At 38.9% G+C, this 72,089-nt stretch overlaps 2 protein-coding genes across 2 annotated transcripts; both read right to left on the reverse strand.

The window, feature by feature from the left end:
• Positions 1-3,646: 3,646 nt before the first annotated feature.
• On the reverse strand, positions 3,647-14,707 carry LOC113547240 (obscurin-like). Its single transcript, XM_053233518.1, has 8 exons — positions 14,693-14,707; positions 9,422-9,617; positions 7,499-7,795; positions 6,399-6,716; positions 5,797-6,084; positions 5,168-5,416; positions 4,837-4,938; positions 3,647-4,106 (listed from the first exon to the last, which is right to left on the reverse strand). Exons 1-8 carry the CDS (start codon positions 14,705-14,707, stop codon positions 4,060-4,062), a joined length of 1,512 nt encoding a protein of 503 aa, XP_053089493.1. The 3' UTR covers positions 3,647-4,059.
• A 7,568-nt stretch (positions 14,708-22,275) lies between these two features.
• On the reverse strand, positions 22,276-52,999 carry LOC128318149 (obscurin-like). The gene is made up of 23 exons (XM_053233519.1): positions 52,979-52,999; positions 49,963-50,004; positions 49,843-49,864; positions 48,994-49,029; positions 46,809-47,105; positions 45,661-45,978; positions 45,071-45,346; positions 44,430-44,678; positions 44,099-44,200; positions 43,326-43,368; positions 41,214-41,226; positions 40,469-40,508; positions 38,612-38,647; positions 36,312-36,608; positions 35,221-35,535; positions 26,395-26,670; positions 24,397-24,645; positions 24,171-24,284; positions 23,641-23,733; positions 23,346-23,420; positions 23,008-23,091; positions 22,871-22,926; positions 22,276-22,573 (listed from the first exon to the last, which is right to left on the reverse strand). Exons 1-23 carry the CDS (start codon positions 52,997-52,999, stop codon positions 22,571-22,573), a joined length of 3,057 nt encoding a protein of 1,018 aa, XP_053089494.1. The 3' UTR covers positions 22,276-22,570.
• Between the last annotated feature and the right edge of the window lie 19,090 nt (positions 53,000-72,089).

Below are 72,089 nucleotides of genomic sequence, written 5' to 3' on the forward strand. Positions count from 1 at the left end.
TGGTGGTGGCAGCATCGTGCTATGCGGCTGCTTTTCATTTGGTGAGACTGATAGAAGAAATCATGGATAGCTCCAAATACCAATCTCTTTTGGCACCAAAACTGCAGGTCTCTTTTGCACAGCTGAAGATGAAGAAAATGTTCACCTTGCAGCACAACCACAATCCAATTCAACAAAAAAAAATGGCTTCAGAAGATGATGATCAATGACCTTGAAAGTGACCTCAAGAGCATCACTAATTTTAATTTTCTTTAATTTTCTTTAATTTAATTCTAAAATTAGCTTTAATTTTCCTTTAATGCTCAAATGTGAATACGAAGGCTGATTTTGGTTAACAGTAGGTACCACAGAAGTAAGCACCTAAAACCATAAGTACCAGTGAAGCTATATTTATCCAAAATAATTACAGTCATTAGTTTCTAGACAGTTATTAAACATTCACACCTCCTCCTCTTTTTGACAGCTGAACTCATGCCAGTTATTTTAACAAGAAGCAAAACCACAACAGCCAACAGCCTGTCTCTGCTCTCAGGCCTCTAACTAATCAGTAAATAATAATTACTAATAAAAAATAAATAAATAAATAAATAAATAAAAACTCTGTGCATTAATTTGGTATTAGTGTGTATTAGAGTTTCCCTGCACAGACCATAATAGTAAGAAAAATGGTACTGTAGGTTATAAGACATTTTCTCAGTTAATGCTAACATGGTTTTGTTAAAACCTTTCTGTTCACAGGAAACACCACCAGAGTCTCACCACAGCAGCTAAAAACATTTCAGTTAGTCACAACCATGACTTCCATTAGTGAAAGTACAAACACCATCCAGTCATTTTCTTTTAGCAGATCAAATGATCATGAGAGGTTGTCACTGAGCAGCAGATGACAGCAGGACACAGAAGATCAGCTACAGATTCCAACAATACAGACTCGTTTACATTCAATAGATTATTTAAACCCTGTGTTTTAAACTTGCTCTACTTGTACTCTTACCTGTTGAACTATCATAGTTACTGAGAGTAGTTACACATCAAACTAAACCCTTCTCCTAACAGATATGGATACACTGATCCACCTGAGCAATCATGCAGAAGTACACACAATGTCCTAATCACACAATAAGCTCATCACTCAGGACATTCAGACTGCAGATGAACAACTTTATACCCCACCACTCATTCTAATGAAGACACAAAGAGAACATTTACTCACAGAGCATCACAGGGAGTGGACTGAACTCCATCCTGTCTCTCTAATGACTGACTGACTGACTGACAGAGAAGTGGGGTGTGTTACAGTCTCTACACTTCCTGTATTCTTATGGGTGTTGAGGGGATGCAAGCTTCTATTTTTAGTGGACACGGACACAGACACAGACTTGGCAGTTTCTGTTCTTCATTTTCGGTAGAAGGACAGTTGCTCTCAAATTAGATAAATACGTCCTCAGGTGCGTGAAGTAAAAAGAAATACAAAATGCAAGGCAGAGGCTGTCGGCACACTGAACCAGACCAGACCACTGAGGTCTTATCAGGATGAATATTTATTGCTTTAAACTTCCATAGTGTAAAAAAGTGCAGAGATCAGTGAATAAAACAGACCACTGAGCAAACGTTTCAGCCCATAGCTTTCTTCAGCGCTCACCTAGCAAACAAAGGTTCATCACTTTTATCGACACATAATTGAAGATTGAGACCATCTGAGCTTAATCAGAAAAAAAGAAAGAAAGAAAAATCCTTCAAATCATTGCAAAGAGAGTTTTTTTGATCTTTGAGCTTAACTCTTTAAACCCTAATGGCTTGAATGAAGAGATGGTGTGTGTGGTTTTTGTAAGTTTGTGGTGTTAATCAAGGGTTTCTCTTGATTAAGCTCAGCTGGTCTCAATTATGTGACACATGCTGTGGTGATGCTTGATGGTTGATGGGGACGCAGCAGCTTCATAAGTGACATTGTTCACATTCTCACCTGTGTACCTCCTCTAAGGCATGAAGAGCCAGAAGACACATAAAACAGACTTTTCATTAGGTTTGAGGCTTCTTAAGACACATCTCGCTGAACCGCCCCCACAATTTACACTGATATTGCACTACATACATTGTCATGTTAATTGCATGCACATAGTTATAAAAAGTATAACCCTGTCCTCAGAGTTAGAGAAGAGGGAGGTTAAAATGTGATTAGTGTTAGAACTTGTTTGGACAAATCACATTCCACCTTTTCCAAGTGGGATCTGCTATTCTGTGTGTACAAACCCTAGCTACTCGTAGATGAGTTCTTATCAATTTCTCTGTTTGTGTTCATCATTGGGAAAGCAGAGGACATTGCTCTGAGGGACACAGTAGGGCAGCTACAGGTGAGTTAGCTGAAAAGGTTAGACACTTGCTTACTGGATTTTTATGGGATGTGTATTGTGCTTAGAAATTGTGATTAGAAGTGATAAATGCAAGGTTATAAAATGTAAAATGTTGGCCTTATTTTTTATGACTTTGAAGCACTAGAACTAAATACAATTAGCATCAGTTAGCATTCATGATTTTTTTTTTTTGAGTTGTGAATCATCTTTTGATATCATTTTATGTGAATGTGTGTGTGCATGGTGTGCTGCAATGAACTGGTGTCTCTCATCCAGCATGTATTCCCACCTCATGCTCAGTGTTCCTGGGATCCACCGCCAGATTAACTGCCACCAGAATAACGCATTTACTGAAGATGAATTAAAGAAGGTATTGCATTAAGCATCATTTCTCTTTGACCACAAGGTGGAGCCCATGTACAAAAGAAATCCAGCTCAGTTTCAACCTGACAGTAGTGGTCTGGTACATGAGCTGGTACATTTATGAACCCTGGCCATATTATTTGAACCATAAACACTTAGTCTCACTAATTCTCACTGCAGGCTTTGAGGGCCATCACACTGCCAGTGTCCATTAGTTTGGTTTTGTACTAAAATCCCATGAATACATTCGATTCAAATAATGGGAATTCTTGAAATTTTTCTTTTTTTTGTAAGAATTTTCCAAGAGTATAAACAAAACAATATGTAATGGTTAACAAAAGTAGAGTGTGTGTTCTTTATGTATCAAATGATAGTAATGTTAAGATTAAAATAATTTCTAATGCATAAACTAAATAACACAGAAGGCATTGTGTGAAAACCACTTAACGTTCAGCATTAATTTTGTAAACATGCAAAAAGAAAACCTGCTGATTATTTCCTGAATATGAATCATTTTGCCCACATGAATTAAAATAAAAATATTAGGTTTACAAACCCCTAAGCCTGACTATCTTAATCCCTCTGCCAAGAGTGTGAAGAAATGCACTTATGAGGAAGTTATCTAGCAGGGTTTAACAGTGAAACCTTGTATTTCACTTTATAAGTAGCTTTTGATTGTCTGAATCACTGCCACTGCTGTAATGTTAATTTCCTGTGTTGTGTTTTGGACATTTTCAGTGTTATGTTAGTCCTGTACATCAGTGTACCAGTGTGTAGACATGCAGTAAGAGTAATAACACTTCTGTTTGTTTCCTCATTTACTCCTGAACTTGACTGCACTGAGATCCTCTACTTACACTGAATAATACTGCAGGATTGAGTTATCTGATTTTAACAATAGAAATAAAGTACACATCTTCTTGGTTATTTTTTTTATTTAGGCTCAATAAATGGTTTAATACCAATATATGATTGTATAAAAATATAAAATAAAAATGCTGATATTTAAAAAGGAACAGAAGTAGTTGTTAAGAGTTTACTTGTACTTCATATGATATATTACTGCAACCAGGTTAAATTCAGTGAATTGATAATGATGCATTTATTAAAAAAAAAAATCACAACTACAACTAAAATTCACAGAGCTGAAAAGAAAAATTCAAACATAATATAAAACACTTTTTTTTTCAGAAGCACAGCTCTATCCTCACACACTGCATCAAAATATTAGCTTATTTCTTCTCTTTATTATTATTATTATTATTATTATTATTATTATTATTATAAAATTCCCAAAATAACCTTATAGAAAACAGCATTGTATCCTCTTTTTGTTAGATGAACTTCACTCCTCTGTGACTGTATTCTCCATTCTCTTTTCATCAGTGTGAGCTGTTAAAGAAATTAAAAAGTTATTTGTTTCATTTCAGTGTTTATTCCAGGTGTTTATGGCAGAAAAGCAACCAAACTGCATTTGATCTCATCCTAAACACAGTTTAAAGGGTGTTTGTTTTAATGCTTATGAATGACCGTGAAATGACAAGTGACAGAGCTTCAGGAAAAGATGTGTTAGAAAATGAACATCATTCATTCAGTCATCTTCAGTAACTGCAAAATGTAGGTCAGAGATTCTTAATCAATTATTACAAACAGTTTATTAGGGTGTCCTATTGCTCTATTAAATGCTACCTCCTCCTTTTAAAACCTTGTAAATTATTTTGAATATCTAATGCCTGTTACGATGATGGATAAGAATTTCCATCATATAAGTTACAATATATTTTTAAATAGAGATAATGTGACAAGATGTTTATTTTTTTTAAATGAGTAAAGTTAATTGTAATTTTTTTGATATGCTTTGACACACTGACTGAACCGTCTGTCACGTGTAAATTCACCCTCAGACCTCAGCAGAAACAGATATGCTGTGTTTCATATCATTTACATTTAAATCTTACTGTAAATGCAGTTTAAAAAAAGTTCTACAAGACTCATATTTTTAGATTTTAAAATGAGAATAGTGAGTCAAATGCTTTCTACCTTTCCTAAGGTGAAAATGTTTTTCTCACACTAAGTAAAGTTAGTATGCTCATTATGAGAAACGTACAGAAAGAGTTCTTACCTCGAGCTCTGTAACATTTGACCAGCAGAATGATGGTCACCAGCAGATACGGAGAGGCCGTCACTACACTACTGATCAGCATGAGCACGGAGAATGGAGCTTCTACATGCAGAATATAATAATAATTATAATAAGTCTTTATTCATGCTGAAGTGTTTGTAAGTTTTAGCTCAACCTGTTGTACAAATAAAGTCATTTACACTTGTGTGCACAAATGTAACAGCATACAGTACACAGAGTTACATAAACTAAGGACTATAGCTTGCATTGTGTAAAGCTACAGAGTTCAAGTCACAGTTGTATTTAAATGAATATTTAAATGGTTTCTCACCTCTGACTGAGACCCAGCTTTTCAGTGACTCTCCTCTCTCTGGGTGTTTACAGTGGTAGAAACCTTCATCTGACTTTGAGACAGTTCGGATGATCATCTCTCCTGTAGTCTGTGTCTGGAGAACTGATCCATCTTTATAGAAATCAGCTCGGAGGTTTGAGGAATTTGTGTTGCGATATAAACAGCGTAGAGTCAGAGGATGTCCCTCAGTCACAGGATGGACAGGACTCTCCAGGATCACATCACCATCTAGAACAGAGAATTTACACTACTGCTTGATTTCACTGTGAAACTCATTAGTGTGTTTGTGTTTTGTGGTGTTGAACTTGATGAAAACTCTTCAGATAAGGAGTGTAAAACTAGAGTTGTGTAGCGCCGTATTACAGCCTCATTCAGTGTTTTACCTGCTCTACCGTAGCTGATTCAGCTCATGAGAGAAACTCAACTGTGCCGTTCTGTTGCTGTCTTCATGTAACATTAAATTCACAAAATATTCAGAACTTTAAAAACTTTACTGAAATAAACCAGTTAATTGTCTCTTGTTGATAAGTTCACCGAGTTGCAAAATCAGAGTTCTGAATATTGTATGATTAAACATTTCCCTTTTCCTTTAACAGTAAACAAACTACATGAAGACTCACCATGCACTGTGATGTTGACAGGATTACTGTTCTCTCCAGATTCAGACTCACACCAGTAAACTCCAGTGCGTGATGTGGAAAGGGAGCTGATTTTACATGTAGATCCTGTAACTGATCCCCACCGTGAACAATCTAACACTCCCTCACTGTGTGTGTATCGTCTCACTGTCCATTCAGTAGAGTTACTCTGGTCCTCACAGCTGAGTGAGAGAGAGTCTTTAGTAAAGTGTTGAGTTCTGCTGGGATTGATGATCAGAGAGACTGGAGGAGATTCACCTTAAACACAGAACATTATAATTCACATGTGTTATTATGATTGTGTTTTCATGGCGTAACTTGCACTGAAGACATTTAAACCTCATTTAATTAAACAATGCTATCTGAATGAGAATAATCCTCTACCAGTGCTTAGGGCTATTCAACTGCCTTAAACATTCCTCACTGAGGAGAGTGAATATGAAGATTTTTACACCAAACATTAGCACAGCTGTGATTCTCCATATTTAAAATCAATGCTATGATAATGTTTTACTTTATTTATGAATATATATTCAACACTCCAACACACCAGTGTTGTTATTTTTCCTCACCAGTGATCCATAGTAGCAGTAGATTGCTGTAATTTGTGTAAGAGGGTCGTTCTTCTCTCTCTCCTCTGCACGCATAAACTCCTGTGTGGTTAAGAGCAGCAGGACTGAGAGTGTAGGAGCCTCTGGATCCTCTGCTGCTGTCTGAGAGAAGCTTTTTTTTAGCACTGATATGACCATTATTGTTTCTGTAGAGAACAACTGTGTACCAGCTGAATGTCCAGTTTGTAGAGGAGTTTGTAACCTCACAGCTTAGAGTCGCTGAGTCTCCTTCAGTCAGCCAGCTCTGTGGAGATACACTCAGTACTGCCCGTGGTCTCTCTGTTACACAGGAAACACAAAATTATACTTAAATTATATATATATATATATTTTATACACAACATATTTATTTATTTATTTATTTACTTTATACACAACAATCTTGCCATGTCTAAAAGATCATCTAAACAGGAATAGTAACAAATATTAAATATGGATATAAAACTAATTACACTAAGTCATTAGATGAGGCAATAGAAATGTGTTCATTCTTCTTGTCATCATCACTGGGTGGTTTATTTCTGCTAAATAAGTGGGATCATCTGTATCCACTAGTCTGTATGTCACATAGGAGAGTGAATCTCTCCCTGATAAACACACACTCAACTGTTTTACATTGACATCTCTCCATCCACAAATACTTTTTAAAATTATATATTTCAAGATTTATTCTAGAATAACAGAAGAAACATGAATAGTTATGTAATGTTATTTATTAACAGTCCTCCTGATTTCAGAACTGTGGTGAAAGAAGTGAAAATCCTGATCTACCTCTCACTGTAATCCTGACTGAATCACTGAACACTGTGTAGTAGTTTTTGTCTCCCCATCATTGGTATGCACTATATTGTCTAGGTCAAATCTAAGTTACTGAATTCCAAAATAAAACTTTATCATTTCTTAAGTTCTAAAATTATCATCTAATGAATGCCAGAAGCAAGACAAAATGAGATTTACTGCCTTCTGTCTTACTGTTTGCTGTGTATTATTAATCACACTGACTGACCACAATTATACTGTAAATGTAAAGCTATAAAATCCAGATATTGCCACAGACTCACCTGATACAGTCAGTGTAACAGCATCACCGATGTCTGAGCTCTGAGAGTCACGTCTCTGTCCTCGACAGGTGTAGTTACCATGGTCAGAGTCACTAACAGACCTGATACTGACCTCCTGCACTGTGTTTTCTGTATAGACTCTGTCTCCTCTCTTTGTGTAGACTCTGTCATTATTCTTATACCAGCTGTATGTCCACTCAGTGTCTCCTCCTTCCTGTACATCACATCTGAGAGTAACTCTCTCTCCAATGTACACATTTTTATCAGGTTTTATGGACACGACAGCTTTAGGACTCCCTACAAAAAATCTATTGTTAATAAACTACACATAAAGAAATTTGTTTGTAACTCAAATAATGAAGTTTACAGCAGGGGGCCGAGCTTTCTGCCCCACAGTTATGAAATAGCCTTCCAATCAGCGTTCGGGACACAGACACAGTCTCAGTGTTTAAGTCTAGGCTGAAAACCTATTTGTTTAGTCAAGCCTTTTTTTACTAAAAGTGTTTTGGTAAACTGGGATGTGTGGATACTGTCGTCCCCCCACTCTCACGCGTTCACTAAGGTTTGTTGATGGTGGAGTACCTGGACACTTCATGTCCCAGGGCGCCCTCATGTCTGTGTTACCTTCTGACTCTCACTGTTAGTTATGCTGTCATAGCTAGTCTTGCTGGAGTCCCTGCTTGCACTGTGCACACAAAGTACATCTTCATAAACAATTATAGGACAATAGCATACCGAATAATCTGTGTTCTCTCTCTCTCTCTCTCTCTCTATTACTCCTGAAATACTGATGATACTGACTACTTTTGTCTTTCGAATCTGCCTGATCCATCCTGATGCCCCACTTCTGCTTGAAGCCTCCTTCACATGAAAATCATTTGCTTCTAGTGAGGAAGGCCTCACATGGACACCCTAAAGATCACCATGAGTTTACTGTGGATGTTACCACATGGATACCCTAAAGATCACCATGAGTTTACTGTGGATGGTACCACATGGATACCCTAAAGATCACCATGAGGTTACTGTGGATTGTACCACATGGATACCCTAAAGATCACCATGAGGTTACTGTGGATGGTACCACATGGACACCCTAAAGATCACCATGAGTTTACTGTGGATGGTACCACATGGATACCCTAAAGATCACCATGAGGTTACTGTGGATGGTACCACATGGACACCCTAAAGATCACCATGAGTTTACTGTGGATGGTACCACATGGATACCCTAAAGATCACCATGAGGTTACTGTGGATGGTACCACATGGACAGCCTGAAGATGGCTGTGGATGTTCTTCCTTGTTCAGCCTAAAGAATGCGAATGCTGAACAGTTGATAACTTCAGTTTGATAGGATGGACTTAAAGTTAAATCTTTAATGATGCTCATACTCAAGTTGCTTTTAACACAATTAGCAATACTTGACTCTATAGTATACAGTTACAGAAGAGTAATAATTTATAATTATTTATATCTGATGTCATCTAGATGAAGATGGGTTCCCTTTTGAGTCTGGTTCCTCTCAAGGTTTCTTCCTCATGTTGTCTCAGAGAGGTTTTCGTCACCACTATCACCTCTGGCTTGCTCATTGGGGATAAATTAGGATTTAAAATTTCAATTTCAATTTAATTTAAATTTTACATCAGCTAATTCTAAATCTACATTGTGACAACGACCATTGTTAAATGCGCTTTATAATGTTTATAATGTAGTGAAACTAAACATGAGAAACTGATATGAGAGAAAAGACTGAAAATGACTGAGTTAAAGTGACTTCCTAACTTTACACCTGTAAAAATTGTATTGAAATTGACAAACTTTGCATGGTAATGTACAAACTCGACCTTCTCAGTTCCAGTTAAAAACATGTACACATAAATAAACAAATAAATGTAAAATACAACTTTATATAATTACCTTGAGCATGTGGCAGGGGTACAAATGAAATCAGCACTGAAACAGAACAGAAACAGGGAAAATGATGTAAACATGGAAAAGAGACAGTGTACAATTGAAAGCAGGACGTATTAGCCACATTAAACTCATGTGTAAGGAATACAATATACTGAGCTCTATCATTTATAAATAAATTTTCTCCAGGAAAATCATCAGTCTAATCAATTATGCACCTTATTCATTTAGAATTTTCATTTAACTTCATATTACAAAGGCTTAAATATATTAAACATCAATTTGTAACTGACAGTAATAATTTATATGGTGTAAATTTTCCACAATGCCCATTTAAAGCTGTATTGACCATGAAAGTGTGACCTCATCACAGTGCACTAATAATTCTTCAAGAAGTCCAAGTGTAACTGATTTCAGTTAAAATATTGTGTTAATGAAGTGTGTACAAGCCCATAATGAATAGAGGTGAGCATCAGACAAACATCCTGCTCCAATCTCTACTGCACACACTTTGTCTCCAACACTCCCTAATGCACAGACCCTGGCTTTAATTTTCCTTTAATGCTCAAACATGAACAAGATGACTGATTTTGTCCATCAGTAAGTACCACATAAGAAAGCACTACATAAATAAAACCATTAGTACCAGTAAAGTTATATTTATCCACCATAATTAGTCATTAGTTTCTAGACAGTTATAACACATTCACACCTCCGCCTCTTCTTCACAGCTGAACTCATGCTAGTTATTTTAACAAGAAGCAAAACCACAACAGCCAACAGCCTATCTCTGCTCTCAGGCCTCTAACTTATTGGTAAAAAAAAAAAAAATAATAATTACTAATAAAAAACAACAACTGTGCATTAGTTTGGTATTAGTGTGTATTAGACTGAACTTGCTGTACTGAGATGTTTCTCTGCAAAGACGACAATAGTAACAAAAATGGAAATGTAGGTTATAAGGCACTTTCTCAGTATGTCTAGTTAATGTTAACATTTTGTTAGGTTTTATTAAAACCTTTCTGTTGACAGGAAAAACAACCAGCATTGTGTCTTCACTCTAATGAAGACACAAAGAGAACATTTACTCGCAGAGCATCACAGGGAGTGGACTGAGCTCCATCCTGTCTCTCTAATGACTGACTGACTGACAGAGAAGTGGTGTGTGTTAAAGCCTTACCACTTCCTGTGTTCTCACAGAGAAAGAGAGACAGACAGACAGACAGACAGACAGAGAGAGAGAGAGAGAGAGAGAAATAGAGGATGTACATGCAGTACACTGTATATGTATTTTCAATTGTAACATTTACAACAGGTTTGACTTTACAAAGATTAAAATGTTTCGTGTTAAATTATAACACAACAGCGTATAGGTGCTGCAAATAGGTGACATCTTTTAATGCCAATCATATATAATTTGTTGTATTTAGAGTAGTGTTTTTTTCTTTACACAATACCAGCGAGAGAGAGAGAGAGAGAGAGAGAGATGTATCTTCAACTTCTCTTTTAGTGGATACAGCCTTTGTTGTGCCTGTTCTTCTGATTTCATCTTGAATATTATAAAAATATTTTAGACGGCCACAGTGTGGATAGTGAGCACATTTTCACTGGAATAGCATTGTAAAGTAAAGCCTGTAGTTTTCAGAGCACTTTTGAGCCTGGATTAGTGTCTGTGGCTTTACACATGTTCTCCTCATGCAAACATGGGTTTCCTCCCAGTTCTCTAATTTTTCTTCACCTCTCGAAAACATGTCAGTGGGTGGACTGGGGACTATAAATAGATGTGAATAAGTGTGTGAATTTGTGTGTGTGTGTGTGTGCATGTCCATGGACTGGTGTCCCATCCAGGATGTATTCTCGCCTCATACCCAGTGTTCTTGGGATAGATTCAAGATCCACAGTGACCCTGACCAGGATAAAGTGCTTGATGATAACACTTTGTAGCAAGAATTAGCAAGAATTTTTTTTGCTAATGACCGGGTTGCCAGATTAGACTAGTTTATGGGGAAGGGAGGGTAGTTTGCATTTCTACATTGGAAGTTTCTTGACACTGTTGTTCATATCAAAAGCAGTACAAAATTCCAAACTGTACTTTAAAACTACCAAAAATCAAAGATTTAACTGAATAATTTTAACAGTTAACAGAGCCAGGAGGCAAGTTGAACAACAGACCTCAGTTCATGTCTGTGGTAGCTGGTAATTTTCATTATCCAATGTAGTAAGGTTATGCTTCCTTGTCTCTCTTTCTTCTCATGGCTCTTTCTGTTCAGTTTTGCACTGCAAAGTATGACAAAGATGCCTTATTTATTCTCTTTTCTTTTTTCCATTGTTTAGCTAGCAAACATTTGCTAGTTCAGGTATATGGCATCAATGTCAATGACTTAAATCAGCACATGCAGGGATGAACTGCACAAGCACAAAAATACTTACACACTCACACAGATTCTAAACTCGAGAGCAGAAGGAACTACACACACCAGCAAATTGCTTCAGAGCCCTGCTGGGGACATTCTTACTTTAAAAACCATACTGTGTAGCCAAGACTTATCAAGATGTGGGAATGACATCCCAATGTGTGGCCACAACTTAGTAATGCGAGGGAACTAGAAAATGAATTTGTGGCCATGACTTGATCTTGGCCACATATTAATAAAGTGTGGTCATTGTGTTGTGCTCCTCAGCTGGTGTACAGAGTTTCACAGTAATCAGCATGCTCTTGGAGGAAATGATCCGCCACTCATCTGTTTTAATTAAGATTTAGACACTATGAAAGTTTACATTCACAATTTATTATTAATTACTGAATAGTCATAAGTCTTTTTCAGTTTCACTTTAGTAAATGTTTGGCTCAGAACTTGGCTCAGAGTAATTTATATTCATTATAGTGGAACAAAATTTGTCTATTTCCATGTGTCTGTGCTCTTTTAAAAATGTCCAAAGTTGTATATGCTGTGTTTACCTGTTGTAATCCTGGGGTTAGTACGGAAACCTATTACCATAAAATAGTTCATACATTACCACATTTTAGCTCAACAGTACAACAGATGGTGGCATTAAACTGAGAAATAAAACTGAAAAAAACGAGACTGTTTTAATTAAACTGTGTGACGAGGAGGAGGGAGGGGCCAGGATGTGAGGATGCACGCGTGGCACTGAGTTGTCTAATCAGTGGGAGAGAGTAATAAAAGAGCGGCTGGAAACACCTGAGGGAGAGACGCACGCTTGTCATCTGGATAGGAGTGAAGATGTGAGCCAGTCTCCAGTCCATCCCTGCCCTCAAAACGACAAAAATAAGTTCGACTCGCATGAGCAAAGATGTCCTCTTGATAAACAAGGAGAAACAAAGTTATAACTGTGCCCAAACTCCCCTCCCCCATTATTTCTACTTATTTTGCTCTCGGATTTGGAATTTGCTAGCATACAGTTCCTTCTTTTGTGCTCCAGTTTGGAAAATTAAATAAAGTATAAACCTCTATTAATTGTAACAACTATTGAGGTATGCACTTCATTTTTGAAGAGAGCATGCTGCATGTACTGCATGATGCACTACTAATTTTTCAGGAAGCCCAAGTGTAGCTAATTTCAGTAAAAATATTGTGCTACTGAAGAGTGGGCCATAATGAATGTATACCTCCCATCTCTACTGCACACACTTTGTCTCCAGCGGTCTCAACTGCACAGACTCTGGCTTCAATTTTCCGTTTGTACTCAGACGGTTGATTTTAAATTTGATATAATACGTATTAATGTTGATATATTTGTCCACCATATTTATGGTCATTAGTTAAAAGTCAGTTATCGCTATCACACAGCACCTTCACCCCTCCTCCTTCTGAGCTTGCACTGTGTATTAACACAAAAGAAGCAAAACCACAACTGCCATCTTGTCTCTGCTCTCTCACCTCTAACACTGTCCCTGTGTGTGAAAAACGCTAGAGATGTGTTTGTTTCTGCATAACTTTTGCTGTTGTTTTTGATACTAATGGGTAAATAACAATTAATGATTATTAAAAAAAAAAAAAACACTGTGCATTAGTTTGGTATTAGTGTGTGTTAAAGTGAACTTGCTGTACTGAGATGTTTCCCTGCACAGCTCATAATAGTAACAAAAATGGAAATGTAGGTTATAAGACATTTTGTCTGTAAGTCTAGTTTCTTCCTTCTCTGTCACTAGTTTCTATCATTATTATGGTTATTACTTTGCTATAAGCCATTAACTAGTAATGTAAATTAATGCATATTTTTCACCATGCATTTCATTTATTACCATATTAAAATATCAGGATATTTGAAAAGCACTGAGACTAATGTAAAAAGGATCAAATTTGCAGGCACGATTTAAGAATAATTAAGCTCTATTGAGTATTCACGTCAATGGTCCCTCACGATGCACTAATAATTCTTTAAGAAGTGCAAATGTAAATAATTTCAGTGAAAATATTGTGTTAATGAAGTGTGACTAAGACCATAATGAGTATAGATGAGCATCAGACACACGCCCTGCTCCACCTCCCCTCTCTAATGCACACAATTTGTCTCCAGCACTCTCTACTGCACAGACCCTGGCTTAATTTTCCTTTAATGCTCAAATGTGAACAAGATGCTTTTCAGTTTAGCCAACAATAAGTACCACATAAGTAAACAATAAGTACCAGTGAAGTTATATTTATCCATCATAGCTACAGTCATTAATTTCGAGGCAGATATCACACATTCATGCCTCTTCCTCTTCGTCACAGCTAAACTCACACCAGTTATTGTAAAAAAAAAAAAAAAGAAGCAAAGCCACAACAACATATCTCTGCTCTCAGGCCTCTAACTGATCAGTATATAATAAGAGAACTACTAAAAGAAGTGCTTTGCATTAGTTTGGTATTAGTGTGTATTAGAGGTGCCTTGCTGTACTGAGATGTTTCCCTGCACAAACCATAATAGTAACAGAAATGGAAATCTAGGTTATAAGACATTTTCTCAGTAAGTCTAGTTAATGCTAACATGGTTTTTTTTGTTGAACCTTTTTGTTGACAGGAAAGACCACCAGAATCAAACCACAGCAGCTAAAGACATTTCAGATAGTCACAACCATGACTTCCACTGGTGAAAGTACAAACACCATCCATTTTTTAGCAGATCAAATGATCATGAGAGGTTGTCACTGAGCAGCAGATGACAGCAGGACACAGAAGATCAGCTACAGATTCCAACAATATAGACTCGTTTACACTCATTAGATTATTTAAACCCTGTGTTTTAAACTTGCTCTACTTGTACTCTTACCTGTTGAACTATCATAGTTACTGAGAGTAGTTACACATCAAACTAAACCCTTCTCATAACAGATATGGATACACTGATCCACCTGAGCAGTCATGCAGAAATACACACAATGTCCTAATCACACAATAAGCTCATCACTCAGGACATTCAGACTGCAGATCAACAACTTTATACCCCACCACTCACTCTAATGAAGACACAAAGAGAACATTTACTCACAGAGCATCACAGGGAGTGGACTGAGCGCCATCCTGTCTCTCTAATGACTGATTGACAGATTGAGCTGTGGTGTGTTTTAAAGCTTCTACACTTCCTGTGTTCTTACACAGAGAGAGAGAGAGAATGCATATATATTGCCCATTCTATTTTATTGTACATAGACTTAGACATAGGCAGCTCCTGCTCGATTTTCCACATCAAAACTTTTTTTAGGCTCACATTGTAGAATCTTTAACAGGTTTGACTCTACAAGCATTAAAATTAAAATGTAACGCAAAATAATATGCTGCAAATAGATGTAATACCTAAATGTTGTGTGACGGCAGGCAGACAGCCCGCGCACATAAAGCACACAGCGCTCCTCGCATGACTGCCGGTGGGGTGCTGAAAGGACAGTGCCACTTCAGAACCCCCAATGTTTTGGATAGCCGGAGTGGCGGTGGACGGAAGGAGCCCATGGCGGTAAGGAGCCCAAGGAGGTAAGGGATGACGGCACTTTTGCTAATGTTTCTCTTTCTTTTTCCTCTCGCAGAAGGCGATATCAGCGGGGAAGATGAGCCGTTTCAGGCGCCGGTCATTCCCGTGTCGCTGTCAACTCTGCTGCAGGGAAAGCTCCGACTCCCCAGAGTGCCACTACTTGGAGACTGCCGTGTCAGCCTTCAGCCTCACTTCCTTCTCCTCACCTTGCACGCCTAAAATTTTTTTCACATTTCCCCTGTCACTGTAAATAAAGAGCGCATCCCCCTTGATTCAAGGACTCTCTGTGCAGTGTTTGTGATGGAGTTCAGGTCACGCACGTCACACTGGTGGAGGATGTGGGCAACACAGCACCCAGAGAGCAACGTGGACAGCTTCTTCCAGCAGTTTCTGCGAATGAGCCTGCAGCACCAAGCCAGCACCGAGGAGCTGGCCCGGGGCCTCCAAGCTATCGCCCGTGAGCTCTTGGAACTGAAGAAAATGACCAGTAGTGCTGCAGTATTCCCCTTCCCCAACCCCTGACGGGAGGCCCAGCATCTTCTAACTAAACTGACATCCGATGAGGACGTCGAGGCATTCTTGCTGACTTCTGAGCATGTGGCTCAGCGGGAAAGGTGGCCTCGAGAGGAATGGGCCTCAACCCTCGCGCCACTCCTCATGGGAGAGGCCCAGCTGGCCTACCACGCCTTGACGCTGGATGAAGCTGCATGCTATGAGACTGTTAAGAGTGAGATCCTCCTTCGCTGTGGTCTCTCCCCAACCAACGCAGCAGCAGAGCACCACAGGTGGACCTATGACGCCCAGGATGTGTCCATGCCCACAGAGCCAGATCAGGCCGCCCCACGATCTCTCAACAAACCCTGGCTGTCCGGATGTGCCCTTCATATGCCTTCTGTGCCCCGGTTACCCACTGTTAGCGTGAGGGTGAACGGACACCCGGTCACAGCTCTCCTGGAGTCCAGAAGTTCCATCACCCTGGTCCGGCCCTCTAGATGTCCGGGAAGTTCCCGCGGCTCAAGTAAGGGTGAGACACAGGGATGCAGAAAGCCCCCTCACAGTGGGTCTTGTACTGGAACTCCCCGTGCCATTGCTATTGGGCCATGACTGGCCAGGGTTTGCGTCAGCCAGGGCACCATGGATGAAGAAGAAGACCAGGATGACGTGGCCTAGGATCCGGCTGGCCTGCTTGGCCCAGGACGAGGGGGATTAACCCTGTTTCTATTGTGTCTACCCAGGTCGCTCGGTAGGGGAACTTCAGCCGGGAACAGAAAGAGGATCCCCGGTTAAAGAACTGCTGGAGCCAGGTGCGAGTCATCAAGGGTGTTCTACAACAGCCAGACCAATGCCTGCGTGACACACACTTCATGGTACGGGAGGACTTCTCTACCAAAGAATGGAGCAATGAGGAGAACTCTGGGCGCTACTGGTCATCCCCCAAAGCCCCCAAAACTAAAGGACCGCTTTGTGTGGCCTGGCATGGAGGCAGATGTCCAGGCCTTCTGTCATTGGTGTCCCCAGTGCTAAAAGATGAGCCCCTACAAGCCTGCTCCTGCGCCACTCATTCCCCTCCCCATTATTTGCGTGCCCTTTGAAAGAACTGGCATGGACCTCGTAGGGCCACTGCCGAAGTCTGCCCGGGGTCATGAATACATCCTAGTCATCGTGGACTACTCCACCAGATACCCCAAGGCAGTACCTCTCCAAAAAGCCACCTCCCGAAACATCGCCTGTGAGCTCCTGCTCTTCTTCAGTCGTGTGGGCATCGCGAAGGACATCCTGACTGACCAAGGTACGCAATTTATGTCCAAACTAATGATGGATCTCTTTCGGTTGTTGCAAGTGAACCACCTGAGGAGGTCCGTCTACCACCCCTGATGGATGGGCTGGTGGAGTGCTTTAACCAGACCCCGAAGAGGATGCTTCGCAGGGTGGCAGACGAGGAGGGCAGAAACTGGGACCTGCTCCTCCCCTTAGTCCTCTTTGCCGTCCAGAAGACTCCACAAGCCTTCATTGGATTTACAGCGTTGTTCATCTGCTACTCTTCGTACAGTGACCTTGGGGACTGCTGGACATGGCCCAAGAAGCTTGGGAAGAACAGCCTTCCCCCTTCCGCTCCCTCATCGAATATGTCCAGGAAGTGCAGGAGTGGATAGATTGAGTTATCCCGATCGTACGAGAGCATCTGGAAGTGGCCCAACAGGAGCAGAGGAGGGCCTACGACCGACCTGCCCAACCCCGAGAATTAAAAAAATTCCTGGCATGGTGGCAGGGCCCGTGCATGGTCCTCGAGAGGGTGAGTCCTGTTAATTACAGACTGCAGCAACCAGGTAAGTGAGCCGACACCCAAATATATCATGTTAACCTGCTAAAGAGATGGTTGCAACCTAACCCCTAAGTATCTGCTCTCGCTATACCTCACACAAATCCCTCAGAGCATACCTTGGTCCACCAGGGAGAGGAGCTCACACCAGCTCAGTCCCAGGAGCTTCTTTCTTTATTTATTTCTTTCTTGTGGGCGATTTTATGACTGTGAGGCAGTGGTTTCGCAGACTCCAGAAAAAACCCCACCCCATGGGAAAAGGGGAAGTATGATGACAATACTCGCCAAGATGTTATAGTGCAAAGTGATGATTTATTTACAGTGCTCGAGAGGTGATCCAGTAGGGAAAAAAAAAACCAAAGCTATATACAAAGTTACAAACAAACAAACAAACAAACAAACAAAAAAATACTTTAATTCTATATACAATAATTTAAACTCCAACAAATATTGCTCACGGCACCACACTCGCTCAAAAACAACCAACCGACCAACCACCCCACACTCTGGTTTGGGGCTCTGTTTTAAACTCTAAGCCCCGCCCCTCTTTGAATTAAACCAACTAGCTAGGAAGGTACAGGGTAAGTAGGCACATAGGATATCATCTACTACATAATATTTATATATCTTTGCACTATAAAATAAAACATTATACACAATAATAGCCAATAAAGATATAATGTAAACATAAAAACATTTCACGATTGCCCTATGGGACACACAGTGGACTAGTCTGTTTCCGGTTGCTTCGCGCCAATTCTGGCAGTATATAGCCAGGCCCCGGGTGGCGCCCAGGTTTGGCCGGCCAATGGAGGAAACGCCACACGAAGAACCCACGACACAAACAATACCAAGCACAAACCACCGGTGTGTATTTAAGACATGAAACAAAGAAAAAGAAAGCAAAACACCATAAACCATTAACTCAAATATATGTATGTGTGTTTGTGTTGCCATGCGCCGCGTGGATATGTTTGTGTGTATGAAAGTCCAGTATGCTAATAGCGTGCGTGTGCACCCACATCGCCTCAGCAGGGGTTTACGGAGGAAAAATGAGGTAAGTTGCGGTGTGTGTGTGTGTGTGTGTGTGTGCATTAACCAGTAGGGCCAGGTCACTTCCTCACAATGAACTCAACCTATACCATCTTGTGGGTATGCGGCAATAAGGCCTATACTAACATACCTCGCCATTGGAACTGGACGGGATGCTGTTATCCTGCCTTTGTTGTCCCTAGTGTTTGTGCGTAATGTGTAATGTGAACAAGATGGCTGATTTTGGTTAACAGTAAGTACCACATAAGTAAACGCAACATAAATAAAACAATAAGTACCAGTGAAGTTATATTTATCCAAAAATAATTACAGCCATTAGTTTCTAGACAGTTGCTAAACATTCACACCTCCTCCTCTTTTTCACAGCTGAACTCATGCCAGTTATTTTAACAAGAAGCAAAACCACAACAGCCAACAGCCTACTGCACACATCTGCTCTCAGGCCTCTAACTAATCAGTAAATAATAATTACTAATTTAAAAAAGAACTATGCATTAGATGGTATTAGTGTGTATTAGAGCGAACTTGCTGTTTACCTGCACACATCATAATAGTAACAAAAATGGTAATGTAGGTTATAAGGCATTTTCTCAGTATGTCTAGTTAATACTAACATGGTTTTGTTAGAAACTTTTTGTTGACAGGAAAGACCACCAGAGTCTCACCACAGCAGCTAAAGACATTTAAGTTAGTCACAACCATGACTTCCATTGGTCAAAATACAAACAACTTCTAGTCATTTTCTTTTAGCAGGTCAAATGATCAGGAGAGGTTGTCACTGAGCAACAGATGACAGCAGGCAGAGGCAGCTGACAGAGCAGTGGTGTGAGTTAAAGCTTTACCACTTCCTGTGTTCTCTTAAAGGGGAGGGGCATGGGGTGGCACGCTTCTATTTTAGTGGACACAGACAACTTCCTGTGTTCTTTCAGAGAGAGAGAGAGAAAGAATGCATATATATTGTCCCCTATATTTTACTGTATATAGGCTTAGACATAGGCACCTCCTGTTCCTTCATTTTTCACATCAAAACTGTTTCTAGACTCACATTGTAAAACTTTTAACAGGCTTGACTCTACAAGCATTAAAATGTATTTTGTTTGAAAATATCACACCCTGAATTAAGATGCTGTAAATAGGTGAAATATCTACAAATGTTGATTATATATAAGCAATGATTTTTTTACACTATATCTGTTGAACTAGACTAGAACTAGGCCTTGGGTCCAGAGTCTATCCCAGGAATGCACATGAATGGTACACCAGTCTATCTCTCACACACATTCACACACTCATGGAGGAGACCCAAGCAGACACAGGGAGAACATGCACAAAAACTCACACAGACAGTAACCCGAGCTCAGGATCAAACCAGGGACCCAGGAGCTGTGAGGTGGCATCATATTAAATGGGTTTCTGGGTATTACTGTAAGGGAACTGAATATAACAATACAACACATATAAAGTGAAACTGACCCAGCATTCTGAGTTTGAATAGTAAACCTAAGTGTTAATAACAATAACCATTAATTACAATCAACTTAACATACTGGGTTAAATGAACAGCTTTTTATAGGTTTAAGTAACTGCTCATACTTCAGCCTCCTGTTCCAGAAACATCCCTTTTAATATCTCTGACAAAAAATAAAAAATAAAAAATCCAGAAACAATTCTCTCCTTTGGACAGAAGGTGTCAGCAAAGCATCATTTTCAAGCAGAAATCTAGTCAACTTGAAACAGTCAGCTTTTAGAAAATCTCCCATTTGAGTGAGTTGTAGTTTGAATAACAAAACTCACTCACATTATATTTTGATGTCACTAAGTATCCAGCTTCCATCCTCGGAGCTGCTTCCAGTGGATGAAATCTGGAGAAGTAAAAGAACCCAGACATTTTAAACACCTATAACATATAAAATGCACAAAGAAACAATTTGGTCATTTAAGCACAGATCAGAAGCCTGTATGTCCAGATTGTTAAACATGAATGAAATTAAAAGGATGGTACATGAATTCGAGTTCATGTTATTTCTGCTCCAACACATTTTATTCAACGTATCAGTTAATTGTGGAGTCATTCGTGAAAGAAATTGTGTCTCTTTGAGCAGGAAAACAATAAACTAATGAACATTAAACGAATGGAATATGGTTCATCCAAGAGTTACTTAAGAAATTTAAAAAAAAATCGAGACTCCAGCTCTTCTTTATTTTCCAGTGGTGTTGCTGACATCACACTCATCACCCTCTTTTATTTTGCCTGATACATAGAACCATAAAGACATTTTTAAATTATCAACAACTACACTTTCATACTGAAGGGTCAAGTCCAGAGTCATATGAATTTATGAACAGGATTTTTCAGAAAACTGTGAAAGGTCTGTGAAAATCAAAGCATGTCCACCATGACAAAGTATATGATCTATTGGTAAAATAAAACTGCGGTGTGTTTGCAACCTTTAATATTAAGCATTACTCAGTGGCAGAAGCTGCTCATGATGGATCATTGTGATACAATTACTTTTATCCCAGACCCTCACAGTTTTAAAATTAGAGTCAGAAAGGTGTTCAGTCTATACTGAGTGGCAGGCAGGGCTGCAGAGAGAACGTCTCGGTCGCACTTCAACATCTCACAGAGTAACTACAGCCTATATACCCATCATACTATAGGACCTGTAAGTTTTTATGTATCATGTGTGAATTAGAATACAGGTTTATACATTTCTAACAATAAAACAGTGAAAAATTGAGCTCATTTTTTTAGAGCCTTCATGTATGAATGATGCGACGATGAGAAACGCTAAAGTATTAAATTTCTCTGTGTGTTGTAAGACTGTCATTTTGAAATCAGTGGCCTTCTTTACAGAACTTTTTTTTTTTTACACAATCTGATTTAATAAGATTGATTAACTTTCTTGGACTGTCAAAGTTTTTGTGTCGAAGTTACTTGTACCTAACTTGAAACTGATGAGAAATGTGTATGAAATGGTGCACTTTCTCTAATGGAGGTCTTTAAATAAGTGACAGTGTGACATGAGTGACTGGTTAAATGATTTTAATTAATGAATAAATTGAAAAAGCACAACCAACATTACAAATGACAGATGGCAGAGGAATGATTATGTAAAAAATGAAATGTAAAAAAATACAGAATCATTTCCTAATAACTAATTAGGAACTAATTTATAACTAATGCATAAATGCATACTTAAATTAAATAAGCAATTTCCTGCAAAACACACTGCATTTTTGTTATCATTTCAATGTGTGCTACACAACACGGCCTCACAATGCTAAAAATAAGCCATTAAAAATGGCCCTTGTAAAATTAAAAGGACATTGCAGTATACAGTGATATATACCTATACATTGAGAATTTTAAGCTATGTATATAATGATATAAACAATGGGCTTTACTACTATCGAACCCAGATATGAGTTTTAAATGTCAAATGTCATGTCACAACTTAGTAGTGAATGTGGAATTTAATAGGTAGCCGATTTAAACTGAATAATAATGGAGGTAATATGCTCTGACTTTACTGGTGCTATAGACAAGCTGAAACTTGCTTAAAGATACAGCATGACAGTCAGCCTTGAGACAGATTGCAATAGTCCAGTCAAGGACGTATGATGGAATTCACTAGAGCATTTAAAACACAGTGTTAAATCTATAGCCCAAGAGAGGGTTCTGTTCATTAAACTCTATATGTATTTAATATAGTCTTTTATTTTGCATAGCTGTGCTTCTGTATCTGGCTAAACATTTGGTATCTGTCAGACAACCATGGCTCCATCAGTATCCGTAGACACATGGCTCACTGCAGAGAGAGAAAGAGATCACATAAATACAAGTCAGGAAACCAGGTTCAGGTGTGCAACATCAGCCATTACCCCTCTGCCCTGCCCTCCACACAGTGTCATCTGACAGAATTAGTTCTATTTCTCCTCATATTGAAGTCAGAAACTAGTTAACCTTTTGAATCAACAGCTGCTGAAACAAATCTGTAAGTTATTTGGTGCCAGTACTTTGAATGTTCATAGCCAACTATTTCTTACTTCATGGTGTTTGGTTTGTCTTTTAAGCTTCATAAGATGCTGTTTATAATCAGTCTTACCTTCCTGTTCAGCTTCACCTCTGAGTATACAGTATCAGCACACACACTGACTTTTTCTAATTGAAGCAAGAAATCTTGAATTAATCTCCAGAAAAAAAAAAATTCAATCCATCTAAACATATCATGATTTTCTGTACCTTTTTTTCTCATAGATTTTTTCTTTGGTGTTACTTCAAGTTCAGCATAAGTCACATCACCACCACTGGGTTCAGCATCAACATCTGCAGCATAAAACCAGAACAAAACCATCACACTGATCACCAGCCTTATAATACATTAGTCATTACAGCATCACGTCTACCACAGTGTGGCTGAATTCTCCATTCTCATTTCTACAGTAAGAATAATTCCTTTATCTTTCAACATGTGGCATCTTTTCAGGACAGAGATTGTGAGTGTAATAGACGACTGAATATATTGGAAACTGTCCTACTTGTAGTTTACATGAAATGTTGTAGCATTAAAAATACTCTACCATTGTTCCTCTTTGTCTTCTTTTTCTTTGTGACCTGTGCGTAAGTGGCTTCACTGCTTTCAGCTGCAGTTTCACCTGAACACAATGCAGTGTGTTAATCACTACAAGACACTTCTATACTTTACTCTATACCATTAATCTATAGTTAAGTCTCCTAATGCAAGAGGAAATGCTTGATATAAAGCTACCTGTTCCACTCGTATCTGCCTGATCCACAATGGCATAAATATTAGCACTTCCTACTGAAAACATGAACAGATGTAGAAACGAAACAGTCATTGAGACAGTGTCTGACCAGCTTGAAGTGGTGTGTGTCCTGACTGAGAGTCTTCAGCTCCTGACCGGCTCTGATTCTGCTCTGATGTCTGATTAGTTTTCTGCTGCTTTCCTGTAGAGGGAGACAGATTCTACATCTGAACAGGGTGTAAATAGTTACAGAAACATTTTATTTTACACAGAACTGATTAAAGCATAATAAACAGAGAAACTCCAAAAACTACTAAACAATGAAGAGTAGTTACAAATTTCCAATATGGATATAGTGATAATAACAATGTAGTTAGACAACTATAACTATATCTAACTATATTAAATACTGGCAAGTACTTTTTTATTAATTAAACAATCTACATTTTATTTACATTGTTTAATACTGTACACTGTAATCAGGACTCTGGCCATATTAATTTCAATGTGTCCAATCTTCTAAACAAGCCCTTTTTATCAAGTTAATATTCCCATATAAATCAATATTTGCTTTATACTCTATGCTCTATACTCTAAGTATTACATTTTATATAACTTATCTAAACCAATAAATCAGACCTTTCTTTATTTTGCAGAACCACAGCAGGATTATAAAGATTAATAAAACGATGAACAAGAAGGCCAAACTCAGTCCCACTGCCACTCCTACTGTTCCAATACTGAACCTTGAACCTGAGAATGAGGAAAGAAAGAGAGCAGGTTTTTATGCTTTTAAACACTGTACATCTAAACTGTGTTATTAAAAATAGAATCAAATAAAAAGATTTCTCACAAGGTTTCTCACCTCTGACTGAGACCCAGCTTTTCGGTGACTCTCCTCTCTCTGGGTGTTTACAGTGATAGAAACCTTCATCTGACTTTGAGACAGTTTGGATGATCATCTCTCGAGTAGTCTGTGTCTGGAGAACTGATCCATCTCTATAGAAATCAGCTCGGAGGTTTGAGGAATTTGTGTTGCGATATAAACAGCGTAGAGTCAGAGGATGTCCCTCAGTCACAGGATGGACAGGACTCTCCAGGATCACATCACCATCTAGAACAGAGAATTTTTACACTGATTTCACTGTAAAACTCATTAGTGTGTTTGTGTTTTGTGGTATTGAATTGGATGAAAACTCTTTAGATAAGGAGTGTAAAACTAGAGTTTTGTAGAGCCACATTACAGCCTCATTCAGTGTTTTACCTGCTCTACCGTAACTGATTCAGCTCATGAGAGAAACTCGACTGTGCCGTTCTGTTGCTGTCTTCATGTAATACTAAAATTACAAAATGTGGTAATGTAGAACAGTTTGCCCAATAGTGGGCAGGGTAGGAAAAGTTTACTGATTAATTAGGAATTTGTCACCGGTGTGTCGGCGCATATGAAGTTCTAACAAGGAAAAGGTTATAAATAGTTAGTTTAAAGCGTTTATTGTGTTTATAGTGTTTATTGAGTGATGCATGTGTACCTGTTTTTTCTGCTGTTTCCTTCGCAGATCAGATTATTGTGTTTTATTTCAAGGAACTCACGGATGCCATTGAATGCATGGCTTTGTTAGGAACGCTGTTGATGGTACTCTGTTTTAAATTGTTTTAAATGAAGATTATGTAGACTATGATTTTGGCCTGTCTTCATGTTATTTTTGCTATTTAAATATTTCATGTGCGGCGTGTGGGTGTGCTTAAAGGCCTATTGAAAAGTATAGTCTTGTTTTTTTTTTTTGCGCATCTTGTTTACCATCATTTTGTTATCCATGTGAACTTTGATCTTTAGGTTTGATGGCCAGGAGACTGGAACAAGGACATGAGGTTTTATTTGCCATTGCTCTGTATGTAAATTGTTTTTGTTGTGTTGTATTTCTATTTTTCATTCTGTTTAAGTGTGATTTGTTTTCAAAAGGATGGTTTTCTCCTTTAGATGGTGCTAATGCTGGCCACTATTTCCCAGTTTATTATTAGTGTTTTCATTTTTTTTGCTGGGCTTTGTTAATTGATATCTCCATGTAAACAGGGGAAGAGCTTTGCTAAATTCTGTGCTGATGTGTACTGTTTGGAACTTCCTGTTTAAAGATTGTGAAGCTGAGGAGTTTGGAAGCCATCAGCTGTTGTTTTAAATTGTTCTTTTTATTATAGGACTCTGTCTTGGGGATCTGGTCAGTGGTGCATTCTTGGGGGTCTGAGGTCAGGTTAGATCTGCTGCTATCCCTGCCATGGTGGTGTGGATTTGAGGGAGTTTCTGCACATGGTGCAACTTAAGTTGATTTTGATCCACTGGTGATTTGATGCGCAGGGGTGCTATTATTTGGGGATTTGGTGTTTGCTCTGTCTCTTCTTTTTCACTTTTTCACTTCTTTTTCTGGCCCATGCTGGTGGGGTTGGGAGAATGAGGTGGCGTGTATCCCATTCCTGGGACCAGCTGAGGAGAACTGCAGCTGGCCCTGTAGGGGGAGTCTTTCTGTGGATCAATAATTGCTTTTATTATTGTTGCAAGTGCTAAGCTAATAAATTTTGGTAATTTGCCTTTTTCACAACTCATTCCTCTGTGGTGATTCTGTAAATGGGTAGCCGTAAATGTAGAGGTCCTTCACCTCCGCAAACTGAAGATGGTGTAGTCAGTTTACATTTTGTGGCTGCCTCAAGGTTACCACAAAAACATTCAGAACTTTCAAAACATTACTGAGATAAACCAGTTAAGTGTCTCTTGTTGATCAGTTTTCCCAGTTGCAAACTCAGAGTTCTGAATATTCTGTAATAAATCATTTCCCCTTTCCTTTAACAATAAACACACTAAATGAAGACTCACCATGCACTGTGATGTTGACAGGATTACTGATGTCTCCAGATTCAGACTCATACCAGTAAACTCCAGTGTGGGATGTGAAGAGGAAGCTGATTTTACATGTTGATCCTGTAACTGATCCCCACCATGAACAATCTAACACTCCCTCACTGTGTGTGTATCGTCTCACTGTCCATCCAGTAGAGTTACTCTGGTCCTCACAGCTCAGTGAGAGAGAGTCATTAGTAAAGTGTTGAGTTCTGCTGGGATTGATGATCAGAGAGACTGGAAAAGATTCACCTTAAACACAGAAAATTATAATTCATATGTGTTATTATTATTGTGTTTTCATGGCATAACTTGCTCTGAACATATTTACACCTCATTTAATTAAACAGTGCTATTTGAATGAGAATAATCGTCTACCAGTGCTTAGGGCTATTCAACTGCCTTAAACATTCCTCACTCAGGAGGGTGAATATTAAAATCTTGATCCCACTTTATATTAGGTGTCTTTAAAAACTATGTACTTACATAACAAATTAAGCACTTCATACACTGTACTAACTCTGTCCCTAAATCTTCTTACATTGTACTTTTAAAGTACCTGCATGATCAATCTGTAGTTACAGTATTGTACTTACGTTTAGAAGTACAATCTTGTAAGTACACACCATAATTGCAATTTTGTAACTACAATTGTAACTACGCTGCAGTTTATGTAAAATATGTTTTCATAATTTTATGATTTTAAGTGTGTAACATAGCACAATGTATTTAAATATGAGTATGAGAGTACTTATTATTCAAAACATTTAATAGTCAAGCTACGGTTTGTCACAGGAACACCAGGCTCTGTCACCAACAGTCAGCGCCCTCTCTCCCCAGAGTTCTAATCAGCACCACTTGTCTCCAATCACCACACTCATCAGGACTCCATATAAGCACACACCTCACATGCACTCTTTGTCTGGCCTCAACAAGGAATAGACCTCTTCTCTGTGAGTACCTGTGTTCATCTGAAGCTCCTCTACGTCTCCCTACGTTTTCTCCAGCGTTTCTCTTCCAAGACACATGAGATGTGTGCTCCTTTCCCTCAGTCGTTTACCTAGTGTCTCTATCTGTGTTACCCACCAGCCTGCAGTACTTATCTTTGTGTTTACCCTGTCTTTGCATACCCATTATTTGTCAAATCCTTTAATAAATTTGTGTTGGGTTTTCACCTTTGTCTCAGAGTCTGGTATATCCTGACAGAAGGCCAGACCTAGACAACATCATGAACCCAACCACATTAGATCCTGTTGCAGTGCTGGTGGATAATCTCCGCCAAGTTCTCGCCGCTTCCGGATCGACACCAGTCATGTCCCCCAGGTCTTCCTTGTCACCAACCGTCATCACTAGTCCTATGGTCAATCCAGCGCCCTACTCTGGCCTGATGGAAGACTGAGATGCAGCCACACCGGTTCCTGATCGATCTAAAATCCTGTCTCTACTCACTGGCAGAGCGCTGCAATGGGCAGATACCCTGTGGCATCAAGCGGGACCAGTAACGCAATCCTTCCAGAGCTTCATGGATCACTTCCGGGAGGTGTTTGGACATCCTGAAGGCAACTCATCTGTAAGTGAACAATTATATCACCTCAAACAAGGAAATAATTCTGTCTGACTATGGGCTGCAGTTCCGCACCCTAGCCGCTGCCAGTGGGTGGAATGAACGAGCCCTCATAACCACCTACAGACAGGGACTCGACCTCTTCCTTCATCTACACCTATCCACGTTTGATGACACCATAGGGCTCAAGCGCTTCATACAACTATCCATCTGAGTGGCTCACCGCTTAGCCAGCTGCTCCTAGGAAAGCAGCACCATGCTGTCTCCCCAGGTCCCTCCTCCATCCTCAACTCCCTCTCTTCCAGAACCAGGAGTGGAACCCATGCACGTTGACTCCACGTGCCTCACTCAGGCGGAACGACATCGTCGGCTGACCCAGAGGCTCTGCTTATATTGTGCAGCCAGTGAGCACGTAATTGCCAAGTCCCCCACTCGCCCTGTTTGACCGCTGGTGGGTTATATAACTTGTCCACAAGTTTGTGTGTCACCTCTCACCACGGTCGTAACTCTGAGTACTGCTAATTACGCTGTCTCTGTTACAGCCCTCATCAACTCTGGGTCAGCCGGCAATTTCATATCCAGAGGACTCTGCCATCAACTCCAACTCAGGAAAAGCCCAAACCCAGCAAGCTATCAAGCACACTCCATAATGGGAACTCCCCTCAGTCAGAGAGCCATCAGACACCAGGTCGGGCCAATACAATTACAAGTGGGCTGTTTGCACTCAGAGTCCATTGAACTCCTGGTTCTGGAAAAAGCCACCTCTGATATCCTGCTGGGACAGCCTTGGTTAGTAAGACACAATCCTATAATTTCGTGGTCCACAAGCAAAGTTCTACGGTGGGGCAATCAATGCTTCCCTGAATGTTTCCCTCTCCGTCCTCAGCCCCTCCCGGTCTGTACCACATCCATAGAAAGCCCTATAGAGCAACAGTCGGTGGATATTTCTGCCTGTTATAACCAGTACAAGGATGTCTTCTGCCCAAAACAAGCCTCCCAGCTACCACCCCATAGGCCTTGGGACTGTGCCATAGACCTCATACCGGGTGAGCCAGTGCCTAAAGGTAAAATTTACCCTTTGTCAATTCAGAAACATTTGAATTGGCTACAACAAGGCTATATCGTCCCATCTACTTCCCCTGCTGCTTTCAGCTTCTTATTTGTGGCTAAAAAAGATGGAGGTCTCCGGCCTTGCATAGATTACCGGACACTCAACAAGATCACCGTTAAATACCGTTACCCACTTCCCCTTGTCCCAGCAGCATTGGAACAACTCCGGGATATTCACCAAGTTGGACCTTCGCAGTGCATACAACCTCATCCGGATATGAGAGAGGGATGAGTGGAAGACTGCGTTCATTACCCCCACTGGCCACTACGAGTACCGAGTTATGCCCTATGGTCTTGTCAATGCCCCCTCTGTGTTCCAGGGATTCATAAATGAGGTATTCTTGGAGTACATTAACCACTTTGTCCTTGTGTATATCGATGACATCCTAGTCTACTCCCAGGATATGGCCGAACATCTCCAGCACGTGTTGAAGGTCCTCCAGAGACTCCCGGACCATCAGCTCTACCTTAAGGCCCCACGACTACCTTCCTTGGTTACCAGATTAGTCCCAGAGGCATCCGGATGGGTGAGGGGAAGGTCCAAGCCGTCAAGACCTGGCCAATACCCACAACTGTTAAAGAGCTTCAGAGGTTCTTAGGCTTCTTTAATTTCTACCATCGGTTTATCAAAAATTACAGTTCTATCACCTCTCCACTTACCTCCCTCCTCAAGCAAAAGCCCAAATCCCTGTCCTGGACCCAAGAAGCTACCAAGGCCTTTGAAGCCCTGAAAGAGGTCTTTACGATGGCACCCCTCCTGCGCCACCCAGAACCTAGTAAGCCCTTCGTGGTAGAGGTTGATGCCTCGACCTCTGGAGTGGGTGCCGTATTGTATCAGCAGCAGGGGAATCCCTCACATCTCCACCCATGTGCCTATTTTTCCAAAAAATTCACCCCAGCAGAGCAGAACTACAACATCGGGAACCGTGAATTGCTGGCCATCAAGTTGGCATTGGAAGAGTGGAGGCACTGGTTGGAGGGGGCTCAGCATCCCTTCCTTGTCCTCACTGACCACCGAAACCTTGAGTATCTGCATGAGGCCAAAATACCTAAATCGCAGGTATGTCCCCAGTTCCTTACAAAAGAGACTAATCAAATCCGTGCACGACTCCCTAGGCACTGTCCACCCTGGGACTGAGATGACCCTGACGCTGCATCAAGATCGATTCTGGTGGCCCAGGATGGCACAGGACATCAAGCGGTTTGTCCAGGGATGCCAGGAACGCGCTACAGTCAGATCCATAAATATTGGGATATCGACACAATTCTAACATTTTTGGCTCTATACACCACAACATTGGATTTCAAATGAAACAAACAAGATGTTCTTTAACTGCAGACTGTCAGCTTTAATTTGAGAGTATTTACATCCAAATCAGGTGAACGGTGTAGGAATTACAACAGTTTGCATATGTGCCTCCCACTTGTTAAGGGACCAAAAGTGATGGGACAATTGGCTTCTCAGCTGTTCCATGGCCAGGTGTGTGTTATTCCCTCATTATCCCAATTACAATGAGCAGATAAAAGGTACAGAGTTCATTTCAAGTGTGCTATTTGCATTTGGAATCTGTTGCTGTCAACTCTCAAGATGAGATCCAAAGAGCTGTCACTATCAGTGAAGCAAGCCATCATTAGGCTGAAAAAATAAAACAAACCCATCAGAGAGATAGCAAAAACATTAAGCATGGCCAAAACAACTGTTTGGAACATTCTTAAAAAGAAGGAATGCACCGGTGAGCTCAGCAACACCAAAAGACCCGGAAGACCATGGAAAACAACTGTGGTGGATGACCGAAGAATTCTTTCCTGGTGAAGAAAACACCCTTCACAACAGTTGGCCAGATCAAGAACACTCTCCAGGAGGGTGGTGTATGTGTGTCAAAGTCAACAATCAAGAGAAGACTTCACCAGAGTGAATACAGAAGGTTCACCACAAGATGTAAACCATTGGTGAGCCTCAAAAACAGGAAGGCCAGATTAGAGTTTGTCAAATGACATCTAAAAAAGCCTTCACAGTTCTGGAACAACATCCTATGGAAAGATGAGACCAAGATCAACTTGTACCAGAGTGATGGGAAGAGAAGAGTATGGAGAAGGAACGGAACTGCTCATGATCCTAAGCATACCACCTCATCAGTGAAGCATGGTGGTGGTAGTGTCATGGCGTGGGCATGTATGGCTGCCAATGGAACTGGTTCTCTTGTATTTATTGATGATGTGACTGCTGACAAAAGCAGCAGGGTGAAGTGTTTCGGGCAATATTATCTGCTCATATTCAGCCAAATGCTTCAGAACTCATTGGATGGCGCTTCACAGTGCAGATGGACAATGACCCAAAGCATACTGCAAAAGCAACCAAAGAGTTTTTGAAGGGAAAGAAGTGGACTGTTATGCAATGGCCAAGTCAATCACCTGACCTGAATCCGATTGAGCATGCATTTCACTTGCTGAAGACAAAACTGAAGGGAAAATGCCCCAAGAACAAGCAGGAACTGAAGACAGTTGCAGTAGAGGCCTGGCAGAGCATCACCAGGGATGAAACCCAGCGTCTGGTGATGTCTATGCGTTCCAGACTTCGGGCTGTAATTGACTGCAAAGGATTTGCAACCAAGTATTAAAAAGTGAAAGTTTGATTTATGATTATTATTCTGTCCCATTACTTTTGGTCCCTTAACAAGTGGGAGGCACATATGTGGTGGTGTATAGAGCCAAAAATGTTAGAATTTTGTCGATGTCCCAATATTTATGGACCTGACTGTATGTCCAAGACCCCACAACGTCTGCCATCAGGTAAACTCCTTCCCCTTCCGGTTCCGCATCGTCTATAGGAGTAGACTTTATAATTGACTTACCTCCTTCCAATGATTACATCTGTATCCTGGTAGTTGTTGAACGATTCTCCAAAGCCTGTCGACTTCTTCCCTTAAAAAGCCTCCCTTCCGCCTCGGAGACAGCAGAGCTCTTGTTTAACCATGTTTTCATGAACTTCGGCCTCCCTGAAGATATTGTTTCTGACCGAGGCCCCCAGTTTATCTCCAGGGTGTGGAGGGCCTTTTTCAATCTCTTAGGTGTGACCGTGAGCCTGTCCTCTGGCTACCATCCCCAGTGCAACGGCCAAACCAGGAAAAAGATCCGCCGCTTCCTGCAAACATTCTGTCACAGCCACCAGACCTCCTGGAGTCGGTTCCTCGCTTGGGCCAAGTACGCACAGAACTCCCTGTCTCTCCCATGTCTCTCTTCTTAAATCATATCACCCTCCTGTGTCTAATTCCTCCACAGAGCCTGATCCTGTGAACGATCCTCCTCTCCCGATGATCCTGGATGACCAGCTAGTATATGCCATCAGAGAAATACTAAGCTCCCGACACTGCAGAGGTCGCCTCAAACACCTCATAGACTGGGAAGGTTACGGTCCCGAAGAACAATCTTGGGTATCCAGGGAGGATATCCTAGACCAGGCCCTCCTGGCAAAATTCCACCGTTCACACTCCCAGTGCCCAGCTCCACATCAGAGGGCTCGGCTGCAGTGTCGAGGTCAACGGTCCCCAGGAGCAAAGCGTGAAGGGGGGGGTGGGGGGTGGGGGGGGGGGTGGGGGGGGGGGTGGTCATGAAACCGAAATTTACAAATGACTTTACTACCGCATTGGAATATATTTCCGAGTGAAACAGCTTATCAAACAAGAAAACACATAGGACGGGCCTTGATTTTATCCATACGTTGTTGACTGGATTGTGAAAAGTGAGATCTGAATATGATTGCCTTAACTGCAGCGCAGTGCGCCCTTGCATATGTCAGCAGAGATGTATGAGGGAAAGTTTATAATTTGGTTTATTTTTTAAAGCTTTGCGATTATATGATACATTTCCATCAAACTTAATAAGAATAATCTTTAACTGTACTAATCATAACATTAACCTAATATTAAATTTCTTACAAATGAAACAGCTTTGACTTATTTTGAATTTCATTCAGCGTATAAGTGATAAAAGTAAAATTGAGAATAAAAAAGCAAATTTGATGTATATGTATTTAAATTGTTACCCTTAATTTTGTCTGGTTCACACTTAAAAGTAAATAATGTGTTGAAATTCAGAATTTTTTTATGCTTGGCTTATGCTTGTTTATTTGTTTGAATTTGCTTTATTTCAGAATGTGCAGAAGAAAGAGTCATCACAAAGTTTCACCATTAATAGAGTACATCTCGTGAAACGGATAGAATTTACCGGTGGGTGATTATAAAACAAGAAAGGTTTATTTAGTCTGTCCAGTGTTTTACACGTAATGATTTACCACAATAATAAAATGTTTGTACAGCCTGTAGACAGAGCAAGCACTAGTGATGGTGCTCCTCAGATTTTTCCTCAGATTTTCGCAAGGTCTCCAACTCAGGCAAACTGACCTGTTAGAGGATCAGATAGCTAGAAGTTCAAGAACTTTATCGTGAATGACAAATGTACTAAGGAAGGTGCGTTACTTCTCTGTAATGAATACAAAAAAAATGCAATTAATATGCAATTGCCTAACATTCATTAATGTTTCTATTCTGTTATTCAGATAAAAGGAAGGTAAATGGGCCATGGGCAAATGAGGTTGTCCGATGTGAAAAAATGAGATACCTTTTTAAAAATATAGATCTTAGAAATCAAGATCTTAGGAATGTAGTCTTTGTGTCTATGCTGGTTTCATAAGTTTTCTTATTGGTTCTCCATTTTACCCGAACATTTGAAAATCTGGACATTTCTTAAAAAATTCACATACTGTCATGAGGGATCAAAGCGGTGTTCTCTGGCAGAGAAATGGGTACCTGCATGTTTCACTGTTTTTGTTTCTTTCTTTTTTCAAAAATCTCTGGAATTTTTTAACATAGGGTATCTTTGACAATTTGGGATGATTTTGAATTAAAGTGGGATGGCCACATTCTTGTTTGAACTGTAGAAATTCCTAAAATATTTGGTGACATTTTGGGTAGTTTAGTTTCATTGTATCTAAAGTTGCATTCTTTTCTTTTCATATAACCATGGTCACTTTCAAACTACATGGAGGAGAAACAACTTGGTGTTTGGAATGCTGGAAATCAAGGGCTGTAGACGTTTGCCTGTTTTGAAGATTGTCAAAAACTGCTCAAGACAGACTATCATAATTTCATAGATCTGCATACTACAGGAGAAGAATATATTCATGTAAACAGGATGATTAAATGCAATGTACTAGCCACCTAAGATGTCACACTGTATTACAAATTTACAGGCTTTATCAATTTTGCATGTAACATAGTAAATAAAATCGGTGGTTTTGTGTATTTTCAATGTAAGAGCATGTTACTTCCTTGGTACTAACACAGGCTCCACATTTTAATTTTGGTGGGCTGTTTTTGTGTATTTTCGATGTAAGTACACATTAGTTGCTGGGTACCAATACAGGCTCCATACTTAGACAGTTTTTACATATAATCTTTTATAGCATGTGAGATGCACAACAAAATAATATCAAACTTAATGAATCCAGAGAAGCCGTAATGTGCTAAATGAGATGATTGACTATGTAAATTGGTGCATTCTGTTACTAACTTTTTGCAAGATAAGCAGGGTTATGAAAAAATTAAGCTATGAGAATGTGGTATTGGTCAAATCTCCAACCATTTGTTTAACAGAGCTTGACTGTTAAATGTTTTGAATAAGTAGTACCCTCATACTCATTAAACACATTGTGGAACATGTTGCTGTAATGTGTCATGTGTTGTTACACACGTAAAAACATAAAATTATAAAAAAAATATTTTACATAATCTCCAGAGTAGTTACAATTGTAGTTACAAAATTGGAATTATGGTGTGTACTTACAAGATTGTACTTCTAAACATAAGTATAATGCTGTAACTACAGATTGATCATGCAGGTACTTTAAAAGTAAGTACAATGTAAGAAGATTTAGGGACAGAGTAAGTACAGTGTATGAAGTGCTAATTTGTTATGTAAGTACATAGTTTTTAAAGACACCTAATATAAAGTGGGACCAAGATTTTTAGATGAAACATTAGCACAGCTATGATTCTCCATACTTAAAATCAGTGCTGTTAAATGTTTACATTTTATTTAAGCATCCATATTCAACTGTTATTTTTCCTCACCAGTGATCAGTAGTGGCTGTGTAAAGCTGTAATGTGTGTAAAAGTGTTCTTCTCTCTCTGCACCGCACACATAAAATCCTGTGTGATGAAAAGCAACAGGACTGAGAGTGTAGGAGCCTCCAGATCCTCTGCTGCTGTCTGAGAGGAGCACTACATTATATCTGATATGACCATTATTGTCTCTGTAGAGAACCTCTCTGTACCAGCTGAATGTCCAGTCTGTAGAGGAGTCTGTAACCTCACAGCTTAGAGTCACTGAGTCTCCTTCAGTCAGCCAGCTCTGTGGAGATACACTCAGTACTGCCCGTGGTCTCTCTGTTACACAGGAGATACAAAATTATACTTAAATCTGTACATTTACTTTATACACACCAATCTTGCCATGTCTAAAATATCATCTAGGCAGTATGGAATAGTACCAAATACTAAGTATGGATATAAAACTAATTACACTAAGTCATTAGATGAGGCATTAGAAATGTGTTCATTCTTCTTGTCATCATCACTGGGTGGTTTATTTCTGCTAAATAAGTGGGATCATCTGTATCTACTAGTCTGTATGTCACATAGGAGAGTGAATCTCTCCCTGATAAACACACACTCAACTGTTTTACATTGACATCTCTCCACAGTTGACAAATACTTTTTAAAATTATATATTTCAAGATTCATTTTAGAATTACAGAAGAAACATGAATAGTTATGTTTCTTCTGTAATTCTAAAATGAATCTTGAAATATATAATTTTAAAAAGTAAAATGATTTCAAAGCTGTGGTGAAAGAAGTGCAAATCCTGATCTACCTCTCACTGTAATCCTGACTGAATCACTGAGCACCGTGTAGTAGTTTTTGTTTCCCCATCATTGGTATGCACTATATTGTCTAGGTCAAAACTGAGTTACTGAATTCCCAAATAAAACTTTATAATTTCTTAAGTTCTAAAATTATCATCTAATTAATGCCAGAGGCAAGACAAAATGAGATTTACTGCCTTCTGTCTTACTGTTTGCTGTGTATTATTATCACACTGACTCACCACAATTATACTGTAAATGTAAAGCTATAAAATCCAGATGTTGCCACAGACTCACCTGATACAGTCAGTGTAACAGCATCACTGATCTCTGAGCTCTGAGAGTCACGTCTCTGTCCTCGACAGGTGTAGTTACCATGGTCAGAGTCACTAACAGACCTGATACTGAACTCCTGCATTGTGCTGTCTGTATAGACTCTGTCTTCTCTCTCTGTGTAGACTCTGTCATTATTCTTATACCAGCTGTATGTCCACTCAGTGTCTCCTCCTTCCTGTACGTCACATCTGAGAGTAACTCTCTCTCCAATGTACACATTTTCATCAGGTTTTATGGACACCACAGCTTTAGGACTCCCTACAAAAAATCTATTGTTAATATACTACACATAAAGAAGTTTGTTTGTAACTCAAATAATGAAGTTTACAGCAGGGGGCCGAGCTTTCTGCCCCACAGTTATAAAATAGCCTTCCAATCAGCGTTCGGGACACAGACACAGTCTCAGTGTTTAAGTCTAGGCTGAAAACCTATTTGTTTAGTCATGACTTTTGTTAATAGTTTTGTTTTTTCCTAGGCAAAGATCTGGAGGTTTTCATGGGCATAGAGTGTTTTGGTAAACTGTCCACTCAGGCTTGTTGATGGTGGAGTGGCTGGCCGTTTTATGTCCCAGGGCGCCCTCATGTCTGCGTTACCTTCTGGCTCTCCCTTTTAGTTGTGCTGTCATAGCTATTCTTGCTGGAGTCCCTGCTTGCACTTTGCACACAATGTACATCTTCTTAAAATATTACAGGACAATAGCATACCTAATAATCTGTGTTCTCTCTCTCTCTTTCACTACATGTTACTCTTGAAATACCAATGATACTGACTGCTTCTTCCCTCCAAAACTGCCTGATCCATCCCCATGCCCAACTTCTCCTTAGAGATCCCTTCACCTGAAAATTACTTGCTGCTAGTGAGGATGGCCTCACATGGACACCCTAAAGATCACCATGAGGTTACTGTGGATGGTACCACATGGACACCCTAAAGATCACCAGGAGTTTACTGTGGATGGTACCACATGGACACCCTAACGATCACCATGAGTTTACTGTGGGTGGTACCACATGGATACCCTAAAGATCACCATGAGTTTACTGTGGATGGTACCACATGGATACCCTAAAGATCACCATGAGTTTACTGTGGATTGTACCACATGGATACCCTAAAGATCACCATGAGGTTACTGTGGATGGTACCACATGGACACCCTAAAGATCACCATGAGGGTACTGTGGATGGTACCACATGGACACCCTAAAAATCACCATGAGGGTACTGTGGATGGTACCACATGGATACCCTAAAGATCTCCATGAGGTTACTGTGGATGGTACCACATGGACACCCTAAAGATCACCATGAGGTTACTGTGGATGGTACCACATGGACAGCCTAAAAATGGCTGTGGATGTTTTTCCTTGTTCAGCCTAAAAAGTGCAAATGCTGAACAGATGATAACTTCAGTTTGATGGGATGGACTTAAAGTTAAATCTTCAATGATGCTCATTCTCAAGTTGCTTTTAACAGACTTAGCAATACTTGACTCTATAGTATGCAGTTATAGAAGAGCAATGATTTATAATCATTTATATCTGGTGTCATTTAGATGAAGATGAGTTCCCTTTTGAGTCTGGTTCCTCTCAAGGTTTCTTCCTCATGTTGTCTCAGAGAGTTTTTCCTCACCACTATCACCTCTGGCTTGCTCATTAGTTATAAATTTAGATTTAAATTTAATTGAAATTAAAATTTTATATCCAGATTTCTGTAAAGCTGCTTTGTGACAATGTCCGTTGTTAAAAGCGCTTTATAAATAAAATAGAATTGAAATGAATTGAAAAGTTACTACGTGTACAGAAATGAACAGAGGAGTTTGAAACAACACTATGAATAATTTAATTAGATGTAAATATACAGTTTGAAATACTGCTTTGAGGTATAATTAAAGAACCACAGTGAAACTGACGTTTAATTATTTCTATAGTGTAGTTTTGTTAGTCATTTTACAATACTATTTATTTTAAGTGAATTGCTTTTAAAAAGAAAATATAGAAAAGCAGCAGCTACACAATGTGTGAGAATTCACCAAGAGTACAATGTGAAACTAAACATGAGAAACTGATATGAGAGAAAAGACTGAAAATAACTGAGTTAAAGTGACTTCCTATCTTTACACCTATAAAAATTGTATTGATTAAACAAATTGACAAACTTTGCATGGTAATGTACAAACTCGACCTTCTCAGCTCCAGTTAAAATCAGACATGTACACATAAATAAACAAATAAATGTAAAATACAACTTTATATAATTACCTTGAGCATGTGGCAGGGGTACAAATGAAATCAGCACTGAAACAGAACAGAAACAGAGAACATGATGTAAACATGGAAAAGAGACAGTGTACAATTGAAAGCAGGACGTATTAGACACATTAAACTCATGTGTAAGGAATACAATATACTGAGCTCTATCATTTATAAATAAATTTTCTCCAGGAAAATCAGCAGTCTAATCAATTATGCACCTTATTCATTTAGAATTTTCATTTAACTTCATATTACGAAGGCTTAAATATATTAAACATCAATTTGTAACTGACAGTAATAATTTATATGGTGTAAATTTTCCACAATGCCCATTTAAAGCTGTATTGACCATGAAAGTGTACAATTGAAAGCAGGACGTATTAGCCACATTCAACTCATGTGTAAGGAATACAATATACTGAGCTCTATCACTAATAAGTAAAGGTAAAAAGACTAAAATAAATGCCATGTTCTGCAAAGAGCTTACAAAGTATGTATGGGATCTCACTGTCAAAAAATATTGATCAGGAGACAGGTACAAAAGAATTTCCAAAACATTACATGCACCATGGAACACTTTGAAAACCAGCATCCAGAAGTGGAGAAACTGGGGCACCGCAGAGACATTACCAAGAACAGGACACCTCTCAAAAATTGATGAAAGGACAAGAAGAAAACTTATCAGGGAGGCTGCAATGCGACCTACGGCAATATGAAAGGAGCTGCAGGAATATCTGGCAAGTACTGGTCACTCCCTGCATGTGACAATGCTCATTTCTTTTTTGTGGAACAGCCCTCTCTCACAAAAAAGAAAAGGAAAAAAAATATTTAAGCCTGCATAAACTATCCCACACCATGTGGCAACTTTTTGGGCATAATTCTAAAAGATATTTTAGAAGACAGCTTATTAGCCAAAGAACACCATACCCACAGTGAAGCATGGTGGTGGCAGCATCGTGCTATGCGGCTGCTTTTCTTCTGGTGAGACTGATAGAAGGAATCATGAAAGAAGGAATCAGGTACCAGTGAAGTTATATTTATCCAAAATAATTACAGTCATTAGTTTCTAGACAGTTATTAAACATTCACACCTCCTCCTCTTTTTGACAGCTGAACTCATGCCAGTTATTTTAACAAGAAGCAAAACCACAACAGCCAACAGCCTGTCTCTGCTCTCAGGCCTCTAACTAATCAGTAAATAATAATTACTAATAAAAAATAAATAAATAAATAAATAAAAACTCTGTGCATTAATTTGGTATTAGTGTGTATTAGTTTCCCTGCACAGACCATAATAGTAAGAAAAATGGTACTGTAGGTTATAAGACATTTTCTCAGTAAGTCTAGTTAATGCTAACATGGTTTTGTTAAAACCTTTCTGTTCACAGGAAAGACCACCAGAGTCTCATCACAGCAGCTAAAAACATTTCAGTTAGGCACAACCATGACTTCCACTGGTGAAAGTACAAACACCATCCAGTCATTTTCTTTTAGCAGATCAGATGATCATGAGAGGTTGTCACTGAGCAGCAGATGACAGCAGGACACAGAAGATCAGCTACAGAGTCCAACAATACAGACTCGTTTACATTCAGTAGATTATTTAAACCCTGTGTTTTAAACTTGCTCTACTTGTACCCTTTCCTGTTGAACTATCATAGTTACTGAGAGTAGTTACACATCAAACTAAACCCTTCTCATAACAGATATGGATACACTGATCCACCTGAGCAGTCACGCTGAAGTACACACAATGTCCTAATCACACAATAAGCTCATCACTCAGGACATTCAGACTGCAGATGAACAACTTTATACCCCACCACTCACTCTAATGAAGACACAAAGAGAACATTTACTCACAGAGCATCACAGGGAGTGGACTGAACTCCATCCTGTCTCTCTAATGACTGACTGACTGACTGACAGAGAAGTGGGGTGTGTTACAGTCTCTACACTTCCTGTATTCTTATGGGTGTTGAGGGGATGCAAGCTTCTATTTTTAGTGGACACGGACACAGACACAGACTTGGCAGTTTCTGTTCTTCATTTTCGGTAGAAGGACAGTTGCTCTCAAATTAGATAAATACGTCCTCAGGTGCGTGAAGTAAGAAGAAATACAAAATCCAAGGCAGAGGCTGTCGGCACACTGAACCAGACCAGACCACTGAGGTCTTATCAGGATGTATATTTATTGCTTTAAAAAAGTGTAAAAAAGTGCAGAGATCAGTGAATAAAACAGACCACTGAGCAAAAGTTTCAGCCCATAGCTTTCTTCAGCGCTCACCTAGCAAACAAAGGTTCATCACTTTTATCGACACATAATTGAAGATTGAGACCATCTGAGCTTAATCAGAAAAAAAGAAAGAAAGAAAAATCCTTCAAATCATTGCAAAGAGAGTTTTTTTGATCTTTGAGCTTAACTCTTTAACCCCTAATGGCTTGAATGAAGAGATGGTGTGTGTGGTTTTTGTAAGTTTGTGGTGTTAATCAAGGGTTTCTCTTGATTAAGCTCAGCTGGTCTCAATTATGTGACACATGCTGTGGTGATGCTTGATGGTTGATGGGGACGCAGCAGCTTCATAAGTGACATTGTTCACATTCTCACCTGTGTACCTCCTCTAAGGCATGAAGAGCCAGAAGACACATAAAACAGACTTTTCATTAGGTTTGAGGCTTCTTAAGACACATCTCGCTGAACCGCCCCCACAATTTACACTGATATTGCACTACATACATTGTCATGTTAATTGCATGCACATAGTTATAAAAAGTATAACCCTGTCCTCAGAGTTAGAGAAGAGGGAGGTTAAAATGTGATTAGTGTTAGAACTTGTTTGGACAAATCACATCCCACCTTTTCCAAGTGGGATCTGCTATTCTGTGTGTACAAACCCTAGCTACTCGTAGATGAGTTCTTATCAATTTCTCTGTTTGTGTTCATCATTGGGAAAGCAGAGGACATTGCTCTGAGGGACACAGTAGGGCAGCTACAGGTGAGTTAGCTGAAAAGGTTAGACACTTGCTTACTGGATTTTTATGGGATGTGTATTGTGCTTAGAAATTGTGATTAGAAGTGATAAATGCAAGGTTATAAAATGTAAAATGTTGGCCTTATTTTTTATGACTTTGAAGCACTAGAACTAAATACAATTAGCATCAGTTAGCATTCATGATTTTTTTTTTTTGAGTTGTCAATCATCTTTTGATATCATTTTATGTGAATGTGTGTGTGCATGGTGTGCTGCAATGAACTGGTGTCTCTCATCCAGCATGTATTCCCACCTCATGCTCAGTGTTCCTGGGATCCACCGCCAGATTAACTGCCACCAGAATAACGCACTTACAGAAGATGAATTAAAGAAGGTACTGCATTAAGCATCATTTCTCTTTGACCACAAGGTGGAGCCCATGTACAAAAGAAATCCAGCTCACTTTCAACCTGACAGTAGTGGTCTGGTACATGAGCTGGTACATTTATGAACCCTGGCCATATTATTTGAACCATAAACACTTAGTCTCACTAATTCTCACTGCAGGCTTTGAGGGCCATCACACTGCCAGTGTCCATTAGTTTGGTTTTGTACTAAAATCCCATGAATACATTCGATAATATCGATTCAAATAATGGGAATTCTTGAAATTTTTCTTTTTTTTGTAAGAATTTTCCAAGAGTATAAACAAAACAATATGTAATGGTTAACAAAAGTAGAGTGTGTGTTCTTTATGTATCAAATGATAGTAATGTTAAGATTAAAATAATTTCTAATGCATAAACTAAATAACACAGAAGGCATTGTGTGAAAACCACTTAATGTTCAGCATTAATTTTGTAAACATGCAAAAAGAAAACCTGCTGATTATTTCCTGAATATGAATCATTTTGCCCACATGAATTAAAATAAAAATATTAGGTTTACAAACCCCTAAGCCTGACTATCTTAATCCCTCTGCCAAGAGTGTGAAGAAATGCACTTATGAGGAAGTTATCTAGCAGGGTTTAACAGTGAAACCTTGTATTTCACTTTATAAGTAGCTTTTGATTGTCTGAATCACTGCCACTGCTGTAATGTTAATTTCCTGTGTTGTGTTTTGGACATTTTCAGTGTTATGTTAGTCCTGTACATCAGTGTACCAGTGTGTAGACATGCAGTAAGAGTAATAACACTTCTGTTTGTTTCCTCATTTACTCCTGAACTTTACTGCACTGAGATCCTCTACTTACACTGAATAATACTGCAGGATCGAGTTATCTGATTTTAACAATAGAAATAAAGTACACATCTTCTTGGTTATTATTTTTTTTTATTTAGGCTTAATAAATGGTTTAATACCAATATATGATTGTATAAAAATATAAAATAAAAATGCTGATATTTAAAAAGGAACAGAAGTAGGTGTTCAGAGTTTACTTGTACTTCATATGATATATTACTGCAACCAGGTTAAATTCAGTGAATTGATAATGATGCATTTATTAAAAAAAAATCACAACTACAACTAAAATTCACAGAGCTGAAAAGAAAAATTCAAACATAATATAAAACACTTTTTTTTTCAGAAGCACAGCTCTATCCTCACACACTGCAAAATACAAAATATTAGCTTATTTCTTCTCTTTATTATTATTATTATTATTATTATTATTATTATTATAAAATTCCCAAAATAACCTTATAGAAAACAGCATTGTATCCTCTTTTTGTTAGATGAACTTCACTCCTCTGTGACTGTATTCTCCATTCTCTTTTCATCAGTGTGAGCTGTTAAAGAAATTAAAAAGTTATTTGTTTCATTTCAGTGTTTATTACAGGTGTTTATGGCAGAAAAGCAACCAAACTGCATTTGATCTCATCCTAAACACAGTTTAAAGGGTGTTTGTTTTAAGGCTTATGAATGACCGTGAAATGACAAGTGACAGAGCTTCAGGAAAAGATGTGTTAGAAAATGAACATCATTCATTCAGTCATCTTCAGTAACCGCAAAATGTAGGTCAGAGATTCTTTATCAATTATTACAAACAGTTTATTAGGGTGTCCTGTTGCTCTATTAAATGCTACCTCCTCCTTTTAAAACCTTGTAAATTATTTTGAATATCTAATGCCTGTTACGATGATGGATAAGAATTTCCATCATATAAGTTACAATATATTTTTAAATAGAGATAATGTGACAAGATGTTTATTTTTTTTAAATGAGTAAAGTTAATTGTAATTTTTTTGAGATGCTTTGACACACTGACTGAACCGTCTGTCACGTGTAAATTCACCCTCAGACCTCAGCAGAAACAGATATGCTGTGTTTCATATCATTTACATTTAAATCTTACTGTAAATGCAGTTTAAAAAAAGTTCTACAAGACTCATATTTTTAGATTTTAAAATGAGAATAGTGAGTCAAATGCTTTCTACCTTTCCTAAGGTGAAAATGTTTTTCTCACACTAAGTAAAGTTAGTATGCTCATTATGAGAAACGTACAGAAAGAGTTCTTACCTCGAGCTCTGTAACATTTGACCAGCAGAATGATGGTCACCAGCAGATACGGAGAGGCCGTCACTACACTACTGATCAGCATGAGCACGGAGAATGGAGCTTCTACATGCAGAATATAATAATAATTATAATAAGTCTTTATTCATGCTGAAGTGTTTGTAAGTTTTAGCTCAACCTGTTGTACAAATAAAGTCATTTACACTTGTGTGCACAAATGTAACAGCATACAGTACACAGAGTTACATAAACTAAGGACTATAGCTTGCATTGTGTAAAGCTACAGAGTTCAAGTCACAGTTGTATTTAAATGAATATTTAAATGGTTTCTCACCTCTGACTGAGACCCAGCTTTTCAGTGACTCTCCTCTCTCTGGGTGTTTACAGTGGTAGAAACCTTCATCTGACTTTGAGACAGTTCGGATGATCATCTCTCCTGTAGTCTGTGTCTGGAGAACTGATCCATCTTTATAGAAATCAGCTCGGAGGTTTGAGGAATTTGTGTTGCGATATAAACAGCGTAGAGTCAGAGGATGTCCCTCAGTCACAGGATGGACAGGACTCTCCAGGATCACATCACCATCTAGAACAGAGAATTTACACTACTGCTTGATTTCACTGTGAAACTCATTAGTGTGTTTGTGTTTTGTGGTGTTGAACTGGATGAAAACTCTTCAGATAAGGAGTGTAAAACTAGAGTTGTGTAGCGCCGTATTACAGCCTCATTCAGTGTTTTACCTGCTCTACCGTAGCTGATTCAGCTCATGAGAGAAACTCAACTGTGCCGTTCTGTTGCTGTCTTCATGTAACATTAAATTCACAAAATATTCAGAACTTTAAAAACTTTACTGAAATAAACCAGTTAATTGTCTCTTGTTGATAAGTTCACCGAGTTGCAAAATCAGAGTTCTGAATATTGTATGATTAAACATTTCCCTTTTCCTTTAACAGTAAACAAACTACATGAAGACTCACCATGCACTGTGATGTTGACAGGATTACTGTTTTCTCCAGATTCAGACTCACACCAGTAAACTCCAGTGCGTGATGTGGAAAGGGAGCTGATTTTACATGTAGATCCTGTAACTGATCCCCACCGTGAACAATCTAACACTCCCTCACTGTGTGTGTATCGTCTCACTGTCCATTCAGTAGAGTTACTCTGGTCCTCACAGCTGAGTGAGAGAGAGTCTTTAGTAAAGTGTTGAGTTCTGCTGGGATTGATGATCAGAGAGCCTGGAGGAGATTCACCTTAAACACAGAACATTATAATTCACATGTGTTATTATGATTGTGTTTTCATGGCGTAACTTGCACTGAAGACATTTAAACCTCATTTAATTAAACAATGCTATCTGAATGAGAATAATCCTCTACCAGTGCTTAGGGCTATTCAACTGCCTTAAACATTCCTCACTGAGGAGAGTGAATATGAAGATTTTTACACCAAACATTAGCACAGCTGTGATTCTCCATATTTAAAATCAATGCTATGATAATGTTTTACTTTATTTATGAATATATATTCAACACTCCAACACACCAGTGTTGTTATTTTTCCTCACCAGTGATCCATAGTAGCAGTAGATTGCTGTAATTTGTGTAAGAGGGTCGTTCTTCTCTCTGTCCTCTGCACGCATAAACTCCTGTGTGGTTAAGAGCAGCAGGACTGAGAGTGTAGGAGCCTCTGGATCCTCTGCTGCTGTCTGAGAGAAGCTTTTTTTTAGCGCTGATATGACCATGATTGTTTCTGTAGGGAACAGTTGTGTACCAGCTGAATGTCCAGTCTGTAGAGGAGTCTGTAACCTCACAGCTTAGAGTCACTGAGTCTCCTTCAGTCAGCCAGCTCTGTGGAGATACACTCAGTACTGCCCGTGGTCTCTCTGTTACACAGGAAACACAAAATTATACTTAAATTATATATATATATATATATATATATATATATATATATATATATATATATATATATATATATATATATATATATATATTTTATACACAACATATTTATTTATTTATTTATTTACTTTATACACAACAATCTTGCCATGTCTAAAAGATCATCTAAACAGGAATAGTAACAAATATTAAATATGGATATAAAACTAATTACACTAAGTCATTAGATGAGGCAATAGAAATGTGTTCATTCTTCTTGTCATCATCACTGGGTGGTTTATTTCTGCTAAATAAGTGGGATCATCTGTATCCACTAGTCTGTATGTCACATAGGAGAGTGAATCTCTCCCTGATAAACACACACTCAACTGTTTTACATTGACATCTCTCCATCCACAAATACTTTTTAAAATTATATATTTCAAGATTTATTCTAGAATAACAGAAGAAACATGAATAGTTATGTAATGTTATTTATTAACAGTCCTCCTGATTTCAGAACTGTGGTGAAAGAAGTGAAAATCCTGATCTACCTCTCACTGTAATCCTGACTGAATCACTGAACACTGTGTAGTAGTTTTTGTCTCCCCATCATTGGTATGCACTATATTGTCTAGGTCAAATCTAAGTTACTGAATTCCAAAATAAAACTTTATAATTTCTAAATTTCTCACGTTATCATCTAATGAATGCCAGAGGCAAGACAAGGTTAGATATATTGGCTTCTGTCTTAATGTTTGCTGTGTATTATTAATCACACTGACTCACCACAATTATAAACTATAAAATCCAGATGTTGCCACAGACTCACCTGATACAGTCAGTGTAACAGTATCACTGATCTCTGAGCTCTGAGAGTCACGTCTCTGTCCTTGGCAGGTGTAGTCACCACCGTCAGAGTCACTAACAGACCTGATACTGAACTCCTGCACTGTGTTTTCTGTATAGACTCTGTCTCCTCTCTCTGCGTAGACTCTGTCATTATTCTTATACCAGCTGTATGTCCACTCAGTGTCTCCTCCTTCCTGTACATCACATCTGAGAGTAACTCTCTCTCCAATGTACACGTTTTTATCAGGTTTTATGGACACCACAGCTTTAGGACTCCCTACAAAAAATCTGCTGTTAACAAACTACACATAAAGAAGTTTGTTTGTTTGTAACTCAAATAATGAAGTTTACAGCAGGGGGCAGTGCTTTGTGCCCCACTTCCAATCAGTGTTTGGGACACAGACACAGTCTCAGTATTTAAGTCTAGGCTGAAAACCTATTTGTTTAGTCAAGGCTTTTTTTAATAAAGTGTTTTGGTAAACTGGGATGTGTGGATGCTGTCGTCCCCCCACTCTCACGCGTTCACTAAGGTTTGTTGATGGTGGAGTACCTGGACACTTCATGTCCCAGGACGCCCTCATGTCTGTGTTACCTTCTGACTCTCACTGTTAGTTATGCTGTCATAGCTAGTCTTGCTGGAGTCCCTGCTTGCACTGTGCACACAAAGTACATCTTCATAAACAATTACAGGACAATAGCATACCGAATAATCTGTGTTCTCTCTCTCTCTCTCTCTCTCTCTCTCTTACTCCTGAAATACCGATGATACTGACTACTTTTGTCTTTCGAATCTGCCTGATCCATCCTGATGCCCAACTTCTGCTTGAAGCCTCCTTCACCTGAAAATCATTTGCTTCTAGTGAGGAAGGCCTCACATGGACACCCTAAAGATCACCATGAGTTTACTGTGGATGGTACCACATGGACACCCTAAAGATCACCATGAGTTTACTGTGGATGGTACCACATGGATACCCTAAAGATCACCATGAGTTTACTGAGGATGGTACCACATGGATACCCTAAAGATCACCATGAGTTTACTGAGGATGGTACCACATGGATACCCTAAAGATCACCATGAGTTTACTGTGGATGGTACCACATGGACAGCCTAAAGATCACCATGAGTTTACTGAGGATGGTACCACATGGACACCCTAAAGATCACCATGAGGTTACTGTGGATGGTACCACATGGACAGCCTAAAGATCACCATGAGGTTACTGTGGATGGTTCCACATGGACAGCCTGAAGATGGCTGTGGATGTTCTTCCTTGTTCAGCCTAAAGAATGCGAATGCTGAACAGTTGATAACTTCAGTTTGATAGGATGGACTTAAAGTTAAATCTTTAATGATGCTCATACTCAAGTTGCTTTTAACACAATTAGCACTACTTGACTCTAGTATGCAGTTATAGAAGAGTAATAATTTATAATTATTTATATCTGATGTCATCTAGATGAAGATGGGTTCCCTTTTGAGTCTGGTTCCTCTCAAGGTTTCTTCCTCATGTTGTCTCAGAGAGCTTTTTGTCACCACTATCACCTCTGGCTTGCTCATTGGGGATAAATTTAGATTTAAAATTTCAATTTCAATTTAATTTAAATTTTACATCAGATAATTCTAAATCTACGTTGTGACAACGACCATTGTTAAATGCGCTTTATAAATAAAATAGAATTGAAATGAATTGAAAAGTTACTACGTGTACAGAAATGAACAGAGGAGTTTGAAACAACACTATGAATAATTTAATTAGATGTAAATATACAGTTTGAAATACTGCTTTGAGGTATAATTAAAGAACCACAATGAAACTGAAGTTTAATTATTTCTATTGTGTAGTTTTGTTAGTCATTTTACAATACTATTTATTTTAAGTGAATTGCTTTTAAAAAGAAAATATAGAAAAGCAGCAGCTACACAATGTGTGAGAATTCACCAAGAGTACAACATGAAACTAAACATGAGAAACTGATATGAGAGAAAAGACTGAAAATGACTGAGTTAAAGTGACTTCCTAACTTTACACCTGTAAAAATTGTATTGAAATTGACAAACTTTGCATGGTAATGTACAAACTCGACCTTCTCAGCTCCAGTTAAAAACATGTACACATAAATAAACAAATAAATGTAAAATACAACTTTATATAATTACCTTGAGCATGTGGCAGGGGTACAAATGAAATCAGCACTGAAACAGAACAGAAACAGGGAAAATGATGTAAACATGGAAAAGAGACAGTGTACAATTGAAAGCAGGACGTAATACAATATACTGAGCTCTATCATTTATAAATAAATTTTCTCCAGGAAAATCATCAGTCTAATCAATTATGCACTTTGAAATTTTCATTTAACTTCATATTACAAAGGCTTGAATATATTAAACATCAATTTGTAACTGACAATAATAATTTATATGGTGTAAATTTTCCACAATGCCCATTTAAAGCCGTATTGACCATGAAAGTGTGACCTCATCACAGTGCACTAATAATTCTTCAGGAAGTCCAAGTGTAACTGATTTCAGTTAAAATATTGTGTTAATGAAGTGTGTGCAAGCCCATAATGAATAGAGGTGAGCATCAGACAAACATCCTGCTCCAATCTCTACTGCACACACTTTGTCTCCAACACTCTCTAATGCACAGACCCTGGCTTTAATTTTCCTTTAATGCTCAAACATGAACAAGATGACTTTTGTCCATCAGTAAGTACCACATAAGAAAGCACTACATAAATAAAACCATTAGTACCAGTGAAGTTATATTTATCCACCATAATTAGTCATTAGTTTCTAGACAGTTATAACACATTCACACCTCCGCCTCTTCTTCACAGCTGAACTCATGCTAGTTATTTTAACAAGAAGCAAAACCACAACAGCCAACAGCCTATCTCTGCTCTCAGGCCTCTAACTTATTGGTAAAAAAAAAATAATAATAATTACTAATAAAAAACAACAACTGTGCATTAGTTTGGTATTAGTGTGTATTAGACTGACCTTGCTGTACTGAGATGTTTCTCTGCAAAGACAATAGTAACAAAAATGGAAATGTAGGTTATAAGGCACATTTTCAGTATGTCTAGTTAATGTTAACATTTTGTTAGGTTTTATTAAAACCTTTCTGTTGGCAGGAAAAACAACCAGCACTGTGTCTTCACTCTAATGAAGACACAAAGAGAACATTTACTCGCAGAGCATCACAGGGAGTGGACTGAGCTCCATCCTGTCTCTCTAATGACTGACTGACTGACAGAGAAGTGGTGTGTGTTAAAGCCTTACCACTTCCTGTGTTCTCACAGAGAAAGAGAGACAGACAGACAGACAGACAGACAGAGAGAGAGAGAGAGAGAGAGAAATAGAGGATGTACATGCAGTACACTGTATATGTATTTTCAATTGTAACATTTACAACAGGTTTGACTTTACAAAGATTAAAATGTTTTGTGTTAAATTATAACACAACAGCGTATAGGTGCTGCAAATAGGTGACATCTTTTAATGCCAATCATATATAATTTGTTGTATTTAGAGTAGTGTTTTTTTCTTTACACAATACCAGCGAGAGAGAGAGAGAGAGAGATGTATCTACAGCCTTTGTTGTGCCTGTTCTTCTGATTTCATCTTGAATATTATAAAAATATTTTTAGACGGCCACAGTGTGGATAGTGAGCACATTTTCACTGGAATAGCATTGTAAAGTAAAGCCTGTAGTTTTCAGAGCACTTTTGAGCTTGGATTAGTGTCTCTGGCTTTACACATGTTCTCCTCATGCAAACATGGGTTTCCTCCCAGTTCTCTAATTTTTCTTCACCTCTCGAAAACATGTCAGTGGGTGGATTGGGGACTATAAATAGATGTGAATAAGTGTGTGAATTTGTGTGTGTGTGTGTGTGTGTGCATGTCCATGGACTGGTGTCCCATCCAGGGTGTATTCTCGCCTCATACCCTGTGTTCTTGGGATAGATTCAAGATCCACAGTGACCCTGACCAGGATAAAGTGCTTGATGATAACACTTTGTAGCAAGAATTAGCAAGAATTTTTTTTTGCTAATGACCGGGTTGCCAGATTAGACTAGTTTATGGGGAAGGGAGGGTAGTTTGCATTTCTACATTGGAAGTTTCATGACACTGTTGTTCATATCAAAAGCAGTACAAAATTCCAAACTGTACTTTAAAACTACCAAAAATCAAAGATTTAACTGAATAATTTTAACAGTTAACAGAGCCAGGAGGCAAGTTGAACAACAGAACTCAGTTTATGTCTGTGGTAGCTGGTAATTTTCATTATCCAATGTAGTAAGGTTATGCTTCCTTGTCTCTCTTTCTTCTCATGGCTCTTTCTGTTCAGTTTTGCACTGCAAAGTATGACAAAGATGCCTTATTTATTCTCTTTTCTTTTTTCCATTGTTTAGCTAGCAAACATTTGCTAGTTCAGGTATATGGCATCAATGTCAATGACTTAAATCAGCACATGCAGGGATGAACTGCACAAGCACAAAAATACTTACACACTCACACAGATTCTAAACTTGAGAGCAGAAGGAACTACACACACCAGCAAATTGCTTCAGAGCCCTGCTGGGGACATTCTTACTTTAAAAACCATACTGTGTAGCCAAGACTTATCAAGGTGTGGGAATGACATCCCAATGTGTGGCCACAACTTAGTAATGCGAGGGAACTAGAAAATGAATTTGTGGCCATGACTTGATCTTGATCTTAAAATATCATATGATCAAGGGCTCTCTGTTAATTAAAATTATTATAGAAGAACCTGGGTGAACAATTTTTGCTAATTTCTCAGTTTGATGCGTAACACGAATAAGAGGATGTCTCCAAAGGACACCCACCTTTTTGCTTTATTTGACTCCTTGTTCTCTTTTTATGTTCTGTTGTTTGAATAAGACCATAAATCTCTGTAGTAGCCTTTTCTACAAATACTACATGATTCTCTAAACTCCTGGATATTAATAGCATTAGATAATTAGAATTGCATGAATATGTTATTAAGATAGTCTTTTTCATTTTCACTTTAGTAAATGTTTGGCTCAGAACTTGAGTAACTTATATTCATTATAGTGGAACGAAATTTGTGTATTTCCGTGTGTCTGTGCTCTTTTAAAAATGTCCAAAGTTGTACATGCTGTGTTTACCTGTTGTAATCTTGGGGGTAGTACGGAAACTTATTACCATAAAATAGCTCATACATGACCACATTTTAGCTCAGCAGTACAAAAGATGGTGGCATTAAACTGAGAAATTAAACTGTGTGACGAGGAGGAAGGAGGGGCCAGGATGTGAGGATGCACGCCTGGTACTGAGTTGTCTAATCAGTGGGAGAGAGTAATAAAGGAGCGGCTGAAAACACCTGAGGGAGAGAGAGATGCACACGTGTGCATCTGGATAGGAGTGTAGACGTGAGCCAGTCTCCAGTCCATCCCTGCCCTCAAAGCGACAAAAATAAGTTCGACTCGCATGAGCAAAGATGTCCTCTTGATAAACACGGAGAAACAAAGTTATAACCGTGCCCAACCTCCCCTCCCCCATTATTTCTACTTATTTTGCTCTCGGATTTGGAATTTGCTAGCATACAGTTCCTTCTTTTGTGCTCCAGTTTGGAAAATTAAATAAAGGATAAACCTCTATTAATATTAACAACTATTGAGGTATGTACTTCATTTTGAAAGAGAGCATGCTGCATGTACTGCATGATGCACTACTAAATTTTCAGGATGCCCAAGTGTAGCTAATTTCAGTAAAAATATTGTGCTACTGAAGAGTGGGCAAGACCATAATGAATATATACCTCTCGTCTCTACTGCACACACTTTGTCTCCAGCGGTCTCAACTGCACAGACTCTGGCTTTCCTAGTTTGGTATTCCTAGTTTGTGACCTAGCGAGCCAATATCAGAATGTATTTTTGATAGACTTCAAAGCACTATTGTAAGTCGCTCTGGATAAGGGCGTGTGCAAAATGCCATAAATGTAAATGTTTAATGGCTTCAATTTTCCATTTGTACTCAGACAGTTGATTTTAAATTTGATATAATTCATATTAGTGTTATATTTGTCCACCATATTTATGGTCATTAGTTAAAAGTCAGTTATTGCTCTCACACATCACCTTCACACCTCCTCCTTCTGAGCCTGCATTGCTGAATTAACAAAAAAAAACAAGCAAAACCACAACTGCCATCTTGTCTCTGTTCTCAGGCCTCTAACACTGTCACTGCCCTGTGTGTGTGTGTAAAAGGCTAAAGAGATGTGTTTGTTTATGCATAACTTTTGCTGTTGTTTTTGATACTAATGAGTAAATAACAATTAATAATTATTTAAAAAAAAAAAAAAAAAAACACTGTGCATTAGTTTGGTATTAGTGTGTATTAGAGTGAACTTGCTGTACTGTTTCCCTGCACAGACCATAATAGTAACAAAAATAGAAATGTAGATTATAAGACATTTTCTCAGGAAGTCTAGTTTCCTCCTTCTCTGTCACTAGTTTCTGTCATTATTATGGTTATTACTCTGCTATTGTAACGTACCGGTCAACAACGGAGTTGGGGATCCAAGTGCAAGGCTTTATTAACAAACGTGGTCAAAACAGGCAGGGTCGAGCACCAGCAAACAGTACAATCCAAGGCAGCGACAAAAGAGTAATCCAAAAGACAGGCAATGGTGAGGGCAGGCAGCACACAATCAAAAACAAGGAAAACAGTCCAAGGGTCAAAACACAGGTAAACTTGGAAACATGGAAACTAGGAATGGCTATATACACACACACACACACACACACACACACACACACACACACACACACAATAATCAGCGAACTAGTAGCGTGGGTGAGCAACTCTTATACAGGACCGGGAGAACACACGACAAAACCAATCAATGAGAACATGACACATGAAACCAAGGAACCAATCTGAACATAACACACAAACAAGGGTAGCACATGACACAGGTGGGGCAAGGAACACATGGGAAATGGAGTCCTGAGAACAATGGCAAGAGTCTGGGGTGGAGTGCCCTCTAGTGGAGTTCATGGGCACTCCAGCTGGTGATCATAACAGCTATAAGCCATTAACCAGTAATGTACATTAATGCATATTTTTCACCTGCAGTTTGCTTGAACCATGCATTTCATTTATTATCATATTAAAATATCAGGATATTTGAAAAGCACTGAGACTAATGTAAACAGCATCAAATTTTCCGGAATTTCATTGCAGATTAAAGCATAATCAAGCTCTATTGAGTATTCCCGTCATTAGTCCCTCACAATGCACCAATAATTCTTCAGAAAGTCCAAGTACAACTCATTTCAGTCAAAATATTGTGTTAATGAAGTGTGACTAAGACCATAATGAATATAGGTGAGTATCAGACAGACACCCTGCTCCACCTCCCCTCTCTACTGCACACAATTTGTCTCCAACACTCTCTACTGCACAGACCCTGGCTTTAATTTTCCTTTAATGCTCAAATGTGAACAAGATGCTTTTCAGTTTGGCCAACAATAAGTACCACATAAGTAAACAATAAGTACCAGTGAAGTTATATTTATCCACCATAGTTATAGTCATCAGTTTCAAGATAGATATCACACATTCCTGCCTCTTCCTCTTCTTCACAGCTAAACTCACACCAGTTATTGTAAAAAAAAAAAAAAAAAAAAAGAAGCAAAACCACAACTGCCAACAACCTATCTCTGCTCTCAGGCCTCTAACTAATCAGTGAATAATAATTACTAATAAAAAAAACCTTTTCATTAATTTGGCATTAGTGTGTATTAGAGTGAACTTGTTGTATTGAGATGTTTCCTTGCACAGCTCATAATAGTAACAAAAAAGGAAATCTAGGTTATAAGACATTTTCTCAGTAAGTCTAGTTAATGCTAACATGGTTTTGTTAGAACCTTTTTGTTGAAAGGAAAGACCACCAGAGTCTCATCACAGCAGCAAAAGACATTTCAGTTAGTCACAACCATGACTTCCACTGGTGAAATTACAAACACCATCCAGTCATTTTCTTTTAGCAGATCAGATGATCATGAGAGGTTGTCACTGAGCAGCAGATGACAGCAGGACACAGAAGATCAGCTACAGATTCCAACAATACAGACTCGTTTACACTCATTAGATTATTTAAACCCTGTGTTTTAAACTTGCTCTACTTGTACTCTTACCTGTTGAACTATCATAGTTACTGAGAGTAGTTACACATCACACTAAACCCTTCTCATAACAGATATGGATACACTGATCCACCTGAGCAGTCATGCTGAAGTACACACAATGTCCTAATCATACAATAAGCTCATCACTCAGGACATTCAGACTGCAGATGAACAACTTTATACCCCACCACTCACTCTAATGAAGACACAAAGAGAACATTTACTCACAGAGCATCACAGGGAGTGGACTGAGCTCCATCCTGTCTCTCTAATGACTGAGTGACTGACAGAGCAGAGGTGTGTCTTATAGCTTTACAACTTCCTGTGTTCTCTTTTAAGGGGGGGATTGTGGCATGGGGTGGCACGCTTCTATTTTAGTGGACACAGACACTGCAACTTCCTGTGTTCTTACAGAAAGACAGAGAGAGAGAGAGAGAGAGAGAGAGAGAGAGAGAGAGAGAGAGAATGCATATATATTTCCCCCTGTATTTTATTGTACATAGACTTAGACATAGGCAGCTCCTGTTCCTTCATTTTTCACATCAAAACTGTTTTTAGGCTCACATTGTAGAATCTTTAACATGTTTCACTCTACAAGCATTAAAATGTATTTTATTTGAAAGTATCACACCCTGAATTAAGATGCTGAAAATAGGAGAAATACCTGTGTTGATTATATTTAAGCAATAATTTTTTACACTATATCTGTTGAACTAGACTAGAACTAGGCCTTGGATCCAGAGACTATCCCAGGAACACACCTGAATGGGACACCAGTCTATCACACACACATTCACACACTCATGGAGGAGACCCAAGCAGACACAGGGAGAACATGCACGAAAACTCACACAGACAGCAACCCGAGCTCAGGATCAAACCAGGGACCCAGGTGCTGTGAAGTGGCATATTAATGGGTATTAATATTAATATTAAATGGGTTTCTGGGTATTAGTGTAAGGAAATTGAATATAGTAATACAACACATATAAAGTGAAATTGACCCAGCATTCTGAGTTTGAATAGTAAACCTAAGTGTTAATAACAATAAGAATTAATAACAATCAACTCAACATACTGGGTTAAATGAACAACTTTTTATAGGTTTGAGTAACTCTTCAAACTTCAGCCTCCTGTTCCATCAGAAATATCCCTTTTAGGATCTCTGTTTTAGTATCTTTTAAGTTAAAAAAAAAATCCAGAAACAATTCTCTCCTTTGGACAGAAGGTGTCAGCAAAGCATTATTTTGAAGCAGAAATCTAGTCAATTTGACACAGTCACATATGAGAAAATCTTAAACTGTCATTTTTTTCTCCCATTTGAATGAGTCGTAGTTTGAATAACAAAACTCACTCACATTATATTTTGATGTCACTAAGTATCCAGCTTCCATCCTCGGAGATGCTTCCAGTGGATGAAATCTGGAGAAGTAAAAGAACCCAGACATTTTAAACACCTATAACATATAAAATGCACAAAGAAACAATTTGGTCATTTAAGCACAGATCAGAAGCCTGTATGTCCAGATTGTTAAACATGAATGAAATTAAAAGGATGGTACATGAATTCGAGTTAATGTTATTTCTGCTCCAACATATTTTATTCAATGTATCAGTTAATTGTGGAGTCATTCGTGAAAGAAATTGTGTCTCTTTGAGCAGGAAAACAATAAACTAATGAACATTAAACTAATGGAATATGGTTCATCCAAGAGTTACTTAAGAAATTTAAAAAAAAATCGAGACTCCAGCTCTTCTTTATTTTCCAGTGGTCTTGCTGACATCACACTCATCACCCTCTTTTATTTTGCCTGATACATAGAACCATAAAGACATTTTTAAATTATCAACAACTACACTTTCATTCTGAAGGGTCAAGTCCAGAGTCATATGAATTTATGAACAGGATTTTTCAGAAAACTGTGAAAGGTCTGTGAAAATCAAAGCATGTCCACCATGACAAAGTATATGATCTATTGGTAAAATAAAACTGCTGTGTGTTTGCAACCTTTAATATTAAGCATTACTCAGTGGCAGAAGCTGCTCATGATGGATCACTGTGATACAATTACTTTTATCCCAGACCCTCACAGTTTTAAAATTAGAGTCAGAAAGGTGTTCAGTCTATACTGAGTGGCAGGCAGGGCTGCAGAGAGAACGTCTCGGTCGCACTTCAACATCTCACAGAGTAACTGCAGCCTATATACCCATCATACTATAGGACCTGTAAGTTTTTATGTATCATGTGTGAATTAGAATACAGGCTTATACATTACTAACAATAAAATGAAAAATTGAGCTCATTTTTTTAGAGCCTTCATGTATGAATGATGCGACGATGACAAACGCTAATGTATTAAATTTCTCCATGGGTTGTCAAACTGTCATATTGAAATCAGTGGCCTTCTTTACAGAACTTTTTTTTACACAATCTGATTTAATAAGATTGATTAACTTTCTTGGACTGTCAAAGTTTTTGTGTCGAAGTTACTTGTACCTAACTTGAAACTGATGAGAAATGTGTATGAAATGGTGCACTTTCTCTAATGGAGGTCTTTAAATAAGTGACAGTGTGACATGAGTGACTGGTTAAATGATTTTAATTAATGAATAAATTGAAAAAGCACAACCAACATTACAAATGACAGATGGCAGAGGAATAACAATGTAAAAAATGAAATGTAAAAAAAAATACAGAATCGTTTCCTAATAACTAATTAGGAACTAATTTATAACTAATGCATAAATGCATACTTAAATTAAATAAGCAATTTCCTGCAAAACACACTGCATTTTTGTTATCACTTCAATGTGTGCTACACAACACGGCCTCACAATGCTAAAAATAAGCCATTAAAAATGGCCCTTGTAAAATTAAAAGGACATTGCAGTATACAGTGATATATACCTGTACATTGAGAATTTTAAGCTATGTATATAATGATATAAACAATGGGCTTTACTACTATCGAACCCAGATATGAGTTTTAAATGTCAAATGTCATGTCACAACTTAGTAGTGAATGTGGAATTTAATAGGTAGCCGATTTAGACTGAATAATAATGGAGGTAATATGCTCTGACTTTACTGGTGCTATAGACAAGCTGAAACTTGCTTAAAGATACAGCATGACAGTCAGCCTTGAGACAGATTGCAATAGTCCAGTCAAGGACGTATGATGGAATTCACTAGAGCATTTAAAACACAGCGTTAAATCTATAGCCCAAGAGAGGGTTCTGTTCATTAAACTCTATATGTATTTAATAAAGTCTTTTTTTTGCCTAGCTGTGCTTCTGTATCTGGCTAAACATTTGGTATCTGTCAGACAACCATGGATCCATCAGTATCCGTAGACACATGGCTCACTGCAGAGAGAGAAAGAGATCACATAAATACAAGTCAGGAAACCAGGTTCAGGTGTGCAACATCAGCCATTACCCCTCTGCCCTGCCCTCCACACAGTGTCATCTGACAGAATTAGTTCTATTTCTCCTCATATTGAAGTCAGAAACTAGTTAACCTTTTGAATCAACAGCTGCTGAAACAAATCTGTAAGTTATTTGGTGCCAGTACTTTGAATGTTCATAGCCAACTATTTCTTACTTCATGGTGTTTGGTTTGTCTTTTAAGCTTCATAAGATGCTGTTTATAATCAGTCTTACCTTCATGTTCAGCTTCACCTCTGAGTATACAGTATCAGCACACACACTGATTTTTTCTAATTGAAGCAAGAAATCTTGAATTAATCTCCAGAAAAAAAAATTCAATCCATCTAAACATATCATGATTTTCTGTACCTTTTTTTCTCATAGATTTTTTCTTTGGTGTTACTTCAAGTTCAGCATAAGTCACATCACCACCACTGGGTTCAGCATCAACATCTGCAGCAGCAGAGAACAAAACCATCACACTGATCACCAGCCTTATAATACATTAGTCATTACAGCATCACTTCTACCACAGTGTGGCTGAATTCTCCATTCTCATTTCTACAGTAAGAATAATTCCTTTATCATTCAACATGTGGCATCTTTTCAGGACAGAGATTGTGAGTGTAATAGACGACTGAATATATTGGAAACTGTCCTACTTGTAGTTTACATGAAATGTTGTAGCATTAAAAATACTCTACCATTGTTCCTCTTTGTCTTCTTTTTCTTTGTGACGTGTGCGTAAGTGGCATCACTGCTTTCAGCTGCAGTTTCACCTGAACACAATGCAGTGTGTTAATCACTACAAGACACTTCTATACTTTACTCTATACCATTAATCTATAGTTAAGTCTCCTAATGCAAGAGGAAATGCTTGATATAAAGCTACCTGTTCCACTCGTATCTGCCTGATCCACAATGGCATAAATATTAGCACTTCCTACTGAAAACATGAACAGATGTAGAAACGAAACAGTCATTGAGACAGTGTCTGACCAGCTTGAAGTGGTGTGTGTCCTGACTGAGAGTCTTCAGCTCCTGACTGGCTCTGATTCTGCTCTGATGTCTGATTAGTTTTCTGCTGCTTTCCTGTAGAGGGTGACAGATTCTACATCTGAACAGGGTGTAAATAGTTACAGAAACATTTTATTTTACACAGAACTGATTAAAGCATAATAAACAGAGAAACTCCAAAAACTACTAAACAATGAAGAGTAGTTACAAATTTCCAATATGGATATAGTGATAATAACAATGTAGTTAGACAACTATAACTATATCTAACTATATTAAATACTGGCAAGTACTTTTTTATTAATTAAACAATCTACATTTTATTTACATTGTTTAATACTGTACACTGTAATCAGGACTCTGGCCATATTAATTTCAATGTGTCCAATCTTCTAAACAAGCCCTTTTTATCAAGTTAATATTCCCATATAAATCAATATTTGCTTTATACTCTATGCTCTATACTCTAAGTATTACATTTTATATAACTTATCTAAACCAATAAATCAGACCTTTCTTTATTTTGCAGAACCACAGCAGGATTATAAAGATTAATAAAACGATGAACAAGAAGGCCAAACTCAGTCCCACTGCCACTCCTACTGTTCCAATACTGAACCTTGAACCTGAGAATGAGGAAAGAAAGAGAGCAGGTTTTTATGCTTTTAAACACTGTACATCTAAACTGTGTTATTAAAAATAGAATCAAATAAAAAGATTTCTCACAAGGTTTCTCACCTCTGACTGAGACCCAGCTTTTCGGTGACTCTCCTCTCTCTGGGTGTTTACAGTGATAGAAACCTTCATCTGACTTTGAGACAGTTTGGATGATCATCTCTCGAGTAGTCTGTGTCTGGAGAACTGATCCATCTCTATAGAAATCAGCTCGGAGGTTTGAGGAATTTGTGTTGCGATATAAACAGCGTAGAGTCAGAGGATGTCCCTCAGTCACAGGATGGACAGGACTCTCCAGGATCACATCACCATCTAGAACAGAGAATTTTTACACTGATTTCACTGTAAAACTCATTAGTGTGTGTGTGTTTTGTGGTATTGAATTGGATGAAAACTCTTTAGATAAGGAGTGTAAAACTAGAGTTTTGTAGAGCCACATTACAGCCTCATTCAGTGTTTTACCTGCTCTACCGTAACTGATTCAGCTCATGAGAGAAACTCGACTGTGCCGTTCTGTTGCTGTCTTTAGGTAACAATAAAATTACAAAATGTGGTAATGTAGAACAGTTTGCCCAATAGTGGGCAGGGTAGGAAAAGTTTACTGATTAATTAGGAATTTGTCACCGGTGTGTCGGCGCATATGAAGTTCTAACAAGGAAAAGGTTATAAATAGTTAGTTTAAAGCGTTTATTGTGTTTATAGTGTTTATTGAGTGATGCATGTGCACCTGTTTTTTCTGCTGTTTCCTTCGCAGATCAGATTATTGTGTTTTATTTCAAGGAACTCACGGATGCCATTGAATGCATGGCTTTGTTAGGAACGCTGTTGATGGTACTCTGTTTTAAATTGTTTTAAATGAAGATTATGTAGACTATGATTTTGGCCTGTTTTCATGTTATTTTTGCTATTTAAATATTTCATGTGTGGCGTGTGGGTGTGCTTAAAGGCCTATTGAAAAGTATAGTCTTGTTTTTTTTTTTTGCGCATCTTGTTTACCATCATTTTGTTATCCATGTGAACTTTGATCTTTAGGTTTGATGGCCGGGAGACTGGAACAAGGACATGAGGTTTTATTTGCCATTGCTCTGTATGTAAATTGTTTTTGTTGTGTTGTATTTCTATTTTTCATTCTGTTTAAGTGTGATTTGTTTTCAAAAGGATGGTTTTCTCCTTTAGATGGTGCTAATGCTGGCCACTATTTCCCAGTTTATTATTAGTGTTTTCATTTTTTTTGCTGGGCTTTGTTAATTGATATCTCCATGTAAACAGGGGAAGAGCTTTGCTAAATTCTGTGCTGATGTGTACTGTTTGGAACTTCCTGTTTAAAGATTGTGAAGCTGAGGAGTTTGGAAGCCATCAGCTGTTGTTTTAAATTGTTCTTTTTATTATAGGACTCTGTCTTGGGGATCTGGTCAGTGGTGCCTTCTTGGGGGTCTGAGGTTAGGCTAGATCTGCTGCTATCCCTGCCAAGGTGGTGTGGGTTTCAGGAGTTTCTGCACATGGTGCAACTTAAGCTAAGTTGATTTTGATCCACTGGTGATTTGATGCGCAGGGGAGCTATTATTTGGGGATTTGGTGTTTGCGCTGTCTCTTGTTTTTCACTTTTTCACTTCTTTTTCTGGCCCATGCTGGTGGGGTTGGGAGAGTGAGGTGGCATGTATCCCATTCCTGGGACCAGCTGAGGAGAACTGCAGCTGGCCCTCTAGGGGGAGTCTTTCTGTGGATTAATAATTGCTTTTATTATTGTTGCAAGTGCTATGCTAATAAATTTTGGTAATTTGCCTTTTTCACAACTCATTCCTCTGTGGTGATTCTGTAAATGGGTAGCCGTAAATGTAGAGGTCCTTCACCTCCGCAAACTGAAGATGGTGTAGTCAGTTTACATTTTGTGGCTGCCTCAAGGTTACCACAAAAACATTCAGAACTTTCAAAACATTACTGAGATAAACCAGTTAAGTGTCTCTTGTTGATCAGTTTTCCCAGTTGCAAACTCAGAGTTCTGAATATTCTGTAATAAATCATTTCCCCTTTCCTTTAACAATAAACACACTAAATGAAGACTCACCATGCACTGTGATGTTGACAGGATTACTGATGCCTCCAGATTCAGACTCATACCAGTAAACTCCAGTGTGGGATGTGAAGAGGAAGCTGATTTTACATGTTGATCCTGTAACTGATCCCCACCATGAACAATCTAACACTCCCTCACTGTGTGTGTATCGTCTCACTGTCCATCCAGTAGAGTTACTCTGGTCCTCACAGCTCAGTGAGAGAGAGTCATTAGTAAAGTGTTGAGTTCTGCTGGGATTGATGATCAGAGAGACTGGAAAAGATTCAGCTTAAACACAGAAAATTATAATTCATATGTGTTATTATTATTGTGTTTTCATGGCATAACTTGCTCTGAACATATTTACACCTCATTTAATTAAACAGTGCTATTTGAATGAGAATAATCGTCTACCAGTGCTTAGGGCTATTCAACTGCCTTAAACATTCCTCACTCAGGAGGGTGAATATTAAAATCTTGATCCCACTTTATATTAGGTGTCTTTAAAAACTATGTACTTACATAACAAATTAAGCACTTGATACACTGTACTAACTCTGTCCCTAAATCTTCTTACATTGTACTTTTAAAGTACCTGCACGATCAATCTGTAGTTACAGTATTGTACTTACGTTTAGAAGTACAATCTTGTAAGTACACACCATAATTGCAATTTTGTAACTACAATTGTAACTACTCTGCAGTTAAATATATTAATATATTTTACTGCATGTAAAATATTTTTTCATAATTTTATGATTTTAAGTGTGTAACATAGCACAATGTATTTAAATATGAGTATGAGAGTACTTATTATTCAAAACATTTAATAGTCAAGCTACGGTTTGTCACAGGAACACCAGGCTCTGTCACCAACAGTCAGCGCCCTCTCTCCCCAGAGTTCTAATCAGCACCACCTGTCTCCAATCACCACACTCATCAGGACTCCATATAAGCACACACCTCACATGCAATCTTTGTCTGGCCTCAACAAGGAATAGACCTGTTCTCTGTGAGTGCCTGTGTTCATCTGAAGCTCCTCTATGTCTCCCTACATTTTCTCCAGCGTTTCTCTTCCAAGACACATGAGATGTGTGCTCCTTTCCCTCAGTCATTTACCTAGTGTCTCTATCGGTGTTACCCACCAGCCTGCAGTACTTATCTTTGTGTTTACCCTGTCTTTGCATACCCATTGTTTGTCAAATCCTTTAATAAATTTGTGTTGGGTTTTCACCTTTGTCTCAGAGTCTGGTATATCCTGACAGAAGGCCAGACCTAGACAACATCATGAACCCAACCACGTTAGATCCAGTTGCAGTGCTGGTGGATAATCTCCGCCAAGTTCTCGCCGCTTCCGGATCCACACCAGTCACGTCCCCCAGGTCTTCCTTGTCACCAACCGTCATCACCAGTCCCATGGTCAATCCAGCGCCCTACTCTGGCCTGACGGAAGACTGAGATGCAGCCACACCGGTTCCTGATCGATCTAAAATCCTGTTTCTACTCACTGGCAGAGCGCTGCAATGGGCAGATACCCTGTGGCATCAAGCGGGACCAGCAACGCAATCCTTCCAGAGCTTCATGGATCACTTCCGGGAGGTGTTTGGACATCCTGAAGGCAACTCATCTGTAAGTGAACAATTATATCACCTCAAACAAGGAAATAATTCTGTCTGACTATGGGCTGCAATTTCATATCCAGAGGACTCTGCCATCAACTCCAACTCAGGAAAAGCCCAACCCCAGCAAGCTATCAAGCACACTCCATAACAGGAACTCCCCTCAGTCAGAGAGCCATCAGACACCAGGTCGGGCCAATACAATTACAAGTGGGCTGTTTGCACTCAGAGTCCATTGAACTCCTGGTTCTGGAAAAAGCCACCTCTGATCTCCTGCTGGGACAGCCTTGGTTAGTAAGACACAATCCTATAATTTCGTGGTCCACAAGCGAAGTTCTACGGTGGGGCAATCAATGCTTCCCTGAATGTTTCCCTCTCCGTCCTCAGCCCCTCCCGGTCTGTACCACATCCATAGAAAGCCCTATAGAGCAACAGTCGGTGGATATTTCTGCCTGTTATAACCAGTACAAGGATGTCTTCTGCCCAAAACAAGCCTCCCAGCTACCACCCCATAGGCCTTGGGACTGTGCCATAGACCTCATACCGGGTGAGCCAGTGCCTAAAAGTAAAATTTACCCTTTGTCAATTCAAAAACATTTGAATTGGCTACAACAAGGCTATATCGTCCCATCTACTTCCCCTGCTGCTTTCAGCTTCTTGTTTGTGGCTAAAAAAGATGGAGGTCTCCGGCCTTGCATAGATTACCGGACACTCAACAAGATCACCGTTAAATACCGTTACCCACTTCCCCTTGTCCCAGCAGCATTGGAACAACTCCGGGGTGCCCGGATATTCACCAAGTTGGACCTTCGCAGTGCATACAACCTCATCCGGATATGAGAGAGGGATGAGAGGAAAACTGCGTTCATTACCCCCACTGGCCACTACGAGTACCGAGTTATGCCCTATGGTCTTGTCAATGCCCCCTCTGTGTTCCAGGGATTCATAAATGAGGTATTCTTGGAGTACATTAACCACTTTGTCCTTGTGTATATCGAGGACATCCTAGTCTACTCCCAGGATATGGCCGAACATCTCCAGCAGGTGTTGAAGGTCCTCCAGAGACTCCGGGACCATCAGCTCTACCTTAAGGCCCCACGACTACCTTCCTTGGTTACCAGATTAGTGCCAGAGGCATCCAGATGGGTGAGGGGAAGGTCCAAGCCGTCAAGACCTGGCCAATACACACAACTCTTAAAGAGCTTCAGAGGTTCTTAGGCTTCTTTAATTTCTACCGTCAGTTTATCAAAAATTACAGTTCTATCACCTCTCCACTTACCTCCCTCCTCAAGCAAAAGCCCAAATCCCTGTCCTGGACCCAAGAAGCTACCAAGGTCTTTGAAGCCCTGAAAGAGGTCTTTACGATGGCACCCCTCCTGCACCACCCAGACCCTAGTAAGCCCTTCGTGGTAGAGGTTGATGCCTCGACCTCTGGAGTGGGTGCCGTATTGTCTCAGCAGCAGGGGAATCCCTCACATCTCCACCCATGTGCCTATTTTTCCAAAAAACTCACCCCAGCAGAGCACAACTACAACATCGGGAACCGTGAGTTGCTGGCCATCAAGTTGGCATTGGAAGAGTGGAGGCACTGGTTGGAGGGGGCTCAGCATCCCTTCCTTGTCCTCACTGACCACCGAAACCTTGAGTATCTGCATGAGGCCAAAATACCTAAATCGCAGGTATGTCCCCAGTTCCTTACAAAAGAGACTAATCAAATCCGTGCACGACTCCCTAGGCACTGTCCACCCTGGAACTGAGATGACCCTCACGCTACATCAAGATCGATTCTGGTGGCCCAGGATGGAACAGGACATCAAGCGGTTTGTCCAGGGATGCCAGGAATGCGCTACAGTCAGATCCATAAATATTGGGACATTGACACAATTCTAACATTTTTGGCTCTATACACCACCACAATGGATTTCAAATGAAACGAACAAGATGTGCTTTAACTGCAGACTGTCAGCTTTAATTTGAGAGTATTTACATCCAAATCAGGTGAACGGTGTAGGAATTACAACAGTTTGCATATGTGCCTCCCACTTGTTAAGGGACCAAAAGTGATGGGACAATTGGCTTCTCAGCTGTTCCATGGCCAGGTGTGTGTTATTCCCTCATTATCCCAATTACAATGAGCAGATAAAAGGTCCAGATTTCATTTCAAGTGTGCTATTTGCATTTGGAATCTGTTGCTATCAACTCTCAAGATGAGATCCAAAGAGCTGTCACTATCAGTGAAGCAAGCCATCATTAGGCTGAAAAAACAAAACAAACCCATCAGAGAGATAGCAAAAACATTAGGCGTGGGCAAAACAACTGTTTGGAACATTCTTAAAAAGAAGGAACGCACCGGTGAGCTCAGCAACACCAAAAGACCCGGAAGACCACAGAAAACAACTGTGGTGGATGACCGAAGAATTCTTTCCCTGGTGAAGAAAACACCCTTCACAACAGTTGGCCAGATCAAGAACACTCTCCAGGAGGTAGGTGTATGTGTGTCAAAGTCAACAATCAAGAGAAGACTTCACCAGAGTGAATACAGAGGGTTCACCACAAGATGTAAACCATTGGTGAGCCTCAAAAACAGGAAGGCCAGATTAGAGTTTGTCAAATGACATCTAAAAAAGCCTTCACAGTTCTGGAACAACATCCTATGGACAGATGAGACCAAGATCAACTTGTACCAGAGTGATGGGAAGAGAAGAGTATGGAGAAGGAACGGAACTGCTCATGATCCTAAGCATACCACCTCATCATTGAAGCATGGTGGTGGTAGTGTCATGGCGTGGGCATGTACGGCTGCCAATGGAACTGGTTCTCTTGTATTTACTGATGATGTGACTGCTGACAAAAGCAGCAGAATGAATTCTGAAGTGTTTCGGGCAATATTATCTGCTCATATTCAGCCAAATGCTTCAGAACTCATTGGACGTCGCTTCACAGTGCAGATGGACAATGACCCAAAGCATACTGCAAAAGCAACCAAAGAGTTTTTGAAGGGAAAGAAGTGGACTGTTATGCAATGGCCAAGTCAATCACCTGACCTGAATCCGATTGAGCATGCATTTCACTTGCTGAAGACAAAACTGAAGGGAAAATGCCCCAAGAACAAGCAGGAACTGAAGACAGTTGCAGTAGAGGCCTGGCAGAGCATCACCAGGGATGAAACCCAGCGTCTGGTGATGTCTATGCGTTCCAGACTTCGGGCTGTAATTGACTGCAAAGGATTTGCAACCAAGTATTAAAAAGTGAAAGTTTGATTTATGATTATTATTCTGTCCCATTACTTTTGGTCCCTTAACAAGTGGGAGGCACATATGCAAACTGTTGTAATTCCTACACCGTTCACCTGATTTGGATGTAAATACCCTCAAATTAAAGCTGACAGTCTGCAGTTAAAGCACATCTTGTTTGTTTCATTTGAAATCCATTGTGGTGGTGTATAGAGCCAAAAATGTTAGAATTGTGTCGATGTCCCAATATTTATGGACCTGACTGTATGTCCAAGACCCCACAACATCTGCCGTCAGGTAAACTCCTTCCCCTTCCGGTTCCGCATCGTCTATAGGAGTAGACTTTATAATTGACTTACCTCCTTCCAATGATTACATCTGTATCCTGGTAGTTGTTGACCGATTCTCCAAAGCCTGTCGACTTCTTCCCTTAAAAGGCCTCCCTTCCGTGTCTCTCTTCTTAAATCATATCACCCTCCTGTGTCTGATTCCTCCACAGAGCCTGATCCTGTGAACGATCCTCCTCTCCCGATGATCCTGGATGACCAGCTAGTATATGCCATCAGACAAATACTGAGCTCCCGACACTGCAGAGGTCGCCTCAAACACCTCATAGACTGGGAAGGTTACGGTCCCGAAGAACAATCTTGGGTATCCAGGGAGGATATCCTAGACCAGGCCCTCCTGGCAAAATTCCACCGTTCACACTCCCAGTGCCCAGCTCCACATCAGAGGGCTCGGCTGCAGCGTCGAGGTCAACGGTCCCCAGGAGCGAAGCGTGAAGGGGGGGTTGGGGGCTGGGCATGAAACCAAAATTTACAAATGACTTTACTACCGCATTGGAATATATTTCCGAGTGAAACAGCTTATCAAACAAGAAAACACATAGGACGGGCCTTGATTTTATCCATAGGTTGTTGATTGGATTGTGAAAAGTGAGATCTGAATATGATTGCCTTAACTGCAGCGCAGTGCGCCCTTGCATACGTCAGCAGAGATGTATGAGGGAAAGTTTATAATTTGGTTTATTTTTTAAAGCTTTGCGATTATATGATACATTTCCATCAAACTTAATAAGAATAATCTTTAACTGTACTAATCATAACATTAACCTAATATTAAATTTCTTACAAATGAAACAGCTTTGACTTATTTTGAATTTCATTCAGCGTATAAGTGATAAAAGTAAAATTGAGAATAAAAAAGCAAATTTGATGTATATGTATTTAAATTGTTACCCTTAATTTTGTCTGGTTCACACTTAAAAGTAAATAATGTGTTGAAATTCAGAATTTTTTATGCTTGGCTTATGCTTGTTTATTTGTTTGAATTTGCTTTATTTCAGAATGTGCAGAAGAAAGAGTCATCACAAAGTTTCACCATTAATAGAGTACATCTCGTGAAACGGATAGAATTTACCGGTGGGTGATTATAAAACAAGAAAGGTTTATTTAGTCTGTCCAGTGTTTTACACATAATGATTTACCACAATAATAAAATGTTTGTACAGCCTGTAGACAGAGCAAGCACTAGTGATGGTGCTCCTCAGATTTTTCCTCAGATTTTCGCAAGGTCTCCAACTCAGGCAAACTGACCTGTTAGAGGATCAGATAGCTAGAAGTTCAAGAACTTTATCGTGAATGACAAATGTACTAAGGAAGGTGAGTTACTTCTCTGTAATGAATACAAAAAAAATGCAATTAATATGCAATTGCCTAACATTCATTAATGTTTCTATTCTGTTATTCAGATAAAAGGAAGGTAAATGGGCCATGGGCAAATGAGGTTGTCCGATGTGAAAAAATGAGATACCTTTTTAAAAATATAGATCTTAGAAATCAAGATCTTAGGAATGTAGTCTTTGTGTCTATGCTGGTTTCATAAGTTTTCTTATTGGTTCTCCATTTTACCCGAACATTTGAAAATCTGGACATTTCTTAAAAAATTCACATACTGTCATGAGGGATCAAAGCGGTGTTCTCTGGCAGAGAAATGGGTACCTGCATGTTTCACTGTTTTTGTTTCTTTCTTTTTTCAAAAATCTCTGGAATTTTTTAACATAGGGTATCTTTGACAATTTGGGATGATTTTGAATTAAAGTGGGATGGCCACATTCTTGTTTGAACTGTAGAAATTCCTAAAATATTTGGTGACATTTTGGGTAGTTTAGTTTCATTGTATCTAAAGTTGCATTCTTTTCTTTTCATATAACCATGGTCACTTTCAAACTACATGGAGGAGAAACAACTTGGTGTTTGGAATGCTGGAAATCAAGGGCTGTAGACGTTTGCCTGTTTTGAAGACTGTCAAAAACTGCTCAAGACAGACTATCATAATTTCATAGATCTGCATACTACAGGAGAAGAATATATTCATGTAAACAGGATGATTAAATGCAATGTACTAGCCACCTAAGATGTCACACTGTATTACAAATTTACAGGCTTTATCAATTTTGCATGTAACATAGTAAATAAAATCGGTGGTTTTGTGTATTTTCAATGTAAGAGCATGTTACTTCCTTGGTACTAACACAGGCTCCACATTTTAATTTTGGTGGGCTGTTTTTGTGTATTTTCGATGTAAGTACACATTAGTTGCTGGGTACCAATACAGGCTCCATACTTTTTCAAGTAGACAGTTTTTACATATAATCTTTTATAGCATGTGAGATGCACAACAAAATAATATCAAACTTAATGAATCCAGAGAAGCCGTAATGTGCTAAATGAGATGATTGACTATGTAAATTGGTGCATTCTGTTACTAACTTTTTGCAAGATAAGCAGGGTTATGAAAAAATTAAGCTATGAGAATGTGGTATTGGTCAAATCTCCAACCATTTGTTTAACAGAGCTTGACTGTTAAATGTTTTGAATAAGTAGTACCCTCATACTCATTAAACACATTGTGGAACATGTTGCTGTAATGTGTCATGTGTTGTTACACACGTAAAAACATAAAATTATAAAAAAAATATTTTACATAATCTCCAGAGTAGTTACAATTGTAGTTACAAAATTGGAATTATGGTGTGTACTTACAAGATTGTACTTCTAAACATAAGTATAATGCTGTAACTACAGATTGATCATGCAGGTACTTTAAAAGTAAGTACAATGTAAGAAGATTTAGGGACAGAGTAAGTACAGTGTATGAAGTGCTAATTTGTTATGTAAGTACATAGTTTTTAAAGACACCTAATATAAAGTGGGACCAAGATTTTTAGATGAAACATTAGCACAGCTATGATTCTCCATACTTAAAATCAGTGCTGTTAAATGTTTACATTTTATTTACGCATCCATATTCAACTGTTATTTTTCCTCACCAGTGATCAGTAGTGGCTGTGTAAAGCTGTAATGTGTGTAAAAGTGTTCTTCTCTCTCTGCACCGCACACATAAAATCCTGTGTGATGAAAAGCAACAGGACTGAGAGTGTAGGAGCCTCCAGATCCTCTGCTGCTGTCTGAGAGGAGCACTACATTATATCTGATATGACCATTATTGTCTCTGTAGAGAACCTCTCTGTACCAGCTGAATGTCCAGTCTTTAGAGGAGTCTGTAACCTCACAGCTTAGAGTCACTGAGTCTCCTTCAGTCAGCCAGCTCTGTGGAGATACACTCAGTACTGCCCGTGGTCTCTCTGTTACACAGGAAATACAAAATTATACTTAAATCTGTACATTTACTTTATACACAACAATCTTGCCATGTCTAAAATATCATCTAGGCAGTATGGAATAGTACCAAATACTAAATATGGATATAAAACTAATTACATTAAGTCATTAGATTAGGCATTAGAAATGTGTTCATTCTTCTTGTCATCATCACTGGGTGGTTTATTTCTGCTAAATAAGTGGGATCATCTGTATCCACTAGTCTGTATGTCACACAGGAGAGTGAATCTCTCCCTGATAAACACACACTCAACTGTTTAACATTGACATCTCTCCATCCACAAATACTTTTTAAAATTATATATTTCAAGATTTATTCTAGAATAACAGAAGAAACATGAATAGTTATGTAATATATTTATTAACAGTCCTCTTGATTTCAGAACTGTGGTGAAAGAAGTGAAAATCCTGATCTACCTCTCACTGTAATCCTGACTGAATCACTGAACACTGTGTAGTAGTTTTTGTCTCCCCATCATTGGTATGCACTATATTGTCTAGGTCAAATCTAAGTTACTGAATTCCAAAATAAAACTTTATAATTTCTAAATTTCTCACGTTATCATCTAATGAATGCCAGAGGCAAGACAAAATGAGATTTACTGCCTTCTGTCTTACTGTTTTACAGTGACATCTCTCCACAGTTGACAAATACTTTTTAAAATTATATATTTCAAGATTCATTTTAGAATTACAGAAGAAACATGAATAGTTATGTTTCTTCTGTAATTCTAAAATGAATCTTGAAATATATCATTTTAAAAAGTAAAATGATTTCAAAGCTGTGGTGAAAGAAGTGCAAATCCTGATCTACCTCTCACTGTCAAAAAATATTGATCAGGAGACAGGTACAAAAGAATTTCCAAAACATTACATGCACCATGGAACACTTTGAAAACCAGCATCCAGAAGTGGAGAAACTGGGGCACCGCAGAGACATTACCAAGAACAGGACACCTCTCAAAAATTGATGAAAGGACAAGAAGAAAACTTATTAGGGAGGCTGCAATGCGACCTACGGCAATATGAAAGGAGCTGCAGGAATATCTGGCAAGTACTGGTCACTCCCTGCATGTGACAATGCTCATTTCTTTTTTGTGGAATAGCCCTCTCTCACAAAAAAGAAAAGGAAAAAAAAATATTTAAGCCTGCATAAACTATCCCACACCATGTGGCAACTTTTTGGGCATAATTCTAAAAGATATTTTAGAAGACAGCTTATTAGCCAAAGAACACCATACCCACAGTGAAGCATGGTGGTGGCAGCATCGTGCTATGCGGCTGCTTTTCATTTGGTGAGACTGATAGAAGAAATCATGGATAGCTCCAAATACCAATCTCTTTTGGCACCAAAA

Source organism: Pangasianodon hypophthalmus, chromosome 4, assembly GCF_027358585.1.
Source record: "Pangasianodon hypophthalmus isolate fPanHyp1 chromosome 4, fPanHyp1.pri, whole genome shotgun sequence".
Taxonomy (NCBI): Eukaryota; Metazoa; Chordata; class Actinopteri; order Siluriformes; family Pangasiidae; genus Pangasianodon; species Pangasianodon hypophthalmus.

What these genes read in the sequence shown, in the direction of transcription:
- LOC113547240 (XM_053233518.1), bottom strand. An exon ending in AGTGCATGGTGAGTCTTCAT is followed by an intron (nt 5,417 to 5,796) that starts GTAGTTTGTTTA and finishes TCTCTGTTCTAG; the next exon opens with ATGGTGATGTGATCCTGGAG. An exon ending in CAAATGTTACAGAGCTCGAG is followed by an intron (nt 4,107 to 4,836) that starts GTAAGAACTCTT and finishes TTTCTTTAACAG; the next exon opens with CTCACACTGATGAAAAGAGA.
- LOC128318149 (XM_053233519.1), bottom strand. Translation starts at nt 52,999, where the DNA reads ATGCAGGCTCAGAAGGAGGAG. An exon ending in TTTTTCCTGCCAACAGAAAG is followed by an intron (nt 49,865 to 49,962) that starts GTTTTAATAAAA and finishes TTGTCTTTGCAG; the next exon opens with AGAAACATCTCAGTACAGCA. An exon ending in ACCCCTGCCACATGCTCAAG is followed by an intron (nt 36,609 to 38,611) that starts GTAATTATATAA and finishes GATTTTTTGTAG; the next exon opens with GGAGTCCTAAAGCTGTGGTG.